The sequence below is a fragment of the Lactuca virosa genome, chromosome 8, assembly GCF_052849685.1.
Source record: "Lactuca virosa cultivar CGN04683 chromosome 8, Lactuca_virosa_CGN04683_v6, whole genome shotgun sequence".
NCBI classification, from domain to species: Eukaryota; Viridiplantae; Streptophyta; class Magnoliopsida; order Asterales; family Asteraceae; genus Lactuca; species Lactuca virosa.
The window spans coordinates 178,512,226-178,584,314 of record NC_136433.1 but is presented as its reverse complement, the minus strand read 5'-3'; the positions used below and the strand labels follow the sequence as shown (position 1 = coordinate 178,584,314).

The 72,089-nt window shown below is 36.9% G+C and overlaps 3 protein-coding genes across 3 annotated transcripts; 1 reads left to right on the top strand and 2 right to left on the bottom strand.

The window, feature by feature from the left end:
• Positions 1-18,585: 18,585 nt before the first annotated feature.
• Positions 18,586-20,612, bottom strand: LOC145131089 (heat shock cognate 70 kDa protein-like). Its single transcript, XM_079065825.1, has 2 exons — positions 20,396-20,612; positions 18,586-20,311 (listed from the first exon to the last, which is right to left on the bottom strand). Exons 1-2 carry the CDS (start codon positions 20,610-20,612, stop codon positions 18,687-18,689), a joined length of 1,842 nt encoding a protein of 613 aa, XP_078921951.1. The 3' UTR covers positions 18,586-18,686.
• A 13,245-nt stretch (positions 20,613-33,857) lies between these two features.
• LOC145131088 (uncharacterized) lies at positions 33,858-35,060 on the top strand. The gene has a single exon (XM_079065824.1). The coding sequence runs from the start codon at positions 33,858-33,860 to the stop codon at positions 35,058-35,060; it is 1,203 nt and encodes a 400-aa protein (XP_078921950.1).
• An 11,984-nt stretch (positions 35,061-47,044) lies between these two features.
• Positions 47,045-51,539, bottom strand: LOC145131087 (heat shock cognate 70 kDa protein-like). Its single transcript, XM_079065823.1, has 4 exons — positions 51,511-51,539; positions 50,566-50,792; positions 49,437-50,475; positions 47,045-47,630 (listed from the first exon to the last, which is right to left on the bottom strand). The coding sequence occupies exons 2-4, from the start codon at positions 50,780-50,782 to the stop codon at positions 47,045-47,047; spliced, it is 1,842 nt and encodes a 613-aa protein (XP_078921949.1). The 5' UTR covers positions 50,783-50,792; positions 51,511-51,539.
• Positions 51,540-72,089: the final 20,550 nt, after the last annotated feature.

The window sequence follows — 72,089 nt, the reverse complement described above, 5'->3', positions numbered from 1 at the left end:
TTGTCGGGACCCGCATGTTTGGACTATTGGATTGGAATTATGAATTAATCCCGACCACATTGTATGTTTGGAATAATGGAGTGGTGGACTTAATGGATTAAGTCCTAAACGGATTAAGTAGTTACACTTAACCCTAATCGTCATTTTATGTGAAAAACCTTATTTTGGTTGGGCCATAAGTTGGGCCTTTTGTTGGGCTTTGGTGATTGGGCTATTGATAGGCCATCCAAGAACAAGTATATGGACCAGAATATTTGGATTGGGCTTTAAGATAAGGCCCATTGGAAAGGCTTGGGCTCAATTTGGAAAATTAGGCCATAGGTGGGCCATAATTGAGCCTTGATGATTATGAGATATTGGACCATTGGAATGCCAAGTGTTGGACTAGAATAAATGGTTGGGCCTTAAGGTAAGACCATGTGAGGGGTTTAGGTCCAATTTGGAAAATTGGGCCATATGTTGGGCTTTGGTCTATTGTTTGACTTTTTGGCCTTTGGAGTGTGAGCTTGGGCCTTGGGCTTGAATCAAGCTAGGTTAGGGGTAAAGTAGTCATTTACCCCAAGCATGGACTTATGGTTATGTGTTGGAACCCAATTATTAATCGGGTGTCGTTTTTATGTTGACAGTTCGAGAATCTGTCATCCAGCAACTAGAGTGTATTTGCGGGACTTCAGCAGTGTGGGGTGAGTTCTTCTCACTATATCAACAGGGTATACGGCACCAACGCCGACCCTTTATGATTTGTATCATGGTTATAGGATTATGTTATGTTAGAGATCGGTTAGATCTGTGTCCTGGTTATAGGATGATGTTATGTTAGTGATCTGTTAGATCGGTATCCTGGTATATAGGATGATGCTATGATTAGTGATCTGTTAGATCTGTATGACTATCTGTACATGCTAGCTAGTGTATGAAATTTATGTGCACATGATTGTTTGATTGGGGGTTGGGTTGAGGCGGTCCTGCTTTGTGTTGAAGGCCAACATACCCAGGGCGGTCCGGATAGACTGAAGGCCCTGCGAGGCGGTCCAGTCAGACTGAAGGCCCGGCGAGCGGTCCGGATAGGCTGTAGGCCCTGCGAGACGGTCCAGACGTGCCGAAGGCTCGGGAGCGGTCCATATAGGTTGTAGGCCTTGCAAGGCGGTCCAGTCAGGCTGAAGGCTTAGTATGTGTGCTGTTTGTTATGATATGGTTATGTTTGTATGGCGTTGGTATTTTGGAGGAACTCACTAAGCTTCGGGATTAAACTTGTTGATTTTGTTTCAGGTACTTCAGATGACCGCGGGAAGGCGAAGACGTGATCGTGCACCTCATGTTTTATGATTTTGATTTATGGGATACTCTGATAAGAAACTATTTTGAAAACATTTTATAATAATTAATGATTTTTGATTGGTTGAAAAAGTTTTAAATTGGCTTGATTTCTTTATGGATGTTACAAGGGGGTTCCTTATATAGTTGTGGGCTGCTAGGGTTTCTGGAGGAAACCCTAATTCCTGCTTAAGGCTTAAGCAGGCCATGGACTCCCCCTTATGAGGCATTGGAGGAAATATATAGGGCCTCCCTATAGGATTTCGTCCACTCCTAATTAAGGAGTCCAATAGCCCAGTTCTGCAACTATCAATGATTTGCAAAACAGCACCTTGAGTTATTAATCAGTTCCTTTAATCCCAAAATTAATATCAAATTAATTTCTGATTAAATACTAATTAATAATATGATTTCCAAATATTATATTAATGTTAGAATATAATAAAATCATTTAAGTACCAATTTATTATTTCACATAATAAATTCTACTCTCTCTCCACTAGTCATCATCTCAAGTTGCATGAGTGAAGGCAACCCAAAAGAAACATGCTACAATCAAATCAAGTACATACCAATTATAGTTATGGGCTTAGACACCTAACCCAACAATATGTGACATTTTCGTCTTGGCTATATAAACAAGAAAAACATTGTCAAACTCCAAGAAGATGAGATTTTGGAATCATTTAACCAAAAGTCTTATAACGAATGTGGACCTTTTCAATTAAGGAAGGTGACAATAAATCCATTAATTCATACGAAACTATGAGCACAGAAAATATTTGTTGGAACTAGTACACACTAATGTTTGTGGACCGTCCAGATTAACCATTAGACATGGTCAAACATACATCGCCACCTTTATTGATAATTTTAGCATGTATGGTAATGCTTATTTGATTAAATATAAGTTTAAAACATTCGAGTTGTTTAGGACATTTAAAAAATGAAGTAGAGAATCAACAAAGTAACTGGATTAAGATCTCATATTCAATATGACCGGTGAGTATCTTATATAGGAGTTTAGCAATCATCTGAGGAATTGTAGGATTATCTCACAACTAACTCCATCGAGACACCACAAAACAACTATGTAGCTGAGAGGGGAAACCTAATATTAATAGATATGGTTCGGTCAATGATGAGTCACACTACACTTCCAATCAGTTTATGGGGATATGCCTTAGAAACTCCTACATGAGTCCTAAATCGTTTCTCCAATGCCTTTAATTTTTCATTAAGAACCATAGTTGGTGTCACACTCCCAGTCGGCGGCGAAAACGCCAGGGTGCGCGACGTAGCGATGGATCGCATTTAACACATACAATGAACAATACAAAAGTCATAATACAAATTACATACTTCTATTAGCTTATAATAGTGATTACATTGTTTGCATCAAATGTACATCAAAATATTACTAGTTCTTCATAACATTAAAACTAAACAGTTGCGTGAACAAGTAGGTCATAACAAAGACAAGGAACAGTGATTGATAAAAAAAGATTCCATAATATTCAGTGTGTGTGCACTTCCAGCTCTTAGGTTCCTGAGAATACATGCATTTTAAAATACGTCAACAATAAAGTTGGTGAGTTCCATAGGTTTTGACTCTACGTACTTGTATAACCAAAAGTATATCTATATAATAATGATTGGATGATTAGTTTATATAAAAGTTGCTTTTTATAACCAAAAAGTATAAATTTATAGGGTATAAGTACTTACCTTACGTATGTGAATACATGTTTATAATCCGTATAAGTGTGTTTGTAGTCTATAAGCTATGCCTGACTTATGTGAATTCATGCTTGTAACCCTGTACAAGTGATTGTGTTGTTTATAATTATTTACTTATAAAACAATTATAATTTTTATAACAACAAAATTTCATGTGATTCGAATATTTATAAGTATTTATTTTATTTATAATATACCGATATTTATCTATCGTTCTAAGTATGTGTTCATGCTAAATATAGTCCTATTTCAACTCATATGAGTGCTTTTTGAGTGTACATTGGGGTTATTATGAGCCTATAACTAAGCTATTTGACTACATCCAACCTTTGTGTGACACTGTGTAATGCCCCGATTCTCAGGTAATAATATTATGGCTTTAATTTTCAAGTTTCAAGGTTTACTCGACGAGTTGGATGACTTGACTCGTCGAGTAGCAGCGGGTTTGGGGCCACAAGTTTAAGTGACCAACTCGCCAAGTCGGAAGACTGACTCGACGAGTTGGAGCTGGAGGATGAAACCCTAATTTTCGGGGTTTTGCACCATACTTAAAGGATCCTTTGCCCCTTAGCCTCCCCTTACAGCCCCTGTGATTCCAGAAACCCTAAATCTCCATTTTCTCTCCATACTTTTGTGTTTAAGATTGAAAGGTGGATCTTGGTGAGGAAAGGCTTGAAGATCAAGAAGCTTTGAGCAAGGAAAAGTTGGGAATCTGAAGTATACCCCAATTTATCATTATTTGAAGGTATCAAGTCATCACCTTGAGCTTCTTCTAGCTAGATCCCATTTATATTTGAGTTTTGGGACCATTTTGGGCATTTGGTGTTACATTTCGAGTGATGAACCAAGATCTGAAGTTGCAACTTCAGATCTAGGATCTTCTTGGCTCTTATCATCATAAAGTCTCAGTCTTTAGCATGTTGGTGAAGCTCTTTTTCCTAGAACCTCTTCTTTAGCTTGATTTGAATCATTAGAGTCTTGCATGCACGTAAAGTTTGCAACTTTACGTGATAAGCATGCCTTGGGAAGTTGGATATGCAGTGTGGACCTTTGCATGGCTTAAAAAGCATCTGTATGGATGAAGGACCGAAGGGACTCGGCAAGTGGCATGGTCGACTCAGCGAGTCCGATGAATATTGTCGTAGACTCGGCGAGTCAGTGGAGTGACTCGGCGAGTCCGATGAAGATTGCCTTGGACTCGGCGAGTCAGACGAGTGACTCGGCGAGTTGGCAAGTTATGTAAGGAACTTGGTGAGTAGCTAAGGGTACTCGACGAATTGAGGTCAACATGGACTGTTGACCTTGGTAGTTGACTTTGACTTTGACCAAGGGTTGACCAGTTGACTTTTGAGGGTATTTTGGTAAATTGGATATTTATAGCAAAGGAGGGTCGGACAGGAAACACCGGAGGGCAGGACCATTTTAGCAACTAAGCCATTCTGAAATCCGCCTTTCAAACCAGATTCCCCGTACCGTAAGTAGTCAAAAGTAGTGTAATTAATAATAATAATAATTTTATTAGAAGCTAGTTGCTATAGTTGTATTCCTCTTTCGAGGATACGAGTTCTCTATAGCAAATTTAGCTCTGATACCAATTTGTGACACCCCCGGCCGAGGCGGCAGAACACGCCGGGCTGTGCGACTAAGTTCATGGATCACAGACAAATTGAATATACAGCACAAGTACAACAATAAACAAAATAGCATTCATGTTCCATCTTGATATTTGAATACAAGGTTTTACAAATAATAATAATACATGAATTGCCTTAACAGGTAGGCATATGATACAACAACAAATAAACTTGGTCACCTGTAATCCAATCTGTCTTGAATGTCTGTTTAGTATTTTCCTGAGAATACATGTAGTTTTAAAAGTCAACACAAAGGTTGGTGAGTGTCACAAGTTTTTGGCTAATGCAGTAATACTTTAAATAAGTCTAAAAGTATTATCTTTGTATGTATAACGATAGTTAAAAACAGTATTTGCAAAGAGTCTTTAAAAGCCAAGAATGTATTTTGATATGAATAAATTCATGCTTTTAACATGTACTTGTAATAACTCCTTGAAAGTCAAAATGAATGCTTTGTATAAGTAATTTTCATACTTAAAATGTACTTGTAATGACTTCTTAAAAGTCAAAATGAATGCTTTGTATAAGTAACTTTCGTACTTAAAAATGGACTTGTTAAAAGTCAAAATGAATGCTTTGTATAAGTAATTTTCATACTTAAAAAAAAATATACTTGAAGGCAATTGAAGGCAACCAAACCTGAATAAGTCAAGAACTTTATATAACATTAGCGCACACCCACCTCCAACCAAAAAGCTTTTTTTCTCTCCCATGTCTTCTTTCTTTCGATTAAACATTGGAATCCTTTAAAATAAAATCGATGTCATTGGTTGTAGTAAGAGAGAGAGAAATTTGTGTTAATGTTTTTAGTGAGTTCTATAATCGAGCTATGGACGAAAAGTACCCCTCCCTACGACGCTTCATTGGACGTCGTAGTAACGATCGTAGACACATATCACCTGTTACGATTGATCAGTCGATGGTTGTAGCTAGCAACCGCAGATGGGGTTGTCGACCCCATATAGATCTATACATATATACCTCGCTCCGAAGATTAACGATTATAGCAGTGTGGGGCATGCTAAGTGATTAAACTCAACTAATGAATAGTAGCGTCTCACTCAAAAACCATTAACGAAAGGTTTGTGAATAACTCTCAGCCCTAACTTAATTATAGTTAAGTATCAGACATAATGAATTTCGTAGTATAGTATTTGTAAAAACCGAGTATGGTTGACGTATTTATAAAAGTATAAATTACTCGTTTTTATAGAGATATGTATTTCAACACAACGATCTTGTATAACTGTGTAAAGTCTTTTATATAAAAGTATTCATGGGTGTAATCTTTGAAACTTTTAAATACTGTAAACCGGTAGTATGCATATCATATTAGACTAAAAATAAATGTTTCAAATTAATGAACATGTGTACATGTATAAACTTTATGCATATACACATAAATATACATACATAGTAATATCTTGAACCATTGAAATACTACATAGTTTCATAACATACTTCTTATAATATAAAAATCATAAAACTTTATATCGTGTAGTAATATCTTGAACCATTGAAATACTACATAGTTTCATAAAAATACATGTTTGATTTAGCTTTGACCTTTGACCGGGTCAAAATTAAAACCCATTTGTTTTATCGGGGCTCCAAGTACGATCCACATAAGTGGATCCATTTACAAAAAGATCAGGGCTCTTACCCTGTGTTTCATTCAATCGGGCAAACCTCAAGGAACGAAGAAGCAGTGTCGTCGGCAGCAAAGAGACCAAGGGGAATATCCGATGGCGAAGCAATGACCGACGGTGGAAAAGTGTAGCGACTGTGAGACCTGATGGCGGTCGTTATCTCGCAAGGGAGATGGAATGATCGGCGACGAGGGGTTTGTCTTCAGGGTTTGATGAGGCCGACTTGACGGAGGAAATGGTGGAGTCAGCGAGGCTTCTTCTTCTCGTCTGGTTGCGGGGTGCGAAGGGGGAAAGGAAACGGGTCCAAAGAGACGGAGGGGGATCAGTGGGTTTGGTCGACGGGCAAGACGAGGAGGGACAGCCTCCTCCGGCGATTGCAGGTAACGGACGGGACAGAAGTCCCGGGTTCTTCTTCTTCTTCTTCTTTGATTGTTTCACAGTAGTGGGTAAAACCTAAGTGGATGTTCTAGGATGGTTCTGATTGCAAGGAAGGAAGACAGATTACAATAATCTCGGGGTGTTTGTTTGCTATGGTTTGCTTTTGTTTGGATAGATATCGACGGTGTGTTTGGTTGGTTCATTTGACAGGGAAGTGAAGGAGAAGAAGAACAGCAACAAAACCTTAAGGTGTTTTGGGTGTTACTGTGAAACCCGTGGGAAAGAAGAAAGATCAAAAGAGGGTTGTTGCTCTCTTGGATGAGTCCTGGCAGCAATTGAAGGACAACAAAAGAAACAGACCCTTGGCGTATGATTTTGTATAAGTTGAAAGTTAGAAGCAAGTTGTACAATAGTTGAGTAAGTTAGTTGAGTTGTGTGCAAGTTTTATCCTTATTTGGCTGTAAATTTAAGAGTAAAATAGTTAATTTAAGAGTAAATTCATTTTAATATTATGTATTTGTTTCATTAATGAAATGTGTGTATAGTTTGTAATTAATGAATTTTCATATATATCTTGTTTGGTTTGGATTTAGAAGCATTGTAATACCGTAATTATTTGTGCATTTGGATGAGTATTAATTTATTTTTACTTGTTATATACACTAGCATATGTATTTAGAAAAAATGGTATATGATTTATATAAATATTTATATATCCAGTGTTGTTATATAATTTTAATTATATAACATATATGAATTGCATGATTATCTCATATTGTATATTTTATCAAAACTCTAGTAGATACGTTTTGCATTTGACCATAAAACATATCTCATACTTGTATATACGTATGTATATCTAGTACATATATCTAGTCGTTCACGATTTTATAAGTATTAGGCTATTCCACATCAATCGGATTTGGATGTATATATATTATTCTGGAATACATAACTAATAATAGAAATCATGTCGAAATAAATACATTAATGTTTCGTGATTCAAATCCTAAAAAACGTTTGATTTGTCAACTTTTATAATTACTTTTACCTAAAATATTTCAAATATCAAATTAAATATTATGCTATAGCCTGAGTCCAAAATGCTTTCGGAATCTCTTATTGAGGTGTGCAAGTTTATCAATTGATAGGAACGGTTTTAGTGGTTTTTAAGAAATCAGTATTATGATATTCTTGATTCTCAAAACGGTCGTATCTTTTGCATACGAACTCCGTTTTGGACGTTCTTTATATTTTTGGAAACAAGGAAACACGTACTACAAGACTAGAGTGTTTGTTTTTCTCACAAATGCTTAATGCGAAATTTTAGTGTTTCAGACGCATTCATAAGGTTGCAGTTTGAGCTGTTAGATTTGTTTGCCAGATTACATATTCGTAAGTAAGATATCATCTGGTATCTTATAATAGTTGAAATAACTCATTTATTTTATATTATATGAACTAAAACTCAATGAATAAAATTACAAAGAGATTTACTGTGAATTTGACCTTTCATAGGCTGTGACCTAAATTCCGGGATATCACATTACCTCCCCGTTAAGGGAATTTCGCCCCGAAATTATTTTGTTCTAGACTATTTTATTCCATTATCATTTTGTTCTACTAGTATTTTATTCCAGTAGTAAAGAGAGCACCGCTGAAAAATTACGGATGCTTTTGTGTCATTTGATTCTCACGTTTCCAAGTACACTTCGGCTCTCTACTAGAGTTCCATCGGGAATTTACTCTAGGTATTTGGATTTGTTTGAGACTTTTGATTTCTTCATCCAGGATACCCATCGGTTCCTTCACGAAGTGAAATGTGGTGTTGACCTGGATCTCATCGAGAGGAAAGACAAGGTTCCCATTAGAGAGACTTTTGAAATCATATACATGGGAGGTGTCGTGAACTTTGTTGAGTTCTTGAGATAATTTGAGTTTGTAAGCCATCAGACCAATCCTTGCTAGGATTTCAAAAGGTCCGATGTAACAGGGGTTTAGTTTACCTCGCTTTCCTTATCTAACGACACATTTCTATACTGCGACCTTTAGTAGGACACAGTCTCTTACTTTGAATTATAAGGGTCTGCGTCTTGTGTCAGCATAGATTTTTTGATGACTATGTGCGACATTTAATTGTTCGTTTATCTGACCGATCTTCATCGTTGCTTCATGATTGCCCTTAGGGCCAGTGAGTAAAGTATCTCCAACATGCTTTTTAGCTAGTTGGGTATCTCTAACTTCTGTTTAGAATATCGGAGAATGGCATCTACGTCCGTAAAAGGCCTTGAATGGAACGACCTTTATGTTAGTGTGCTAATTGTTGTTATATGAAAACTCAAGTAGTGGTGAGTGAGTATCTCATGCATTACCGAAGTCCATCCCACAAGCGCGGAGCATGTCTTTCTAAGTTTGTATCGATCTTTCACTATGTCTGTCTGTTTAAGGATGATATGCAGTACTCACGTCGAGTTTGGTTCCTAGGAACCTTTACAGTGATTGCCCAAACCTGGAAGTGAATCTACTATCTTGGCCTAGGTTCCAAATTCGGTTCATGAAATATCGTATTCCGTCTTCCTTGAGGTCGAACTGTTTGTCCATTCCTCGAAGGTTTTTCTTCAATGATATTCTCGGGTTCGAGTGATTTTAGCTGAGCATCACGAATTTGGGTGTTGAGATTGGAGTTGGCGGTTAGGGTTAGAGCCTTTACACGAAGAGGCTTTGCCTGCTTTTTCTTGCTTAAAGCGTCTGCTATGACATTTGATTTACCAGGATGACAACAAATTTTGCATTTGTAATCATTTAGCAATTCGACATACTTTCGTTGTCTCATGTTGAGCTTCTCCTGGTCAAAGATGTGTTAAAGGGTTTTGTGGTCGATGAACACGACACACTTTGTTCTGTAGAGGTAGAGTCTCCAAATCTTTAAGGCAGACACTACAACTCCTAAGTCTAAGTCGTGGGTAGTGTAGTTGGTCTTGTTTGGCTTGAGTTATCTGGATGCATATGCAATGACTTTATTCTTTCTGTATCAGCACACATCCCAACCCTTGGTGAGAGGCGTCGCGGAATACTACAAAGTCTTTTGTTCCCTCTAGAAGAGACATAATTGGTGCACTGCACAATAATTGATTCAATTTCTAGAAGGCAGACTTTTGTCTGTCTCCCCAATCGAATTTCTTGTCTTTCTAGTTTTTTTCGGTAAAAGGCTTGGCTATTTTTGAGAAATTCTCTATGAATCTCCTATAATAGTCTGCAAGCCCTATGAATTGGTGTACTTCATTTGGAGTCAATAGTCAGCCCGAATGGCATAACCAGAAACTTGTAGTGACTGTACCGAGTCCTGAATATCGTCTTTGGAATGTCTGCTTCTTACACTCTGAGTTGGTAGTAGTCGGATCTTAGATCGATCTATGAGTCGTAACGAGATCCTTGTTGTTGGTCGAACAGGTCATCGATCCTCAGGAGTGGATATTGGTTATTGATAGCGAGTTTGTCCAACTCTCGATAGTCGATGCATATCCTAAACGATCCATCCTTCTTTTTGACAAACAATACCGGAGCTCCTCATGGAGAGAAGTTTGGTCGGATAAAGCCTTTGTCAAGAAGTTATTAGAGTTGACTGGATAGTTCTTGCATTTCCAATGGAGCCAGATGATAAGGAGATCTTGTCATTGGTGCTGCACCTAGGATTAGGTCGATTCGAAATTCGACCTGTCTGACTGGAGGTACTCCAAGAAATACTTCTGGGTAACCGCACACTTGCATAATGTCTTTGATTTCCTTACCCTTGTCTTACATATCCACCACAAGGGCCAAGAAGGCGAAGCGTCTCTTCTGCAAACACCTTCTTGCCTTCATGCAAGTGATGATTCCTAGGTTCTTTCCTGATTTGCCTCTGTATTTCATTAGGGATTCGTTGTTTGGCAAAGGTAGTCAGACGACTTTTTCGTAACATAATATCTCTGCTTGATGAAGTGATAACCAATCCATTCCAATGATCACATCGAAACTTCCAATGGTCATAGGTATTAGATTGACGAGAAAGACGTGGTTATTCAGGGCCTTTCTGCAAAACTTAGAGGTGTGACCTCTCTAGTTACAAATGCTGCAGGCCATGCGATTTTCGTCACGGTGAAAATTGCACTTGGTATAGTGGGGTAAAGTCCTAGGGTAAGGATTTAATTGAGTGGGAGCATTTACGATTACAGTGTACACAACCATAGGTTTTGGATTGGGTTTGTGGTGTTTGAAGTTCCCTTTTGACTTGCCATGGAACTTCCTTTTTGTAATCCATGCCTAGTTCTTTTCAGTTTGCGGGGTCATGGAACCCTGACAGATATACTACTCCGATAATTGATAAGCCAATTGCTAGTCACTATCAAAGATAGTGGGTTTAGATGTAGTAACAAGACCTTGAACTGGTGAAGCTAATCCCCAGATGTACCTTTCGGTATTTTTGTATTACGGGTTCACCATTCCCGGGCAAAGGTTTGTGAGGTTGTTAAATCGGGAGGTGTAAGCAGTCACCTATGATCCTTTCATGGTAAGGTTCCAAATTATAGAGAGTGTTTGATTCTAGAAGTCCCATAGATTTCCTAATCATAGAGAGTGAATTGAAATCCTACCAATTTCAAATGATAGAGAGAGAAGTTTGGAGACTGTTGATTGATCGATTGGGAACAATGGGTTTCTCTGCTACGATGGTAGCGGAGCCATTGGTTCTTTGTTCTTCCTTGGGTTTAGGCAGATTAAGAAAATCTAAACGTTATCCAAGATTTTTAAGTGTATTTTAAAATGTATACGTTGTTTTGGGGTTGATATAAGGTTTCTAAGATACTAGGTTTCTTGCAGCGAATCTTGAGAACATCCTTCAATCTCTAAAACTTTCAACCATTATAGTCTGTCAAACTCCTTGCTCAAGGTTTGTTGTTCACCAGCCCGACCATAAATAACATAGGCGTACGTTCCAGGTTTATTTATGGTATGGCTTATGTACGGTACTAACCTTAATTGATGTGTTTGACCTAAAGGGTTGAGTTTGTAGTTTTAGTTGGAGGCATGTTAGAATTTTATTAAGTGTTCTCATCGCGGGTCAGAGTATATATAACTCTTATATGTTATTGTAGGTGGGGTTTGTAGCATTATTAAGTTTTGTTTTGTACTCCAAGACTACCGAGTACAAACGAGGGCCGGACTGGAAACACCGGAGGGCAGGACCATTTTAGCAACTAAGCCATTCTGAAATCCGCCTTTCAAACCAGATTCCCCGTACCGTAAGTAGTCAAGAAGTAGTGTAATTAATATTAATAATAATTTTATTAGAAGCTAGTTGCTATAGTTGTATTCCTCTTTCGAGGATACGAGTTCTCTATAGCAAATTTAGCTCTGATACCAATCTGTGACACCCCCGGCCGAGGCGGCAGAACACGCCGGGCTGTGCGACTAAGTTCATGGATCACAGGCAAATTGAATATACAGCACAAGTACAACAATAAACAAAATAGCATTCATGTTCCATCTTGATATTTGAATACAAGGTTTTACAAATAATAATAATACATGAATTGCCTTAACAGGTAGGCATATGATACAACAATAAATAAACTTGGTCACCTGTAATCCAATCTGTCTTGAATGTCTGTTTAGTATTTTCCTGAGAATACATGTAGTTTTAAAAGTCAACACAAAGGTTGGTGAGTATCACAGGTTTTTGGCTAATGCAGTAATACTTTTAATAAGTCTAAAAGTATTATCTTTGTATGTATAACGATAGTTAAAAACAGTATTTGCAAAGAGTCTTTAAAAGCCAAGAATGTATTTTGATATGAATAAATTCATGCTTTTAACATGTACTTGTAATAACTCCTTGAAAGTCAAAATGAATGCTTTGTATAAGTAATTTTCATACTTAAAATGTACTTGTAATGACTTCTTAAAAGTCAAAATGAATGCTTTGTATAAGTAACTTTCGTACTTAAAAATGGACTTGTAATGACTTCTTAAAAGTCAAAATGAATGCTTTGTATACGTAATTTTCATACTTAAAAAAATATACTTGAAAGCAACCAAACCTATGGTTGTAGTAAGAGAGAGAGAAATTTGTGTTAATGTTTTTAGTGAGTTCTATAATCGAGCTATGGACGAAAAGTACCCCTCCCTACGACGCTTCATTGGACGTCGTAGTAACGATCGTAGACACATATCACCTGTTACGATTGATCAGTCGATGGTTGTAGCTAGCAACCGCAGGTGGGGTTGTCGACCCCATATAGATCTATACATATGTACCTCGCTCCGAAGATTAACGATTATAGTAGTGTGGGGCAGGCTAACTGATTAAACTCAGCTAATGAATAGTAGCGTCTCACTCAAAAACCATTAACGAAAGGTTTGTGAATAACTCTCAGCCCTAACTTAATTATAGTTAAGTATCGGGCATAATGAATTTCGTAGTATAGTATTTGTAAAAGCCGAGTATGGTTGACGTATTTATAAAAGTATAAATTACTCGCTTTTATAGAGATATGTATTTCAACACAACGATCTTGTATAAGTGTGTAAAGTCTTTTGTATAAAAGTATTCATGGGTGTAGTCTTTGAAACTTTTAAATACTGTAAACCGGTAGTATGCATATCATATAAGACTAAAAATAAATGTTTCAAATTAATGAACATGTGTACATGTATAAAGCTTATGCATATACACATATAAATATACATGCATAGTAATATCTTGAACCATTGAAATACTACATAGTTTCATAACATACTTGTTATAATATAAAAATCATAAAACTTTTATCGTGTAGTATTTGTTGTGTGAAATGATTATTTCACGATAAAATAATCATAACATGTATACGAAAAGTTTTGACTAGTTTATTTTTAACAATATGGTAAATTGTTAAATAATAATATTTTTATAAACTATGTTTATTGTATTTTCATATAAAAGATAATATATTTGTATAAACAAAACATATAGGCACATGTATTCCCCCCCGAAATAATTAAAATATTGAAAATGGGCCGTAAGCACTCACCCTTGAAGCGTGAGTTCGATTCGTACGGTATTCGGATTCCTTTGGGAAACTTGTCATAAGATTTGTTACGTGACATTCCTCGTCCGTAAGACGAATCACCGAGTATATTTGTATTTCCTAATAAACCAAATGGTAGTTTTGGTATTAATTATTAAGTTTATGGTGGTCTTTCATAAAATGAATAAACTCTAGGGTTTGATTTTGCCAAAATCATACTTCAGAGACTGATATAGAGAATTATTCTCAAGACAGGGGTTAAACATGTGTATTTGAAACTGTTGTAGGGTTTTAGGACTTAATTTATTAGGTTTTTCTGGGGGAGGGACCATTTCTGTTTAATTTAAATACATGTTTGATTTAGCTTTGACCTTTGATCGGGTGAAAATTAAAACCCATTTGTTTTATCGGGGCTCCAAGTACGATCCACATAAGTGGATCCATTTACAAAAAGATTAGGGCTCTTACCCTGTGTTTCATTCAATCGGGCAAACCTCAAGGAACGAAGAAGCAGTGGGGGAAAGGGATCAATTCACGGCGACCCTTCATTCCTCTCCCGTCGTCGGCAACAAAGAGACCAAGGGGAAGATCCGATGGCGAAGCAATGACCGACAGTGGAAAAGTGTAGCGACTGTGAGACCTGATGGCGGTCGTCATCTCGCAAGGGAGATGGAATGATCGGCGACGAGGGGTTTGTATTCAGGGTTTGATGAGGCCGACTTAACGGAGGAAATGGTGGAGTCGGCGAGGCTTCTTCTTCTCGTCTGGTTGCGGGGTGCGAAGGGGGAAAGGAAACGGGTCCAAAGAGACGGAGGGGGATCGGTGGGTTTGCTCGACGGGCAAGATGGGGAGGGACAGCCTCCTCCGGCGATTGCAGGTAACGGACGAGACAGAAGTCCCGGGTTCTTCTTCTTCTTCTTCTTCTTCTTATTCTTCTTCTTCTTTGATTGTTTCACAGTAGTGTGTAAAACCTAAGTGGATGTTTTAGGATGGCTCTGATTGCAAGGAAGGAAGACAGAATACAATAATCTCGGGGTTGTTTGTTTGCTATGGTTTGCTTTTGTTTGGATAGATATCGATGGTGTGTTTGGTTGGTTCATTTGACAGGGAAGTGAAGGAGAAGAAGAACAGCAACAAAACCTTAAGGTGTTTTGGGTGTTACTGTCAAACCCGTGGGAAAGAAGAAAGATCGAAAGAGGGTTGTTGCCCTCTTGGATGAGTCCTGGCAGCAATTGAAGGACAACAAAAGAAACAGACCCTTGGCGTATGATTTTGTATAGGTTGAAAGTTAGAAGCAAGTTGTACAATAGTTGAGTACGTTAGTTGAGTAGTGTGCAAGTTTCATCCTTATTTGGCTGTAAATTTAAGAGTAAAATATTTAATTTAAGAGTAAATTCATTTTAGTATTATGTATTTGTTTCATTATGAAATGTGTGTATAGTTTGTAATTAATGAATTTTCATGTATATCTTGTTTGGTTTGGATTTAGAAGCATTGTAATACCGCAATTATTTGTGCATTTGGATGAGTATTAATTTATTTTTACTTGTTATATACACTAGCATATGTATTTTGAAAATATGGTATATGATTTATATAAATATTTATATATTCAGTGTTGTTATATAATTTTAATTATATAATATATATGAATGACATGATTATCTCATATTGTATATTTTCTCAAAACTCTAGTAGATACGTTTTGCATTTGACCATAAAACATATCTCATACTTGTATATACGTACATATATCTAGTCGTTCACGATTTTATAAGTATTAGGCTATTCCAAATCAATCGGATTTGGATGTATATATATTATTCTGGAATACATAACTAATAATAGAAATCATGTCGAAATAAATACATTAATGTTTCGTGATTCAAATCCTAAAAAACGTTTGATTTGTCAACTTTTATAATTACTTTTACCTAAAATATTTCAAATATCAAATTAAATATTATGCTATAGCCTGAGTCCAAAATGCTTTCGGAATCTCTTATTGAGGTGTGCAAGTTTATCAATTGATAGGAACGGTTTTAGTGGTTTTTAAGAAATCAGTATTATGATATTCTTGATTCTCAAAACGGTCGTATCTTTTGCATACGAACTCCGTTTTGGACGTTCTTTATATTTTTGGAAACAGGGAAACACGTACTACAAGACTAGAGTGTTTGCTTTTCTCACAAATGCTTAATGCGAAATTTTAGTGTTTCAGACGCATTCATAAGGTTGCAGTTTGAGTTGTTAGATTTGTTTGCCAGATTACATATTCGTAAATAAGATATCATCTGGTATCTTATAATAGTTGAAATAACTCATTTATTTTATATTATATGAACTAAAACTCAATGAATAAAATTACAAAGAGATTTACTGTGAATTTGACCTTTCACAGTCTGTGACCTAAATTCTGGGATGTCACACAGTCGGGGCTTCTAGTACCGGATTGGAGGGAGACAGTAGGTATAACACCCGCAGATCCGGGGAAAACAATTAAAATATAATAAGCTATGAAAACGATATTTTTATAGAAGATTATTTAGGATAAATAATCTTAACCAAAGTTAAAAATTATTTAGGATAAATAATCTTAACCAAAGTTATAGTATATGTGACAAGGATTGCGTAAATATAAAGAACGATGAAATCCGACTTTGTACGAAGAAGTTATGCGTCTTTGAAGTTTCACAATTAAACTGACACGACTCTGCGTATCGTAAAAAATAAATTTTTTATAAATTACTTTTAGCCTAAGTGATAAAAACAAAAGTTGTAGTAGTTGTAAATCCGAGAGCCTGCATAAAAAAAGACGCCTAAATCTGACTTCGTGAGACGAAGTTATGATTTTTAGAAGTTTCAGCATAAATGTATGCGACACATAAACCGAAACAAAAAATCGGCCGATTGTTAGGAAAAGCAATCTAAACGAGCATTGAAGACCTCAATAATAGCAGTTTGTTGATATAAAGACAGACGAGAACGGGACGAAAGAGTTATGAATTTCTAACGGACTTTAACAATCTAAGACTGTTAAAAATATAAATTTAAAAATAAAGTCAAAATTAGCCGACGGAGTCTAAATGAAAGTTGTAGATCTCATTGATAGCTACACGTTGATATAAAGAGTATCGAAAACAGAGTCTTGTATGAAGAAGATACAGATTTTTGAAGTTTTATAAAAGAATCTGTGCGCAGCCGCGCGCATCGACAAGGGACACAGGGCGCTTCTGACGTTCCACAGAGATCGCGACACGTGGCACCGCCCATCGATCAACATGCCACCCTAGCCGACCAGATGCACGACGCATAGTGGACATAATGCGTAGTGTGCACCCCTTTCAGGCCTATATAAACCCTCGAAAATCAACATAATTCTCACACCTTTCCACTTAATCCCTCTGGAACTCTCTCGAAGCCTTTAGCCTTTTTCTTCCAAGTTCCGGACCCCTGTGGTGTTAGATAGCCGGTGAATAAAAGCTCCTAGATTAGATTTATGCTCGCATAATTCTCAGTTTTCATCATAATACTCTGTAAGTTAAGCTACACTTATTTTATTCAAGTGTAACTTTTAATTACAGTCATAGTCGTTATTATGAACCTATAATTAAGATTTATCAGTGATTCCAAAGTCATTATACTGAATGATCTACTTACAGGGATGATGTCTCGGCTGGATTTAGTGAGGTGTTTAAAGTGAGATTTCCAAATAATATACTTTGTATACTAACCAGCCTCTACCTTTGACACTACAAATAAAATTACATTTAGTGGCACAAGTTTTTAGTGGCAAAATGTTTTTGTGCCACCATAATGGCCCGCATAGTCTTACTTTAATTGTTATACTTTGTTGATGCCTTAATTTTAATAAAATTCATTGACTATCAATATAAAGTGGAAATGACACAAATGCCCAACAAAAGTTCTAGGTTTGTCGATTCAGTCCGTAAAGTTGTTATGGGGCTTTATAGGTCCCTAAACTAGGATACGATCAAATATTTTAGTCCCTGTTAACCTGTAATAGCCGGTTCACCATGCGACAATGACCATTTAGACCAAAAAAAACTCACATTATGCATCTATAAAGTCAAAAAAACAAGTTTAGGGATCAAATGCTTATGCCACAAGATTGAAGACCAAAAAATTTCTAGGTTTGTCGATTCAGTCCCTAAAGTTTTTGTCGGGCTTTATAGGTCCCTAAACTAGGATACGATATGCTATTTTAGTCCCTGTTAACCTGTAATAACCGGTTCACCATGCGACAATAACCATTTAGACAAAAAAAAAAAAAACTCACATTATGCCTCTATAAATTCAAAAAAATAAGTTCAGAGATCAAATGTTTATGACACAAGATTGAAGAAACAAACTACTCAATTTCACATAATTAGATGAAGAAACATGCATGTTGATGTCAGGATCTTTCAGAATTTCTGCTCGAAAAGCTCATTCTATTTCTGAAACCGAGGGTTTCTTCTCATTTTCAAATTTCTTCTTCTCCCAAATCACTTCGACCTTGTGGCATAAGACATTTGATCCCCGAACTTATTTTTTTTGGCTTTATGGGGGCATAATGTGAGTTTTTTTGGTCTAAATGGTCACTGTCGCATGGTGAACCGACTATTACATATTGACAGTGACTAAAAGAGCAGGTCGTATCATAATTTAGGGACCTATAAAACCCGACAAAAACTTTAAAGACTTAATCGACCAACCCTAAAAACAAACATTATAGGCATTTGTGTCATTTCTCCTCAAATAAATAAATTAATCTTTGATTGAGAATGCACTTTAATTTGATTACATTGCATTAAACAAGAGTAGAACAAGTTGGAAAACATACGTGCTGCAATACATCGAGGATTATAATCTCAAATTCAGCACATCAAAAAGATTAACAAAAAAAAAAAAAAAAAACCATCATCTTAGTCGGGAAATGAAAGCCCGCTTACGAACTCCAGGTACTCCTTCTTGCGCTCAATCTCGTGAACAGCAGCAACTTTGCTATTAGAGCGCCACTCCATTGCATCTTCAACTACATACTGAATGTTCTTCAAGTGATCTGGGGACATATCATTACTTTTGATCTTCTTCTTTACCTGATATACGCAATCCTCCAAGGCATTGTAGGCTTCTGCTCTTCTCTTGTATTCCTGGTCCTCAAGCTTGAACTTCTCAGCATCTTCCATCATTTTATCTATCTCTTTCTTCGACAATCTTCCACATATATTGGTAACAGTAAGTTTTTCGGTCTTACCAGTGGATAATACCTTAGCTGTAACTGTGAGGTTCCCATTATCATCTATTTCAAAACAATCTTCTACTACGGACACTCCCTTGGGAGCAGGTGGTATTCCAGAAATTGTAAACGATCCCAACAAATAGTTATCAGTAGATTTAGATCGTTCACCTTGATATACGATGACATCCATAGAAGTTTGCTTCTTTTTGGTTGTAACAAACTCCATCATCCTCTTAGTAGGTATGGGAGTGTTCTTAGGGATCACGACTGTCATTACTTCACCATCTGTTTCAACACCAACTGACAATGGGATGACATCAAATAGCACCAACTCCTTCACCATTTTTGAAGTTGCACCACGTAACTTTGCAGCCAAAACTCCCGCCCCATAAGCCACAGCTTCATCAGGGTTGATGGTCTTGCATGGCTCCTTTCCATGAAAGAACTCCTGCAACATACGTTGAATCTTTGGAATTCTAGTTGACCCACCAACAAGAATCACCTCATCTACACCTCCTTTCATTATATTCGCATCCGCTAAACATGTCTTCACTTGTTCAATACACTTTGTAAAATAACTCATATTAAGCTCCTCAAATTTAGCACGAGTAATTTCTATTGAAAAGTCAATACCCTTGTGCAACAAGTCTAATTCAATTGAAGCGCGACTGGAATATGAAAGAGTTCTCTTTGCTTTCTCACAAGCAGCTTTCAACCTTCCTAACACTCTTTTTTTTCCAGCCAAATCTATGTTCCATTTCTTCTTAAAATCATCACAACAGTAATTCACCATTTTGTTATCAAAATCATCACCTCCCAGATGAGTGTCGCTAGCGACTGCCTTAACCTCAAACGCCCCTACTTCATCAATGGTGAGAAGAGACACATCAAAAGTACCACCACCGAGATCAAATATAAGCACATTCCTCTTTCCAGTAAGACCCAACATATTGTCTATACCATAAGCAATTGCAGCTGCTGTTGGCTCGTTGATCATACGAAGGACATTCACGCCAGCAATCGTAGCAGCATCCTTGGTTGCTTGACGTTGACCATCATTGAAATAAGCAGGGACTGTAATGACTGCATTTTTGACAGTCTCACCTATATACGCCTCTGCAACTTCTTTCATCTTTGTAAGCACCATGGACGAAATTGCTTCCATAGAAAATTGTTGCTCGTTACCCTTGTGAGTAACCATCACTTTTGGCACGTCGTTTGGCCCTTCTATGACTCTAAATGGCAACAACTTTATGTCTTTCTGCACTGTTGCTTCACTGAACCTCCTGCCGATCAGCCTCTTTGCATCTGAAATTACGTAACCAAATCAGCCAAGCTATAAAAATATATGAAGAAAGTAGAAATTTACAAGCATAGAAAGTGTAAACCGACTGAATATAGTATTAGCAGGGTTCTTTGCAATTTGATTCTTGGCACCATCACCAACGAGACATTGAGAATCAGTGAAAGCAACACAAGATGGCGTCGTTCGGTTGCCTTGGTCATTGGTTATGATCTCTATTCTGTTGTGTTTCCAAACAGCAACACAGGAGTTTGTTGTACCCAAATCGATTCCGATTGCTAATTCTACATCTACACCTTTTGACATTGTATTAAGGTTTTAGCAGAAATATGCAACTGAGCTATGGAGTTCACGAAGAGGAGTTTAACACGTGAAGTAAATAGTGTATGGAAGATTTGAATTAAGAGGGTGTTTGGATAAAAAATAAAAAAACAAAACAAAATAAAATAAAAGCAATTATTACTCATTTCCACCACAATAACTTAAATTTAGGCTTATTTACACCACAATAAGTTAACTTTAAGTATTTTGATAAGAACTAGAAAAAGATCCGTGCGATGCACGGTTCAAAGTTTAGTGGTAAAAATATAAAGAAGTAAAAATAAAGTGCCAAACTTATAAAGAAAAAAAGTTTGTTCAAACTTTAGTGGCAAAATTAGTAAAAATAAAATACCAAAACTATAAAGAGAAAATGTTTGTTGAAACTTTAGTGATAAAATTATAAAAAAATAAAAATAAAGTGATAAAATTATAAAAGAATAAAGAAAAGTGGTTTTAAAGAAGTAAAAGTGAATGTTTAGTGGCAAAAATATGAAGAAGTAAAAATAAAGGGACAAAATTATAAAAAGGAAAAGTTTGTTGAAACTTTAATGACAAAATTAAGAAAAAGTAAAAATATAGTGTTAAAATTATAAACATGAAAAATTTTCTGTTGAAACTTCCCATGTGTTTTAATATATATATATATATATATATATATATATATATATATATATATATATATATATAATCCTTAAAAATCAGTTTTTTGTAGTAAGGATTAGCTAAATAAGCGGATTTTAATAGACATCTCCCTTGATTTTATAATAATAGTGATGGAGAATAAATAATATTTTATCATAATATTTATAATGATTTTATTCATAATCTAAACAATTTTTTTTTACGACAATCCAATATATTAGCACAAAAAACGACTTAAGCGAGAAACTCAAGTCGAATACAAGAAAAGTTTCATAAAGGTGACAAACACCATAAGACCAATCAATATTACAAAATGAGAACATGTTATTAATCCAATTGAAATTGTTAACGCTAATATTATCCATCAAAAACATAACTGATGGCCTACGTTTGATATTCAAGCTATATTTGTATTTCAAACTTAGTTTTCTTTACTTTCTTTTTTGTTTTGTGTGTATTCTTTTGCGTTCCAGCTTCCCGCTGGTCGCTTTTTAATTTAATTTCGCTGTTCAAAAAAGAAAAAAAAAATTCAAAGTATATGGAAGGTTTGAATTACTAAGTTTTTTGTTGAAAAATAAATGGTGTTTTTATTTATAGTCTATATATTTCAAAATAAAATAACTATCCATATTTAATATTTTTTTTTTCAGAAGGTGGAAAGCAATATATTTATACGAAAAAAAGGGGGGAAAAAAAGCTTAAACACACACAATACAACTTTAACGTTTCTGACATTTGAAAGTAAGGTTTTTATCTTTTGCTATATTATTAATTTTTTTTACAGATGTCATTATTATATTGGTTTATTTTGATTTAAACAGTAGTATCTCATTATGGTATGTATTTATTTGAATTTATTATTGATGACGTCTAATCTATAGACTACTATACATCTCCACTCCTAAACCTAAGGGAGGGTATGATGGTTTTCACTGAAAAGAAAGATGCGACACTTTGAACGTTAGACGGTATATAATCTCGTTTATATAACTACTTAAATTTTTTTTATAATATTTCAAATTACTAATGCAACCAAAATTTTTAATTACTTTGTAAAAAAAATACACATAAAAACCACCAATTTCATAGATGGAATCATTATTTTATCTGCAAAAGTATAGGCAGTTTATGTATCAAGATTTGTACGTTCAAAGATGGAGTTTCCATCTATGAAATGACTATAAACCATCTGTGAAGCCTTTTAGGTATAAATACATTTTTTTTTAAATCACTTATTTTTTTAATTTTTTTTGTTGGAAAAATTCTACGAAGAAGCTATTGATGATACTTTTATATAAGTGATAAATTAAGATTTTTTGCAAAATTTTATATAAAATCTATTAATTTATATGAATTTATAGTTATAACTTTGACTTCGTAGTCAACCTTAAGAAATTCAAAATCAATATTAACTATTTAAAGAAATAAAATCTACCGACAAATCATAGATATAATGAAAATATTTCATAGATGGACTGTAATCCATCTATGAAATGGGGATAAGTTTCTGGTATTTATGCTCCAAAAACGGCAACCAAAAATGGTTATTGGTTAAATCTAAGGTTGTAAAAATCGTTTGACGGTCAACTGATGTTAAGAGATTAATAGGTTTTAACGGGGATTAATCGTGGATTAATCAGGGACCATAGATTATTAATAAAATATTAAAATTAATCAAATATTAATATATCTTAAGAAAAACAAGTACTTCAAAATTAGAAAATAAAAAATTTTGTAATTTGAAATTTTGAAAATTTGAAAATATGAATATTTTGGTATAATATTTGAAATTTTGAAAATTTGAAAATCTTGGAGTAAAAAAAAATTGATTTTTTGATTTTTTTTTTTAATTTTGTTGACCGATTAATCCCGTGAAACCTGATTAATCCTAAATTTCCGATTAATACCTTAATCCTCGACGGTTGGAGAACGCCAAACGATTAATCCACGATAAATCGCCGATTAATCCCGATTTCTGCAACCATGGTTAAATCACAGATGAAATAATGATTTCATAGATGGTTTTTTCCATATGCAAACATACAAGTCTCCGAAAATATGCATAAATTGTTTGTGCCTTCGCATATGAAATAATGATTTCATAGATGGTTTTAATCCATTTATGGAATTGATGGCTATTGTGTGCAATTTTATTTTTTACAAAGTAATTAAGAAATTGGCTATATTAGTAATTTTCTCTTTAATATATATTATTGAAGGTATAATTATGTCTATTAAATGAATAGAATATCAAGTTACCATTTGTTTTTGATGTGCACTTTATATGTCTATCTAGCTTTAAATTTATAAACCTAACTATTTAGCTAAATCATACACTTATAGGCAGTATACCTAGTCAGACTATAAAATAACTTGGGTAAGTCGGATGTCAATCATAAGGAACGGATTTAGCTAATAATATAACTACTAAAAATTAATCTAAAATCAATAATTAAAGAAGCGGTTTTATCTGATTTTGCAAGTTTAGATTAACTTAAAACTAAGCACAAACGATTGTAAACAAGATTTAGAAGACACTTCCGTTTAGCTTGGAATCCCCCTTTTGCAATGTGTAGTTTCTAAGTATGGATTTATTCAGTTGGTTACCAATTTAGATGTAATTACTTGGTCCGATCTCCTAATATTTTCACAAATTCATGGACTACTATTTGGCCTGACAATTGGGTTGGGTTCAGGTTGGCGGGTCAGAAAACATAAACTCAACCCAACCCATATAATATATGGGTTAATGGGTTGGCGGGTCACGGGTTGGTGGGTTGGAAACCTCAACCCAACCCAACCCATATAACCCGTTTAAGTATATAGGTTCGCGGGTTCACAAGTTAATGGGTCAAACCCAACCCATATAACCCGTTTAATAAATAAGCAACACATTTTAAAAAATGAGGTTTTTTCAATATAAATTCATAAAATGATTAAAGTAATTAACATGAAAAAAGGTTTTTAACATAAATTCATAAAGTCAATAACATCCAAATAAAAATGAAAAATGAAAACATTCATAGAAAGTGGATGTGTTCTTCGTTCGTGACTCGTGAAAATAACGACACAGGTTGGCGGGTTGACCCGCGAACGCAAACAGATAACCCAACCCAACCCATGAAATAAACGAGTTGGTGGGTTGGCGGGTCAAAAATCTCAACCCAAACCCGTCTATTTTCGGGTTGGGTCAGTGTCGGGTTACGGGTTGAGTCGAGAGTTGCCACCCCTAACTACTATGTAATGATCATACACAAGCAAACACAAAATTGGTTGTTAATGATAATTGGGCTATGTAAGATATATCTAAGTTAAATATAACTATGATCAAATTAATGTTCTCCAACACAGTTAAAGTTGTTGCATGTATTACTAAATCTAAGATGTGATTAACCCTAGCTCTAGCAACTTAATGGTCGTAAACTACTAGGTAAACAAGTTCATGTGATTCAATTGGTCATTAAACTACACTTAAGTTAAATCTAAATAACAAAGATGCAAACTTTAACATGATAGGTAATGAAAATCAAACACATGCATTAACCAACTTCATAAAATCCAATTATAAGTTAGAAACTAACACATAGTATTATGGTTCATCTACACTAAACGAAAGCCTAATGATTAGCTATTCATAGCAGAAAGTAAGTACACAAAAACATAAGAATTCGATATTGTTTATCTAATACAAACCGAATGTGATGTGTAATCTTCAAATCTTCAATCTCCAAGTGTTCACTCTTCCAAAGGGTTAATTTCCGCAACTCTCTAGCCTCTAAAATCGAGTATCTCTCCAGAAAATCAGATCCAACCTCCCCAAAGTTGATAGGTGAAGGAGTATTTATAGTTTTCCAATTATCGCGTCTCACGTCGTGAGCAGTAATGGCTCATGTCGTGAGCTCTACTTCAAATCGTATTCAGTGAGGAAACTGCATTCCGCGTAGTTATCTTCTGGAAGAGTTTGTACTCACGTCGTGAGAAGTAAAGACTCAGGCCGTGAGATTGTATTTGACTTAATTTTCTCTTCTTTTAAGCTCCATTAAGCTCCCAACTCAGCTCTTGTCCTTCCAGGTTCCAACTTTTGTCGTTTTGGTGCATTTTCCTCAAGAATGTCATATTTGGTTGCAAAATATAATTTAACTCAATAAGAACCAAATATCTTTGCAAATAACCAACATGTAGCTTAAAATGTATTAAAATAATGCCTAAGTATATATGTATAAATATGGACATATCAGTTTTTATGTATTTTTGTTGTTACGGCGAATTCCAGGTGCATGTTTAGCTCTTCATCTAAGGATTATGTATAATAAGCATCCGGGAATCTGCTATGCACGAAACAAATAGTTGCTGGGTTAGGAAGCCATACCGAGGCTTGGACCCTGGTATTACTCTCTGACGCCCAAGTTAGATTGCGGGCATGAGAAATGTTTTGATATACTATATGGTGTTTCTTGCTCCTAGTTTTTGCATACCTCGTTACCAGGCTTCTGAAAGTTTTTACAGGCTTTTTGTGGTTCTGCAGGTTCATGGCTTTGTCCGGTTCCTCGTTTATTACCTGGTCCGTAGGGAAGTGCAACTTTTGTTCTTTTATTATTTTATTGCATCGTATCCTTCCTTTTGCATGATCTCTGGGATATGATTCCGAGATTCGTGTATGGTTATTCGTTCGTGACGGGCTGTGGTTCTTTACTGCTCATCTTGGGGGACCCGGGTCGGTATGGGGTTATCTCAAATAACCGGCCTGGGTACACCATTAGTTTCTCATCAAACTAGTATAAATATATACAAAAACCAAATTATCATGTGTGAGCGAGTTGTACTGTAACTAAAACTACAACTTGCAATGCATAATATACAAGTGTTTAATGCGATATTAATCTGTCAACCTTGTATAGTCCGTCACTTGCAACCCCTACTTTGTATAATCCGTCAGTTGCAACTTCTCTATTATGTAAAACTATATTTTCCCTTTATTTTTAAAATATCACTTTCACCCCTTCCACCTTCCACTTTGTAAAATATCACTTTCACTCCATTTTCTAAACTTTCGTGTTTATCCCGTAGTATATATAAATACGATTTTCCCTCATCTACTTTGTAGAATACATTTTCCGCCCCTTTTTTTTTATTAATGCACAATGTAAAAATATGTCAATGCGCAAATGCAACTATAATCCCTTAACTTTGCATAATCGGTTACTTGCAACCCTTCTATTTTGTAAAATAAAATTATTCATCACTTTACTTTTTAAAATATCACTTTCACCCCCTCCACCTTTAAGTTTGTAAAATGTCACTTTCACCCCCTTAATCTTTCATTCCACAACTATGTATAATCCGTCATTTGTAAACCCTCTATTTTGTAAAATAATATCTTTCATCATTTTACTTTTTAAAATATCATTTTAATCCACCTTTCAACTTTGTAAAATGTCACTTTCACTTCTTCATTTTCTAAAATTTCATGTTTATCCCCCATCTCATAGTGTATATATATATAATATAATTTTTCGTCCTCTACTTTCCTAATACACAACAAAAATATGTAAAAACGCGCAACAAAGCATGGGCTCAGTTACTAGTTTCTATTTATTTACTAAAAATACATTAAATTTTTTAATCACAAAATTAATTATTAATTATATAATATCATTGTAATTTCTAATATGAAATTGTAATATCAAGTTTGTGACACCTGTTTCTGGTCATTTCTTAATTCATGGTGTTGGACCGAAGGGTAAAAAGAGGAAAAGTTAGATATTGGGTTTCTTGCATGAACTAAGGATTTTAGTTTGATATGCTTTTGGTCCAAAGTAACTACATATTTGTGTGCGGCTCTCCGTTACCTTTCCGTGCATATATTGAACGCCGAAAATGTAGTTGAAACACTGATTTGCTATTCAAATTATTTATTCTTATTTCATTTATTATGTCTGCTTGTTAAAGACCCTCATGTGTTAAAGTTTCAATATTTTTTTTTTATTGCTGAGTATTATTGGGATTAGATGATCATTTTATCTTGATGTGCTTGAATCATATGAATTTATGATCATTAGATTTTTATTACTAGGATTTTGACCATAAGCCTAGGGTTAAATAGAAAAGTTGGTAACTTTAATGTGTGAGCTTATATGTGATGACAATTCATGTATATAATTGGTATTATGATTACTAATATTAGTTTATTATTCAAGTCTTGCCTAATTCGAACTAAACACTGATTTGCATGATTTTTTGTTCACTTGATCACGGAGTTGATAATTGTGTTAGATCAAAGGATTAGTAATTTGACCATGATGCTATTTGTTATGTTTTCCATATTTTAGTTGTAAATGCACTAAATAGCAATCCACTTTTAAATTACACATTTTTTTGGTTTTTGTAATTTTTTTTGGTTTCTTTACCAAAAACAAAAGTATGTTGCCTTATGGTGCTATTTTCCATATTTAGGTGGCAAATTCACTAAATTGCAATATACTTTGTATTTATTTGTTTATTATAGCATCCTAATTTCATTTCTCATTACAACATTTTAAGTTTTTTTAAATACATTGCTTTAACTAGAAAAAAATATATTGGAAGTATAATGTTGTATTAGAAATAAAGGAAAGCAGGATGAAGGCTCTAATGGTAATGTCTCATGAATACCTAAAGTGGTAATGTACTTTTACATTACATATTTTTCTTTTTGCTTTTTGTGATTTGTTTTGATTTTTCTTCCAAAAACCAAAGTACATTGCTATTTGTTGCATTTTTCCATATTTAAGTGGTAAATGAACTAAATAGCAATCAACTTTCAATTTATACTTATTTTTTTTTATTTTTTCAATTTATTTTGATCTTTTTACCAAAAACCAAAGTACATTACCAATTAGTATATTTTCCATAATTAGGTGGTTAACGTAGTAAATAGCAATGTACTTTGAATTTATTTCTTTATTATAGCATCCAACATTGGAAATTTTTATAAGTACATTGCCTTAATAAGAAAAACATTGAAAGTATAATGTTGTAATAGAAATAAATGAAAGTAGAATGTTGTGATAATTGAAAGTATATTGCTAGTTCATACATTTAGTCCTATAAATTATATGAAACAAGTAAAAAGGAAGACATTTGTATATAAGTGTTTGCCTTATTCATTGAACTAAAAGGATTCAAATAGATTTAATTATTTGATGGTGGTTGTAAGAGGTAAAAACGACGGGGATGAGTAGATGGCATGAAATAAGGGAGGTGGAGGACGAAAGAAATGAACGGTGAGTATAGACAGATGAGAAAAACAATGAACAATAAGTATAAAGGAAAGATGATATTACTGTACTTGGGTAGATTTTTCAAAGAAATAGAAATCTGCTTTCGTTTAAAATTGAAGTATCATGTTAGGTACCGGTAACATGCAATACAAAAGAAAAAAAATTGTTATTGTCCACATACAATCTCCATGTATATTTTATTAATATAACAGGTAGATTTTCAAAATTCAAAAGATCTAAAAACACATAGTAAGAAAGAACAAAAATATAATTCAGTAATAAGAAGTCGAGTTTTGCAATATTGGTTCTTATTTGAGGTATTTGCAATATCTTTGAACCATGCTCTATTTAAAATGACTCTTTTGGTTGTTAAGAGATTTTAGAATTTTGGTCACAAAAATATAATTGTTTTTTAGGACCAAGGGAATTATTACAAATAAATAAATAAATAAAAGATAATCCAATAAGTAGGGATGTTATTTGGGTCGGAACCAAACCGAACCGACCCGAACCCGAATAAACCGAAAACCGAATAAGGGTAATTGTATGAACCGAAAACCGAACCAAATAAGCAATACGGGTTCGATTTGGTTCGGGTATTATTCGGTTCGGTTCGGTTCCGGCCCGAATAACCCAAATAACATGTACAAGATGATTAAGGAGCAGATAACCCGAATAACCCAAATAACATTTACAAATAACATCTACAATGTGATTATAAATATTGTATTTTGTATGACTTTTGTAGCTTATGATTTCATAAATTTTTTTTTAAAGAAACAAATTAAACACTAAAAGAGTAATGTCGCAAGGATGAGAAAAACCTCAATCGATCAAAGAGTAATGTCGTCGACTCGTCAATTTGGTGTAATACGCTACTGTCGATTTGGTGTAATACGGATGATCGAATTCAATTTCGTTGATTTTTTTGGTGTATTACGTGGGTTTTGTTGGGTAACGATCGATAAAAAAGAAGACCGAATAAGCGTGTTAGGAAAAAAATGTGACTTTTCATATTCAGTTCGGTCCTTTTGGACCGAATAAACCCTTATTCGGGTAACCCGAACCGAATAACCCGAAAAACGAATAAGCCTTATATAGATACCCGAAAACCGAATCGAATTGCTTATTCGGGTCTAATTTGGTTCGATTCGGTTCGGTTCGGGTTTTCGGGCCAAATTTTCATCCCTACCAATAAGTACCAGGATTGCAAAAGAATATTATTTTTTTGACCAAAATTGAATATATATATATATATATATATATATATATATATATATATATATATATATATATATATATATATATATATATATATATATATATATACTCAAGCACCAAAAACATAAATTACTCTAAGCAGAACAAAAAATAATACATTGGTATTACTTGGATTTTGAAAAGTACATTTTTATGTCTTGATTAGAATGCCATAAATATATTTTGAATATGCAATTATAATTAATACTGATTCCTAACACTACTATTTAGGGAACGATTTTCTTATAATATTTTAGGTATATTGTCTTCTCTAACTGTCTTCAATTGCTTATCTGTCATCATTCCAACTTTCAATGGATTCAACTTTGCAAATCTTTGGCTAGGAATTATGGTGTGCTCTTTACTTGAAATTTCAAAAATGTAAACAAAACTTTGATTAGCAATCTGTATGGTCTGGAGGGTTCCTTCTAATAACCCATCTAATGAAATTTGGTGACTTATTCCATGGTATTTTATAGCAAATACATGGATCCATCAAGGACTACATTCAGGGATATGTGTTGAAGCATTTTCAGAGGATGGAGACCATGTGATTCAAGAATGGTATAGAATTGGTGGGATCAGGTTCATATTAGTTCCCTTATCTGATTTTGACAGTCTAATTTCAAGGTATACAACAATCAAAGTTTTTTTTTCTTATTATTTTTTATATTATGTTTACCTTCTTTTGCTAGTTGTTGTATTGGTTGAACTAGGACCTCAACATATTTACTTCCATGTGCAGTGTGATCTCTCTTTTTGCTTCTTCTTCTTTTTTTTTATAAATTTTACATGGAATTAGAAATAGATTTTATGTTTTATTTATTTATTTTTTTTCAGATTTGTAGACATTATGGCTTCCCTTTTCTCAAAAGTCCTCTGAAGATGGTGAGAATGAGAGGTTCAAATATGGTTTATCAAGATACATGTTAGGTGCATTTCATGCATATATTTTGTAGTTTTACTCCATAAAAGTGCATTGCATTTAGGTTTAAACTCATGCATGTTGCATATTTTGTGGGATTTTTCATGATGCAATTCCATTCACACACTTTTGTGATATTTCAGGGACTTTTGAAGGTAGGATCTTAACTGAGGTGATGAATAAGAGATATGGATGAAGTTTCGGGGACTATTGGAGCATCGAGGAGGGAGATTTCAAGAAAATGAAGATTTCACCTTTACAGAAGTTTACACGGCCGTGTAAATGCAAGCCTTGAGTTTACACGGGCCGTGTCAACGCATACTCATGAGCAGTGTACTTCGAAGACCTGGCCGAATTGAGCAATATACTTTTTGTGTTTACACGGCCGTGTAAATAGGCAGTGTTAGTTTACACGGGCCGTGTAAACGAGGTCGTCAGTTTAAATTAGTTTTTCTCCTTTCTAAAATGGGGAAACCGGTTCCAGAAGAAGGGGAGTCATTTCTGTAAGTTCTAGGAAGCGATTTTGGGAGCATTTTGAAGACAATTGATGCTTGAAAACATTTGGATTGCACTTGGATTTTAATTTGTAAGACTTTAACTTCAATTTCTAGGTTTATGCTTGTTCTAGTCATGAGTGGCTAGAAACTTAACTCTCCAACTTCATGTATTGACAATTGTGTGTGTGAATTCAATCATTTGACTTGGTGCTTGTTTTAAATGCTATCTAGTGAATTTGATTTTGTTTTAATTGAAGGTTTAATTTCAATTCTAGTTCTTTTTGGCCAATTGAGTTAGGGTTAAATCACTCATGTTATCTATTATACAAAATCCGTAATTGTTTTGTAAAATAGAACAAGTAACAAGTATTAAATCATACTACTTGCAATGATTCTAGTACAAATCAAATTCACACATTCTAACACTCCCAAGCTTATGAGGAGTATTGAATGTTGTTGGTAAAATTCACATAAAGCATCATGCAATCTTTCACCCATTCTAAGAACTTGTTTAGATTAGGTTAGTTAAATTAGAATTAATTAAAGAGCTTATTTTAATTAATTAAAAATGGTGAATGTGAAGTGCTAGAGCTTATTAGCATTTCTAATACCAACTTAGATGGAATTAAACAAATATCATCTCATATTTTGGATCACATTACTAATTAGTCTTGCATAGAGTTGGAGTACTTACAAATCTTGATTTTACTTTACGTAGTCAATTGCTATTTATTACTTCAGTCTTTTATTTGAATCATTGTATCTACCCCCCCCCCCCCCTCTTTTGTGATCTCATTTGTACCTTACGCAAAAAGGGTATAAACATTTATCTCGTGTCTCTGAGGATCGACCCTATTTACCTTGTATTACATTTTTAATACAAAGTAGTAGTGTTTAAGGAGTTATTTTTACCCCTTTATTTGTTAGCTTTGACAGGCCTAACAAATTGGCGCCGTTGCCGGGGACACGGTAGTACTAATTGTTTATGCCAATATCTTTTCGTACAGGTACACCTTTACCAGTTGATTTGGAGATAGAGAAATCTGCAAATCAAAGAAGGAAGCAAGCCAAACTTTTAAAGAAACAACAACAATCCAGAGCTTCTTCATCAAACCCATCAACCACATCTTCACCAACATCCAAAAGTACCACCCCACCATCTTCACCTACTCCTACCATGGCAGACAACCATGGAGGAAACCAAAATCCTCCAAACCCACCACCTGAACAAACCTTTAGAAAGTAGGTCACTCAAGATGTCACCCAACAACCTTTGTGTATTAATTACCCTGCAGCAATAAACTTTGAACTGAAGTCTGGACTCATCCACTTGTTACCTTCATTCCATGGTCTTTAAAATGAAGACCCACATAAATTCCTTAAGGAATTTCATGTCGTTTGTGTGGGCATGAAGCCACATGAAGTTACAGAATATCAAATCAAGTTAAGGGCATTCCCCTTTGCTTTAGAAGATTCAGCTAAGGAGTGGTTATATGACTTACCACCAGGGTCAGTCACAACATGGAATGAACTTGCAAGGATGTTTTTGGATAAATATTTTCCAGAAATGAGTGCTTCAGCTTTACGCAGAGAAATTATTGGTATCAAGCAACAAAAGAGAGAAGCTTTGCATACTTACTGGGAACCGTTCAAGAAGTTGTGTTCAAGATGTCCAAAACATCTGATTTCAGAGTATCAATTGTTGCAATATTTTGGTGAGGGAATGTCATCTTGGGATAGGAGATTACTCAATGCATCAAGTGGTGGATCAATAGCTGATAAGACTCCAACAGAAATCAGAGCTCTTATCAAGAACATGGCAGAAGAGTCCATACATACAATTCAAGAAGAAAAATGGTACAGTGATACACCAAGAGGAGTGAAAGAAATTTCTACCCCAAAAATTGAGAGCCAACTTTCTGAGTTGACTAAAGTAGTGATGATGCTTGCAAAGAATAAGGGTGTGCAACCACCGGCAGTTAGACCTTGTGGTATTTGTACACAAGTTGGACACCCCACTAATATGTGTCCAATGTTACAAGAAGATATAGAGCCGGTTCAAGCTATGGGATTCTCAAGTCAACAACAAGGAAACTTTCAGCAAGAAGTAATCCAAATTGGCACCAACCCAATGACAGTTTTCAGCCAAGACCACCATATTTTCAAGCATGACCTCCGTTTCAAAATCAAATGCATCATCAACAAAATTATCAACCACATTTCCAGCAAAATCAGCCTCCTCATCAATCTCAATTCCAACCTCAAAACATGCATCAAGGAAGTAGTTCAAGCGGATCAGGAATGTCTTTGGAAGACATTGTCAAGAGTTTAGCCACAAGTACTCAAACATTTCAAAATGAGACCTCAACTCGCCACTTCTGTGAGTAAATTAGAGTCACAAGGCAAACTACCGGCACAAACCGAAAAGAATCCAAAGCATAGTGCATGTGCCATCACTTTGAGAAATGGCAACGAATATGAAGGTCCAAAGATGATTGAAGAAGAAGAAGAAGAGATGGAGTTCGAAAAAGAAGAAGAGAAGTCAAAAGCACATTCAAAGCAAGTTCCCATTGAAGCAAAAGTCACTCCTCCTCCATTTCCCACAAGGTTAAGCAAGTCAAAGCGTGAAAGGGAAGACAATGAAATCATGGAGATGTTCAGAAAGGTTGAGGTAAATATTCCTCTTATTGATGCCATCAAACAAGTCCCTAGGTATGCTAAATTCCTTAAGGAATTATGCACATCTAAGAAAAGATTGAAAGGGAATGAAACTGTCAAAGCAGGTGAAAATGTATCTGCAGTGTTACAGAAAAGATTACCTCAAAAATGTAAGGATCCGGGTGTTTTCACGTTTCATTGCAAGTTTGGTAAAATTCATGTTCCACGAGCTATGCTAGACCTTGGAGCTTCTATCAATGTTTTACCATATTCTATTTTTAAAACCTTAAATATTGGCACATTGAAGAAGACTGGGGTAATCATTCAATTTGCTGATAGATCTTTAGTACATCCAAAAGGTGTGCTAAAAGATGTGTTTATCAAAGTGAATGAATTAGTATTTCCAACAGATTTTTATGTCCTTGACATGGATGATGATGACTCACTAAATTTGAGTTCAATTCTTCTAGGAAGACCCTTTTTGAAAACAGTCAGGACAAAAATTGATGTTTATGATGGTACATTATCCATGGAATTTGATGGGGAAGTGATAAATTTTAACATCTATGATGCCATGAGATATCCAAGTGATATTTCATCTTTGAATTTTGTGGATGTTACTGAACCATTAACCGAAGAGTGTTTTGATTTGTCTAATCTCGACGTGTTAGCTCTCATTTTAGACAGGAATCTTCAAAAGGATGAAGTGGAAAAACTTTCCAACCAATTCAAAATTGATGAAGAGATTTTGGAAGTTGTATCTTGCATGGACCAAAAGAAGAAAATGAGGTTTGATGTTCCAAAGCTGAAATTACCAATGCCTAATGAGAAACTTGTTCCATCTATTATGCAAGCACCTGAATTGGAACTCAAGACTTTACCCGAGCATCTCAAATATGCTTATCTTGGAGAAAAAAAGAGTTTACCAGTGATCATCTCCACAAAGTTATCAACAAAAGAAGAAGAAGAGCTTGTCACCACCTTGAAGGAGTATAAGGAAGCTATTGGGTGGACTATAGCCGACATCAAAGGGCTAAGTCCTTCACTTTGCATGCACAAAATCCTTATGGAAGAAGATTACAACCCCTCCCGAGAAGCTCAAAGGCGTTTGAATCCTCCAATAATAGAGGTTGTGAAGAAAGAAAATTTTGAAGTTGTTGAATGCGGGGATGATCTATCCCATATCGGATAGCAAGTGGGTAAGCCCGGTCCAAGTTGTACCAAAGAATGACCAAGGTGAATTAGTCCCCACCCGTGTGCAAAACGGGTGGAGAGTGTGTATTGATTATAGAAGACTCAATTCCTCAACTCGGAAAGACCATTTCCCACTTCCCTTCGTTGACCAAATGTTGGAAAGGTTAGCGGGAAAAACTCACTATTGTTGCTTGGATGGGTATTCCGGTTTCCATCAAATACCCGTAGCACCCGAAGATCAAGAAAAAACCACTTTCACATGTCCCTTCAGAACATTTGCATATAGGCGGATGCCTTTTGGACTTTGCAATACTCCCGCCACTTTTCAAAGGTGCATGGTAAGCATATATTCGGAGTATGTTGAGGAAATCATTGATTTTATGGACGATTTCACAGTTTATGGTAATTCTTTTCATGAATGCTTGGCCAATTTGAAAAAGATTTTGCAAAGATATATTGAGACCAACCTTGTTTTGAATTATGAAAAGTGTCATTTTATGGTTGATAAAGGTCTCATACCTGGTCATGTTGTGTCTTCTAAGGGGCTAGAGGTAGACAAAGAAAAAATAGATGTCATCAAATCTTTACCTTATCCCACTTGTGTTGGTGAGGTACGCTCATTTCTTGGTCATGCAGGATTTTATAGAAGATTCATCAAAGATTTTTCCAAGATATCTTGTCCCATGTGTGAGCTCCTACAAAAAGATGCAAAATTCGAATTTTCCAAGGATTGCAAGCAAGCTTTTGATCAGTTGAAGAAGTTGTTAATATCAGCACCAATACTTCAATCACCAGATTGGAGTTTGCCTTTCGAAATCATGTGTGATGCCAGCAATCATGCAGTTGGTGCAGTGTTGGGGCAAAGAAAAGATCAAGTTCCTAATGTCATTTACTATGCCTCAAAAACACTTGATAGTGCACAAGCCAACTAATCAACAACTGAAAAAGAATTGCTATCTATTGTCTTTGCTTTAGATAAATTTCGTAAGTATTTGCTAGGTTCTAAAGTCATTGTTTATTCTGATCATGCAGCTATTAGGTATCTACTTGCAAAGAAGGATTCGAAGCCTAGACTCATTCGATGGGTATTACTCTTACAAGAGTTTGATATTGAAATCAAGGACAAGAGCGGAAAGTTAAACCTTGTAGCTGATCATCTTAGCATGATTGTTTCTACCGATGACTCGACTCCCATTCATGATGCATTTCCCGATGAGAACCTATTTTCAGCAAAAGTTGCCCCATGGTATGCTGATATTGTGAACTACATCGTCACAAATCAATTTCCATCAGATTTGACTCGATGGCAAAAAGATAAGATCAAGAAAGAAACCAAGAGGTACGTTTGGGATGAGCCATATTTGTGGAAATATTGTGCTGACCAAATGATTAGACGATGTGTGGATCAACATGAGGTACCTTCTATCTTAACATTTTGTCACTCTTATGCTTGTGGAGGGCATTTTGGTCCTCAAAGAACTGCAAGAAAAGTATTCGAAAGTGGATTTTACTGGCCAAGTATTTTCCATGATTCTTATGTTTTTTGAGCAAGCTGTGATAAATTTCAAAAGATGGGTTCTTTAAGCTCAAAGAATCAAATGCCCCCTAATCCCATTTTAGTTTGTGATATTTTCGATGTTTGGGGAATTGATTTCATGGGACATTTTCCATCATCTTCGGGTTTTACTTATATTCTTTTGGTTGTGGATTATGTTTCTAAGTGGGTGGAAGCAAAAGCTACCCGTACTAACGATTCAAAAGTTGTGATAGATTTTTTGAAGGCTAACATCTTTTCCAGATTTGGTGTTCCAAAGGCCCTAATCAGTGATTGTGGTACACATTTTTGCAATCGTATGCTTGGAACTGTGTTGAAGAAGTATGGTGTTACTCATAAGGTCTCCACATCATACCACCCACAAACCAATGGACAAGCCGAAGTGAGAAATCAAAAAATCAAGGGTATTTTGGAGAAACCTGTGAATACAACAAGGAAAGATTGGAGTATACGTCTTGATAATGCTTTGTGGGCGTACCACACTGCATACAAAACTCCAATTGGGATGTCTCCATATCGCATTGTTTTCGGAAATCCATGTCGATTACCCGTTGAGTTGGAACATAGGGCCTATTGGGCAATCAAACAGTTCAATATGGATCTAAGTGAATTGGGAAAGAAGAGGAAGCTTGACATACAAGAGCTTCAAGAGATTTGCAATGAAGCATATGAAAATGAAGTTCTTTACAAAGAAAGAACAAAAGCATACCATGACAAAATGATTTCACGCAAGAAACCACAAGTGAGAAAACCGGGAACATCTTTAAGGTAAACGGTCATCGTTTGAAGCCTTATTATGAAGGATTTCATGTAAAAAACGAAGAATTGGAGGAAGTAACGGATCTAAAGTATCAAGATTGACAAATAGTTGGGGTCCAAGTCGAGCCAACGACATTAAAAATGGGCGGCTAACCGGGAGGCAACCCGGGGGTATTTTTGTCATTTCTTAATTTTTCATCGTAATTTCTTCATTTTCAAGCTTCCAAGTTGTTTCTCATGTTTAAAGAGGGTAACAAATCATTTTCTGGGCAATAGTGGAGTAGCGGGTTGCAATTTCAAAAAGTGAAAAAATAATTTTTTTTGGCCTTTATAGAGGTTTACACGGCCGTGTAAACGTATGCTTACGTTTTACACGGGTCGTGTAAATGACCAGGCCAACACATATCAGATGCCTAATTTACACAGCCGTGTAAATTTTTCCCTTCTGTTTACACGGGCCGTGTAAACGTAAAAACAGAGCTGGGTAATTTTTAAGGCTAAAATCGACTTTTGTTGCTCATTCTTTTCACACAACCTGCGCATTCTCTTCTCCCTACTGTCCCCTTCGAAAAAACCCTAAAAAACATTCAATCTTCCTCAATTTTGCTTCAAAAATCAAGCTCCAAGGTATGAAATTCTTCTCTTTTCTTCATCTTCTTTGTCTTGCATATCACTTTCACCATATAATGGCCGATTTTGGGGGTTTTTGAGCAAACCCTAGAATTTTTTGGTTTCCAAATCTCGACCTAATGTTTGTAATTTATTGTAGGATAAGCTTGGGGAAAGCATTGGACATCACCCTACCACCATTTTCAAACACAAATTGGTATAATTGTTCCAAACTCTTTACTTTGTGCATATAGTTAGAACCACATTCTTTTGGGGTGATTTTTGGTGATATTGCTAGTTCTTGTGCATACCTTAGAGTTCAAAAATTGTCCAACATTGTGTGCAAAACTTTGTTGAATTCATTTGGGCAATGGCTTCCCGTGGAAAAAGGGCTAGAATTGGGACTTCACATATGGGTGGTCAAGAGAACAATGATGAACACGACCAATATTCCATGAAAAACCCCTATGAATTTGGTCTTATTTTTGAGTCCAATCAACAAGAGATTTTGTATGCAAGCCTTATTCAAAGGGTAAAAGGGGCACAAAAATTTGTGGACATCCAAGCCCTTAAAGACCTTCATATCTATAAAGGTGTCCACAAGCTCTTGAAGAACATTGGTTGGGAGGGTCTATTGAATCTCCATGCTTTAAGCTATCAAACACCCATGTTGGAACTCTTGTCATCCATCACCTTTGATTACCAAACACATATCCTTACTTTCCGTTTGCTCAATCAATCCCATAAGATTCATGCTGACATCCTTTGTGATATTATTCGTGCTCCAAAGGCGAAAAGGGATGTGTATACAACAAAGGGAAGAAAAAATGTTATATTTGAGCAAAACTGCGAAAGACTTTGGAGAAGTATCTCTTGTGAAAACGAGTTTCAGTCGGGCACGACAAAGGCCTCCAGTATCATCATCCGATTCTTAAGGTCACCCACCGGATCATTTCTGAAGAGATTAGCAAAGCAAACAATAAAGAGTTGGAAGTCTTGTGGTGCATGATTAACAAGCTCGAGGAAGTTCCTCATTTCAGTTGTTGGGTAATTTAGAAAATGCTAAGAAACTCCATGAGCAATGGTGGCCAGCTTCATTGTGGAGGCATGGTTTCTATTATAGCTGAACATCTTGGCCTCCATTTACCCAACAATCTAACCAATATAATTCCGGGTCGTACTCGTTTATCACTTGATGTTATGGAAACCATGCACCTCTTTCACCGCAATCCGAATGGGGATGTTCATTGGACCATCGATGGTAAAGAATATTTACGCATCGACAGCCGAATTAAGAAGATATTAGCCTTGGCCAATGACATCCCATCTACTAATTGGCACCTTCAATCCAACTTGGGTGTTACTGTAACCCGTAGACCTCCAACCACCATTCCTAATCCTCCTGCTCCAACTACAACTGCAGGTGCTTCCAGCTCATCTCGCCACATTCCTTTTCCTGAACACAATATTTACATGGGCGAATTTGCACGCTTAGACCACCATTACACGAGCTTACAGCAGGAGGTAGGAGAGATTTATACGGGTGTTGCTGAAAATACTTCCGAATTTCAAGACTACCGTAATCTTCAGGAAGAGAGTTGGGCCCAGCAAGAGCTGCGATGGGCCGAGCAAGATCAACGGTGGGTCGTTCAGGAGCAACATAACAGAAACATTCATCACTTGTTAAGCGATATTCACCGAGTACTTGTCCTTCCTACGCAGCAGCAACCATCATCATCCAACCCTAGTGGCCTCCATATTATCCTACTGATTATCCTTCACAGTTCCCTTGACATCCACCACCGCCCGACCCTCAATAGGCCGGCTATGCCTCTCTCCAATCATCGAGGACGATGCTTATTTTAAGCTTGGGGAGGGGCATCCATCCGTGCATAAATCCCGTTGCATGTAGGTTGCATGTAATCTTGTACATATTGCATTAATTTTCATTTTTTTTTCTGCATAAAAATAATAATAATAATAAAAAGATTTTCTTTCTATTCTAATTTTTATTATTTTCTTTGCATTTTGCATCTAAATTTTTGCATTGCATTCTTTTGTTTAAAAAAAAAATTGATCCAATCCCAAGCAACCGAATCTTCTCAAAACAGTTGAGCCGGTAAGTAAGTCGTATGCCTTGAGATTAGACTTGCTCTTTTTATTGAAAATCTAAAAGCAAGTTAATCGCACACGAACACACCTCCCGAAGCTACTTGTGCAAAACAGAAAGTGAGAAGATTGTCAACATTGGAGCATAACAGCAGGTATGAGTCAATTCTTTGGGACGCATGACTGGTCTTATGAGTAGTAAATGCTCAATTGAACTAAAAATGCCAAATTCAAAATTCATAAAAAGAATATAAAATCTCAATGTCACAAGCCTTCCAGCGCTCTAAAAAGTCATTTCTACTCATTCCCTTTTATATACCTTGCTTGGGGACATATTTCAAACTATACCTACGGGTCTTTGCATGTTAACTTCAGTCCCTCGAAAAATGTCTAGAAGCCCTCACGGTAATAGACCGTGAGATGTCCTACAATAGAAAAGTCAAGGACGAAAATATAAAGAAATAGGCCAAATAAATAAATTATTAAGAGTGTTATGTGTTATCTTAGTTAGATATATATATATATATATATGTGTGTGTGTGTGTAAAAAAAATATATTATTAAGTTAATCTGTGACCTTTGGGACTCGAACAAGTAAACTCTGAGGGGTGTTCTACACCTAATCGCCTAAAGCTAAATTGTTTGGGACTGATTGGGTTGAAAGTTCGCTACACAGGTTCCATAGAAAGTCATGAACTTAATAATAGCAAATAAAGCTAATCTGTGGCCTTTGAGGTTCGGGCAAGTAAACCCGAGGGATCTCTTTAAATCTAGCACACTAAGGTCATTTGATCTGGATGTGTTGGTTGGAAGCCCGTTACACGGATTTCAAAGAAAGCCATGAGCTTTATTTGTAGAAAAATGTAATTAGAAAGTTTGTATATATTTGTGTTTATAGTTTAATTGAATAATATGTTTAAGAAAAATGCTTGGCTGCCAAAAGATTCCTTTGGACTTGGATTTGAACTTATGACATTGGGACTGAATGTTAATTACTTTGACTGGTGTAAGTGGTTTGAAATTTGTAACCAATCTGGGTAAATATTAGGGAATTTTTAGAAGGTACTTTTTAGAAAAAGATTGTTGTTAATCAACAAATAGCTGAAGTCGGTCATTGTTATATTTTGTGAAACAAAGATGATTGAGCATGTTTTGTCATACACAATTTTCACGAGAGTAAGACCATAATTTGTTCCATTAATTGACTTGATGATATTGAGAGGGAACAAGTGTTGTAGTCTTTGATTTTGTTGAGTTGCATTAGGGAGTGGCTAAAGTCTTATTTATATTGTTATATAAGTTGAGATTAAAGCCAAGTTGACTCAAGGCACGACAGGTGCATTCTAAACTATGGTACAAAAACAGGGTTAATTGGGTTGGATTCTTTTTCATGTTTGTTTTGATTTCTTGCATTAAGTTTCAAAAGTTTTGTTTTTGATTTTCTTTTCTTCTCCTTCATTTTATCTTCTCTAGTTTAAATTTTTCTTGTTCTTTCTTGAGGACAAGAAAGGTTCAAGCTTGGGGAGATTTGTTAGGTGCATTTCATGCATACATTTTGTAGTTTTACTCCATAAAAGTGCATTGCATTTAGGTTTAAACTCATGCATGTTGCATATTTTTTGGGATTTTTCATGATACAATTTCATCCACACACTTTTGTGATATTTCAGGGACTTTTGAAGGTAGGATCTTAATTGAGGTGATGAATAAGAGATATGGATGAAGTTTCGGGACTACTGGAGCATCGAGGAGGGAGATTTCAAGAAAATGAAGATTTCAGTTTTACAGAAGTTTACACGGCCGTGTAAATGCAAGCCTTGAGTTTACACGGGCCGTGTAAACGCATACTCATGAGCAGTGTACTTCGAAGACCTGGCCGAATTGAGAAATATACTTTTTGTGTTTACACGGCCGTGTAAATAGGCAGTGTTAGTTTACACGGGCCGTGTAAACAAGGTCGTCAGTTTAAATCAGTTTTTCTCCTTTCTATAATGGGGCAACCGGTTCCAGAAGAAGGGGAGTCGTTTCTGTAAGTTCTAGGAAGCGATTTTGGGAGGATTTTGAAGACAATTGATGCTTGAAAACATTTGGATTTCACTTGGATTTTAATTTGTCAGACTTTAACTTCAATTTCTAGGTTTATGCTTGTTCTAGTCATGAGTGGCTAGAAAATTAACTCTCCAACTTCATGTATTGACAATTGTGTGTGTGATTTCAATCATTTGACTTGGTGTTTGTTTTAAATGCTATCTAGTGAATTTGATTTTGTTTTAATTGAAGGTTTGATTTCAATTCTAGTTCTTTTTGGCCAATTGAGTTAGGGTTAAATCACTCATGTTATCTGCTATACAAAATCCGTAATTGTTTTGCAAAATAGAACAAGTAACAAATATTAAATCATACTACTTGCAATGATTCTAGTACAAATCAAATTCACACATTCTAACACTCCCAAGCTTATGAGGAGTATTGAATGTTGTTGGTAAAATTCACATAAAACATTATGCAATCTTTCACCCATTCTAAGAACTTGTTTTGATTAGGTTAGTTAGATTAGAATTAATTAAAGAGCTTATTTTAATTAATTAAAAATGGTGAATGTGAAGTGCTAGAGCTTATTAGCATTTCTAATACCAACTTAGATGGAATTAAACAAATATCATCTCATATTTTGGATCACATTACTAATTAGTCTTGCATAGAGTTGGAGTACTTACAAATCTTGAGTTTACTTTACGTAGTCAATTGCTATTTATTACTTCAGTCTTTTATTTGAATCATTGTATCTAAACCCCCCCCCCCCTCTTTCGTGATCTCATTTAGTACCTTACGCAAAAACGGTATAAACATTTATCTCGTGTCTCTGAGGATCGACCCTATTTACCTTGTATTATATTTTTAATACAAAGTAGTAGTGTTTAAGGAGTTATTTTTACCCCTTTATTTGTTAGCTTTGAAACGCCTAACAATACACTCTCAATCCATGTGTAGCATTGCCATCCTTTCTTGTTATTAGTATTATTTATTGACATTGGATTAAAACATGTGCAATATATTATTTTATTTATATTAAAAGTATCTTTCAACTTTTTGGTGGTTTGTTTTTCTTACAAAGTAAATGATCCACGCCCAAAGAAGCTTGACAAGGAAACCTTATATCTTTTGGAAGGAAGGAATATCGAATACCTCATAAGAAAATACAGGCCGAGAGAGTTGTATCCATGTATCTTGTTAGGGTGAAAAGTTCTCCTTGGATGTGGCTTACCTTCTTGTATGTGTATGAGTCTTTCTTATAAATAGGAAGTGAGTGACTTCCATTATGTAAGAACTTGTAAGACCCATTTGTGAGTGTTAGTTTAGTGAGAGAAAGAACAAAACCCATTTGTACTCTTAATTTTATAATTGAGCTTAAATGATTTTTTTACTCCTTGTGTTCTTGATGTTTGTATGATTCAATATATCTTTTCAATTCCGCACATGTCATCATAATTAGGATCGCTACAATTGGTACCAGAGCGGGTGTTCTTGAAGCTCTCAAGAATTGATCCATGATGACTACTTGATTTGAGTGAATCTTCATTGTTGTGAGTTCTTAAACTTTGAGAAAGTTTGTGTTCTAGAAATCGAATTTATTCCTTGATTTGATCCAAAATTCGAGTTTCTCTCTCTAGAATACTTGTTTGTATCACTTTCTTTCTCTAGAATTTGGTTCATATTCACTTTCTCTCTCTAGAGATTTCATTCATATTCACTTTCTCTCTCTAGAAAAATCCAAGTTCATGTGATCATGATGTATTTGGCTTATAATTCTTCGGTTGTGATGATTGGAGATGTCAAAAACAAAATCAATGAGAAACAATTTTATGGATTATTGTTAAAAGGTGGGTTAATTACATGGGAAAATTTGATTTCCTATGGAGGCTTGAAAGATGATCATGGAAGATTAATATTTCAACCACTTTCGAAGATTGGAAGTTCGATTGAAATCATCATGAATATGTTATCTTGGTGTGAAAATCAAAAGGAAGGAAAAGAAAGAGAAATATTCAAAAAGGATTATGTTTCTCTTATTGAAGACCCAAATGATCTTCATGTTCTTAAGTTTGTTGAATTCAAGAAATTGGAATTTAATGTGATTTTGATGAAAATGTGAAAGTTCTTCGTTTAATTGGAGTTCAAACTGATGAGTGCATGAATGTTTGTGATTCGTTTGAAGGAATGATGCCTTATCGAAATCCTTTAATCCAAGAAGTTCAAATGTATCAAACTCCAAAAAGATTTGATTCAAACTTGCAAAGTTAAAGTTGTCAAGAATGGAATTGTTCTTGAATTCAAATCCTCAAGATCCAAGAAGATGAAAAGGAAGAAAAAGAAGAAGAAGATCAAAAGCAAAAACAAATGGGTTTCTTCACAAAAATCTTCAAGAGTTGTCATGAATCCGAAATCTACGAAGCAAATTTGGGTTCCAAAGGAACAATCATCAAGTGTTGCAATGAATTTGAATTCAAAACCCAAAAGTGTTGATGATTCTTATGAAAATGATGCTAGATCATTGAAGAACACGAAGAATGGTTTGTACAACACACATTGTGGGTGGTATAATGTGAAGATTGGTGATTTTCTTGTTCCAACAAAAGAACCAAGTTCTTCAATGATTGATTCGTGTGTTGCAGACGGAAAAAAGAATCATCAAGAAGGTGTCTCAAGTTCTCAAATGGATTCCGAAAAATTCATGTTCAGACCGAAGATGAACAATCAAGGTTTTTCTTAAAACTCGAATTTAATCAATTTTTTTATTGTGCTTTCCATTTTTGATTGTTGATCGTTTTGATTCATTGGATCTATTTTGTCTCAACCCCATTGTTGATCCAATTATTTTTGTTTAGATCAAGCCCAAAACAAAATTCATTACTGATCATTATTTGTTAATCCACATTCAAGCCCAATCATTGATCTTCACTGTTCATTCAATCGTATTTTGAGCCCAATTCATGAAATTCATCTATTTATGAGCCTAATCAAATTACAAGATTACAGCTGTTCGTGATCAATTTATTATATCCAAACTGTTTCTGAAATCATATTTCAATTATGCCATCTGTTTTCAAATTCATGTATCATTCATCAAGATTTGAGTTTAGTTCAAGCTTTCTTGTTTGATTCATGACTTCATTCAAGAAATTTGCTTCAACATTTCATCAATAATTGTTGATTGATTTCTGAATTGAAATTGTTGATGTATTTGTTTTTGGTTCAAAGTCAACGTCAAGTTTCAAACTCAAAATTGGTATCATAATCGAAGTGTGATGTTCGTCATTCGCCTTCTCTATTGAAGTTTATTGCAATTGGAGGATTTTTGTTATGAATGAATTGTAAGAGTTATCTTCGTGGGTTAATTTTGGAAGATAGGTAGGTAATAGTCGTGATAAAATGTCGATGCTATGAATGTGGAGTTTCGATATGAATTTTGAATTGAAAATTGATTAAAAAGGATCTGGAATTCGATAATTGGATTCGTGTTTGATTTGACTTTTGCTAATGGAGAAAGGGAAGAAGACAAACAACAATTTTGAATTAAGTTTTTCAGTTTCGATGTGTGGGTATCTAGTCGATCGAGATGTATGTGTGGTATCGTTCGATGAAATTTCAACGAATTGACAATTTTCACCCACTTTCGACATGGGGGCAAAATCTGTGCAGTTTGCAGAACTTTCACTTTGAATCCCTACAAATTATGCGAAATGGCAGAATTTACCCAGTTTCGACATTGGGCTAAAATTATGAGAATATACGGAGATTTTTCATGTTAGGTCCCTAAAGCTTTTGCGAATTGACACTTTATGCCTAGTTTCACATTTGGGGTAAAGCTTCGCACTGGAAGCTGTTTTGGCACAACGAGTCCCTGCAGAATTACAAAGTTGACAGTTGTTACCCAAATTTTTGAAATTCATGCAACTCTCACCCCAAAGTCGAAAATTTTCACAAAATTTGGAAATTTTTCTTTGCATTTCGTGATTGTTTTTCGTGCAAGATTTTCACTGTTTCATTTTTGGCACACATTGAGGGGGAGATTCGTCAAATTTATTCCTCTAGCGCTTCTCTTCCTTTGTGCGTTTTATAATCACTTGTTGATTATAAAAAAGGGGAGAATGTAGATATGGGTATTCGAAGCTTCTCGGGTATTTATTTGCGGATTTGAAGACCAGTATTACTTCGAGGGAGAGTTGGTCTTGATCGTGCGAGCTCGTTTGGAAACTGAATTCGGGACATCCAATCCTAACTTTGAGGGGGAGAATGTTAGGATGCAAAGTTCTCCTTGGATGTGACTTACCCTTTTGTATGTGTAAATGAGTTGAGTCTTTCCTTTAAATAGGAAGTGCATGACTCCCATTATTTAAGAACTTGTAAGACCCAATTGTGAGTGTTAGTTTAGTGAGAGAAAGAACAAAACCCACTATTACTCTTACTATTCTAATAGAGCTTAAATGATTTTATTTACTCATTGTGTTATTAATGTTTGCATGATTCACTAAATCTTTTCAATTCCCCATATGCCATCATAATTAGGATCTCTACATATCTTCGATTAGTGGGTATGCTTCAACCTTGTTCATCGACAACTGATCCAACTAATGAAAAAAAAAATTCATCCTTCCTTTAATATACTAGCTTTTGTGTGGAATAAAAATGAATTTCAAAAAACGTTATATTTTCAGGAGCAATTCCATAAATCTCCCTTCATATTTTATATTTTTTTTAAAAGACACGAAAGATATTCAATTAAATCTTAACATTGAAGTTACCTTCAAAAAGTGTCTTTAAAATCCATTCATATGGTGAGATGAATCTTGTCAATGACTTTTAACACCATATAATGTTAATCTCACCTAACTTGTATCTAGACTAGCAAACAATGAAAGTTGGCATGTTAATAAAAAGACCTCCTTAAGTTACTTTTGAAATGGAAACCTAGATATGAAAGAAAGGTACTTCTTCCTGCGCTCAATCTCTTCAAGCTCTGCAACTCTGCCCTTAAAGAGCCATTGCATTGTTTCAGCAAGTGCATATTGCATGTTCTTCAAGTCCTTTGGGGGCATATCATTACTTTTGATCTTTTTCCTTAAATGATATATGCAATCATCCATGCCAATGTATGCTTTTGCCTTCCTTTTGAACTGTTGGTCCTTAAGCTTGAACTTCTCGACATCTTTCATCATTTTGTCTACCTCTTGTTTGGACAATCTTCCACCATAATTGGTAACAGTAAGTTTTACTGTCTTGCCAGTAGATACTATCTTAGCTGTAACAATGAGGATATCGTTATCATCTATTTCAAAGCAAACCTCAATCAGTGAGACTCCCATAGGAGCAAGTGGAATTCCAGAAACTGTAAATGATCTCAACAAATAATTGTCGGTAGCTTTAGAGCGTTCACCTTGGTAGACCTTTATATTCACACGAGATTGATTGTCTTTGACTGCAAAAACAATGGTGGTTTTCTTCGTAGGTATAGCAATGTTCCATGGGATAACAACCATAAATAAGCAAAAAAGTTGACATCTTGCCCAAGCCTATGAACCAAGTGAAGCTTGAAGAAATGTGAAAGTTGCCTGGAGTGAAAGACGTGAAGATTTCGGATTAAGGCGAGAATGTTGGAGTAATCCAAAAGTTAGAAGGAGTCTAGGAAGTTTTAATCTAGTTATGGTAAATTTACTTTGAATTAGATTAGGTGTCTACTTTCTTGTTTTCTAAGCAAATTTTATTTTGTCCGATAAATAGTTTTAGTTGTCTTTCAATTTTTATAATAAGAAAAGCTTAACTTTTAAGAATTCTACTCTTCTCCTCTTCTCTCATATTTCCGATTTTTCATTCTTGTTCTAGCCATTGCTTTGTTTTCAAACAAATTGTTTTTTTGTGTTAAAACCTACACTTCCCTCCTTAAAAAAAACTCCAAAACATTTTTTTTCTTCCCCTTTCATTCCTTTTATTTCCTTAAAAAAACTCTGAGAACGGGTTGTATATGTTTTGAAAAGAAGGTAACCGACCATGTATCTTTGATCAGCAGGTCATGTGCTTCGACCTTGTTCATCGACAATTGATCCAACTCTTAAACTATATAACATTCATCATTCTTTTGACTTACTATTTTTTGTATGGAATAAAAATGAATTTGAAGAAACGTTATATTTTCGGGGCCAATTCCTTTAATTTACTAGCTTTTGTATGAAATAATAATAAGAAAAGTTATATTTTTCAGGGCCAATTGCATAAATCTCCCTTATATTTAATTTATCTGTTTCTTTTGAAGACACAAAAAAATTTCAATAATATCTAAACACTAATTTACCTTCAAAAAGTAAATCTTTAAAATCCATTCATATGTTGATATGGATCTTGTCAACGACTTCTAACACCATGTAATAATAATCTCGGCTAACTTTAATCTAGACCGTTGGAATGCTAAAAAACCCCGGTTAAGTTTTTCGAAATGGAAACCTAGATACCAAATTGATCAGGTACTTCTTCCTGCGCTCAATCTCTTCAACCTCTGCAACTCTGCCCTGAGAGAGCCATTGCATCGTTACAGCAAGTGCATAATGCATGTTCTTCATGTCCTTTGGGGGCACATCATTACTTTTGATCTTCTTCCTTAAGTCGTATATGCAATCATCCAATGCATTGTATGCTTCTGCCTTCCTTTTGAACCGTTGATCCTCAACCTTGAACTTCTCGGCATCTTTCATCATTTTGTCTACCTCTTGCTTGGATATTCTTCCACCATAATTGGTAACAGTAAGTTTTTCCGTGATATTAGTGAGACTCCCTTTGGAGCAGGTGGAATTCCGGAAACTGTAAAGGATCCCAACAAGTAGTTGTCAGTAGATTTAGACCGTTCACCTTGGTACACTGAGATCCTTGCACTAGATTGGTTGTCTTCAGATGTAACAAAACTGTGGGTCTTCTTCACAGGTACAGGAGTGTTCCTTCCGATGACAACATGTTGGGGTTGAAACACACTTTTATTCAGAACTAGAACAAAAGAGAAGAGCTTACACGCTCAATATTACAAGAAAAAGAAACAACCCTCTAATACTCACTCTAAGTATTACACACTACACTCTCTGTTGGTGGTGTCTTACAACTGAGGTTAGAGCCTCTATTTATATTTAAACAAGCCTACAATTACTACTGCTACCATTTATTGTGTTCATTATGTGAACATACGAAGTTGCCATTTGAGTTCTTATTGTCAACAAAGGAGGCATTCATTTGTCAACAAAAGAGGGTGATACAGCTACTCATGGCAGGTTCACACCCAAGTAGGTTTACACTCACACAACAGTCATTATATCACCTTTTGTCTCAATGCCAAGTGACAAGGGAGTGACATCAGTTACCATCACCTCCTTTATCATTTTGGTAGTATCACCAGATAAGTTTGCAGCCATAACTGCCGCCCCATAAGCAACAGCTTCATCTGGGTTGATGTTCTTGCATAACTCCTTCCCATCAAAGAACTCCTGTAACATTAGTTGGACCTTTGGTATCCTAGTAGACCCACCAACAAGAATCACCTCATCCACATTTCCTTTAGTCATATTTGCATCAGCTAAACAACTCTCCAGCTGTTCAATACACTTTGTAAAATAACTCATATTAAGCTCCTCAAATTTCGCACGACTAAAAGCCATTGAAAAGTCAATACCCTTGTGCAACAATTCTAATTCAACTGAAGCTTGCGTAGCATAAGAAAGAACCCTCTTTGCTTTCTCACATTCAGCTTTCAACCTTCCTAAGGCCCTCTTTTTTCCAGTTAAATCCATTTCGTATTTCTTCTTAAATTCCTCAACACAATAATCAACCATACGGTTATCAAAATCTTCACCTCCCAGATGAGTGTCACCAGCAACAGCCTTAACCTCAAACTTACCAACTTCATCAATGGTGAGAATAGAGACATCAAAAGTGCCACCACCGAGATCAAATACAACCACATTCCTCTTTCCAGTAAGCCCCAACATGTTGTCTATACCATAAGCAATTGCAGCTGCTGTTGGCTCATTGATCATGCGAAGGACATTTAAGCCAGCAATAGTAGCAGCATCCTTGGTTGCTTGACGTTGAGAATCATTGAAATAAGCTGGGACTGTGATGACAGCATTTTTAACAGTCTGACCTACATAAGCCTCTGCAACTTCTTTCATCTTCTTAAGAATCATTGATGAAATTTCTTCGGTAGAAAATTGTTGCTCGTTTTCCATGTGAGTAACCATAATTTTTGGCATGTCGTTGGGCCCTTGTATGACCCTATATGGCAACAACTTTATGTCATCCTGCACCATGGCTTCACTGAACCTCCTGCCGATCAGCCTCTTCACATCTGAAATTCCATAACAAGATGAGCCAAGCAATATAAAAAAAATGCGAAAAGCATGAAATATTAAAACATAGAAATTGTAATTAAACTGACTGAATACAGTATTTGCATGGTTCTTTGCAATTTGATTCTTGGCACCATCACCAACGAGCTGTTCATTATTAGTGAAAGCAACACAAGATGGTGTTGTTCGATTGCCTTGATCGTTGGTTATGATCTCTATTTTGTTGTGTTTCCATACAGCAACACATGAGTATGTGGTGCCCAAGTCAATACCAATTGCTGGTCCTCCACCTCCCACATTCTCCATTGCTCTATAGCTTCGAACAGAAATATGCAATGTCAATAAGAATCTATGATGTAGGCTCACCATGCATTATACAAGAATAAGGTACTAATTAAAGTCTATCTTTTTTTAAGTTTATTTAGTTAAGTTTTTATTTTTATCTAGCCTTACACCTTCTATTTGGCCCTTACAAATTCATCAATCACAAATGTTGGAATCTTTTTAGCTAGTTAGAATATTTGAAGTTATCAACTTCAAATATATTTATGTTGTTTAGGTTTTTGCAGAATATATAAATCAAGAAGCATTTGATAAAACTTTTAGTTTGAATCCTATAAAACCTGACATCAAACAGAACAGGACAAACATGTTAATAAAGTCATTGTTCACAACTCATATAAATTTAGTCAGGACTAAATAGCTCATTTTTCTTGTTCTATTACTATTATAATAAACTTTTATTTGTTTTTCCTCGTTCAAAAAGTATAATTCCTGGATTCATATATTTCAACACATAAACCATCATTCTTATTATCATTGTCATTTGATAAATTAATAGACAGTGTGAGACTAATGATTGTATTCAACGCCCCACCCTAGCTTCCGCAACAGTGATGCTAAAGGGTTCTTTTTCTAATGACTTTATAATCATAAAGTTCGAATAAAGTTGCAGATCAAGAAAATCAAAGAGTTTGAATGAAGTTGCATATAACGAAGATCATATTCATAGAATCATAGTAACAAGAACGTACCTCTGTGTGCAGACTTGTGTAGGGAAGAAACTTGGAGAACGCGTAATGGATAGCAACGATGAGTCCGTATTATATTTATATGAGGTTTTGGCTCGTGGGCAATTTGGTAAAAGTGCAAGAGTTGTAATCGTGATCTAATTCTTATCTCTCCAATTCTTTCAAATTTGGATTGAAAAGTTGGAAAAGGAAGATATTCTATCTTTTTCTTCTGTCGTATTTTTTTCAAAAATAAAATTAAATAAATAATAATCTAAGAATCTAAGAAACGAGATTTTTGCTCCCTTCTTCCTAATTCGTTTGGCTTCATTCATTAAATTGAAATGGAAATTTTAAGGTGGGCAGTTGCGAGATTGAGGTTTTGTTACACGTCATGCGATATTTTTGCGGGAATCGGCACTAAAGAATTTTATTAATCCACTAAAATTAAGGGTCTAATTACAATTATACCCACATTTACACGAATCAAGATATGCATTAATTCTTGAAGGACTTTAACTTCACTATTTTTATTTTTTCAAATAGTTCAAATAAAATGTTATATGATAGTTAACTTTATTTATTACTTTTCAATAACAACTAGTAGATGACCCCGTGCTTTGTACGGATAGGTATTCTTACCTTTTTTTTTTTTGTGTACTGTCCATGAGCCTTTAAAAACAATTTCAAGGACCACAAACAAACACCCAAAATCATATCAGATCTACTTCACAATCATATACTAATGCAAAAAATAGAAGGTAATCATATAACCGTCACATTGCTCCCCTTTCTCCCTGTCATCATAATTTTGCAGACCTTCAAACTTACATATAAGCTTATCAACCGAATCTTTCAAATTTGTGTTTTCTTGCTTGCCCTGCTTCAACAATCATTAAATAAAAAAAGCCAAAAAAACAGACGAAAATAGACAAAATGAAACACGATCAATAATATTATTTTTAAGGACCAAAAAAATGTCATTGTTTTGTGGTTAGTTTTCTAATAATATTTTAGTTAATACATAGATAAAGAAGTACGTCCATGCTACTTTGTCTCTGTAGCGTAATGTTTGATCTGTTTGCTAATTGATCCGTAAAAATAACTAAGGATCGATGTAGAGGTAAGATAATCAACTTACCAGACTGTAAGCATGGGTAAGCTTCAGAAATCTATCAAGAGTTTTTATCAAAAAAAAAAAAAAAAATGCTACCCTCAGCAAGTGATCGAAAGCAGAAATATGGTAGTGGTGACACAATATGGTAGTGAAAACTATAACCCGCAAATCCATAATAATATATCATTGAAAATTTGTAGCAATAGAACAGCTTATGAAAGACTATGTGTAGTACCATTTTAGAGTCCAGTGTGTGGTTGATGGAGAAGGTAGGATCGAAAATTGGTAGAACCAAGAAGGATCATTGTTCCAAACTTCAGTCTAAGAGTTGCATGAAGCGACCAATATGCCCCTATCATCCATCATCTATGCTAAGCCAAATACAGGAAAGCATTAAGAATATAAAATCTAAAAGAAATGGTTGTTATTCCATCCAAATCCCATCAAAATAAATATCATTATGCATTTCCATTGGTCCCAATGTTATACACGATTATACACCTGTAATGTGTACAATAAGTTTAGGTATGTTGCTATTATAGGTAATAAATATTAGTCAACGTGGTAATATGTATTGTATTGAATTTAAATCACATATACAAGAGAGATATATATAATTAATATATTTACACTTTAGACCCTATAATACAAAGTATTATTATTATTATCTAATATCCACCGCAAGCTAAGGTTAGGAAGTATACCGCAACTTGGATCATAATAGGAGAAAACGTTGTGAAGACAAAGGCTTTGTGAAGACGTCAGCAATCTGATCGTTTGTGTTGATGTATTGAACCGAGAGATTTCCTTATGCTACCTTTTCATGAACAAAGTGGAAATCCACCTCAACATGTTTGGTGTGTGCATGAAATACAGGATTGGCTGAAAGATAGGTAGCACCTAGGTTATCACACCACAATGTAGGAATAGTCTTGAGAGAAACACGCAGTTCTCCCAAAAGAACTTGAAGCCAAGTAAGTTCGGCCACCGTATCTGCTAGGGCCTTGTACTCGGACTATGTTGATGACTGAGAGACAGTGCGTTGTTTGCGAGCAGATGAGGAAAAAAGATTAGAACCAAGATATATCGCATAGCCCCCGGTAGATCGACGATCATCTGGAAAACTAGCCCAATCTGCGTCAGAGTAGGTTGTAATGGAGGGGTCAGTTGTATCGGTATAGGAATGAAGCTTTAAATCAGAGTGACATTGTAACATCAACCCATAAGACACAGTTCCTTGAAGATACCATATGATACACTTGACAGCCGACTAATGATTCTTTGTGGGTGAATGCATAAATTGACCAACTTTGTTAACTGCAAACGTGATGTCTGGCCGAGAAAGGGCAAAATACTGGAGGGCACCAACAAGTTGTCTATATTGAATATGGTTATCAAAATCTTTACTATCACCGATGGCGAGATTGGCATTTGTATCCATTGGAGAGGGGACCGGTTTTAAAATAGGAGATTAGAGTTGGTAGTCAGTGCGGGAGTAGAGACAGTCGGCTGAGATGAGATGGGGATGGCGGGTTCAAATTGAGTTTGTGTAGTGGTGGATGAGGTTGTTTGGCGTTGGCACTGTCGCTTATAGGTATGGATTAATGGAGGTGGAATATTGGTTGAAGACACTAGAATTGTTAAATTAGGTGGAGACTGATCTGGTAGTGGTATAGGATTAGGATATGACGATACATATGGATCAGAAACAGGTTGTTGTTGTTGGTCACTATGATGAAGTTCATAAGTTGCGGATTTAGAAAAGGGATATGATGTTTCATTAAACCGTACATAACGGGCAACATAGATGCGTTCAGAAGATAGGTCAAAGCATCAATAACGCTGATGTGAGGGACTGTAACCTAAAAAGATACACAGGGTGGAATGAAAATCCATTTTATGTTTGTTATATGTGTCACACCCCCAGCCGTCGGCGGAAACACCGGGTGGTGTAACGTCATTCTTCGTATCACAGTTATATAACATACACTGAACAGTACTAAAGAAAATACATACCTTTATTGATGATTGAAAGTTACATTATTGTTTTCCTAGTATTTATTACATAATATTCGACTATGGCATACTTCTTAAAGAACAGGAAGATAATAGTAAAACTTCTCCTGTTTGAATACATACCAGCTTTTCAAGTTCCTGAAAACACATGCATTTTAAAATACGTCAACATAAAGTTGGTGAGTTCACAGGTTTTGACTCCATATGAAAATAATACTTTTTCTAAGTTCAAAAGTTTAGTTTTTGAAAGTATCATTTAGACGCTCCGACATTTAGTATATATATTAGGTATAATAGTCTACTTATCAAATAAGTGTTATACCTAAACGTTCTTTGAACCTAGGGTATAAGTAGGGGGAAACTTATACTTAACATTAATACTTGTATACGACAAAGCTAGTATAATGGTTCTAACAATGTGCTACCATGAGCCTGTAACCGCTGCTACGACATAATACCTCTGATAAAACACACTCATGATTTCCATGAGAAACAACACACTCATGATTTCCATGAGAAACAACACCGCACGCTTCATCGACGCCATAACAATAACAAGTAAAAGGATAGTTCGTCACTCGCTTATGGTTGACTGTAGCTAACAATCACAAGTGGGGTTGTCAACCCGTATACTAATTATACACGACTTCCTTGTTCACACGGGATTAACGGTTATAGTTCAGAGGATTTCCGCTAAGATCTCCAACCTTAGTTGATGAATACAATTACTCATGTAGACTCCGACGACTTCCTATAGCTCTAACAACAAAAGGATTTTCATGTCTAAAACCCTAAGTTATTAGACAATACCTTTAAACATTACTCCTAAGTTCATATTACTTTAGGCAGTACAACAGCTATAACTTGAGGAAAAATCAGGTTTTATCTTAACATAAAACCAACAATCACAATATATAACATACCAAGTTTTATCTTGTCATAAAACCAACAATAACAACATATAGCATACCAAGTTTTATCTTGACATGAGACCAATAATAGCCACGTACTTTTTAACATATAGAACTCCCGAATATAACTTCGGAACTATATCGCACACAACATATATATAGAATCCTAAGTATAACTCAAGATCTACATTAATACAAGAACATGCTAACAAGTTGATAATAGTTGTATATATTCAAAATATTATATTTAGAACAACTATATCCCGGTTAATATAACTATTTACGTTGATACTAATATACAATCATATAGACATAATAATAACGTATATACAATATTTAGCATGCGTTTTCCCCCGAAAATATTAGAAAGTGGGGCCGTGAAACTCACCCTAGTAGCGTGATTATATGTAATCTAACTAGAAACGGTCAGCGGTTCGAGATCATCGGGCTCGGGATGCGAAATGGCCTCCAAAAACGAGAGAGAAAGAAGAGATTTTGGTGTAATAAGCTTTGGGGTCGAAATGGCTATTTATAGGCTGATTTTGGCCCATTCACGTCGTGAACATGATAGGTTCACGTCGTGAGTTATGGCAAGAGTCATCCTGTAGCCTTAACGCGTGTTTTCTAGCTCCGATTCGTGTCCTACAGCGTCCTCACGTCGTGAGAAATCTGTGACAACCCGAAACTTTTATTCTGTACACTTGGTCAACTTTATCAACATTGAACTTGATTTCTGTTACCTTTTAACGCCGTTTAAGGGTTAGTTTAAGTGTTTTAAGCTTGAGTACAGCCAGGAGTGAGATTAGAAATGAGTCAACGAGTCGTATAGAGACAAAACCGGGCCATACACCCTCTTGAGAGGTGTGTACGGCCGCACACATGGGTATGCGGCCGCATACCCACCCTCCAGCCGCACACTCACCCTTATATATATATATAAGGTGACCCCTTCACTCATTCCTTTCATTTGGCTGCACTTTACTTTCTCTCTCTACTTTCTCTCTCTAAAAACTTCATCCAAGAACACTCTAAAGGCCTCAAAAACGTGAACTACTTCATCATTCAGCTTGTTATATTGGTAAAACACTTGAATCTAAGCCTAAAACTCATAGTGTTCTTCTTGTTCTTCATCCCTTGAAGGTGTACGGCCGCATACCTTCATGAGGTGGCCGCACACACCTTAAGACTCTCCAAAGTGAAGAGTTTGGCCTCCATTTGCTAGTTGGACTTGGTATTAGCACTAGAACACCTCAAAATCGACATTTTGGGCACAAATGAGGAGTGTACGGTCGCACACCCCTGTGTACAGCCGCACACCCTCTCTGTACGACCGCACACTCCCATATACGGCCGCACACGCCCCCTGTACGGCCGCACACTCCTGTGTGCAACCGCACACACAGGCTGACCGCACACCCTGGCCGTACACACACTCCTTTGGCCGTACACCTCCCTTGTTTGATCATATAGGGTCCCGACAAGCATTTCCAAGTCTTTAGGGTGGTTTCCCGTCATGTCTAGTCATGAAACACCCTAACTCTAACACACATATGTGTTATCACATGTTAATAGGATCCACTTGCGTACGAAACATCGGTTGACACTCAGCATTCGTAACCGATCATTCACCCAGATCCTACGTCAAACGGTGAGTTCATACCCCTACGCTTTTTCCGAGTTTTTCATGTTTTCAGGGGGGGAATACAAGCAAAAGTACAAGGAAACTTGTGCTCAAGTATATTATTTTGTTTAAAATAATTATATGTTCAGTATGCTTTTAACACAGAAAACAGTTTTACCAAACGATTAAGAAATCAACTCGTAGAAACAGTTTTCAAAACTAAAACAAGGAACTTGTGAATCTTGTCATAACAGGCGATATTTTGCAAAGGATTTATACAAAACATAAACATGATTTTCAGTATTATTACTTGTAAATTTGTTAGGCTAAGTTTTGAGACACGCCCTTGGTAACACTCCACCGGATACGAGAGTGTAGGACTAACCCTTGTAACCAGAATCTCTTGGAGGGAGAGCGTGACTATTGTGTATAGATCTATATGGGACTGACTATCCCGCACCTTCGCTGCTAGCTACAACGGGACCATTAGGTTCAGGGGTGACAAAGTCATAAAAAGATACTGGCCCCCGGTACGTGCCATATCCAGTGTAAGTACGGTTATGACACTCACAACCTAGATAACGAGAATTTACTTTTGTAATAATGAAACAAGTGAACTAACCTCAAAGTAATAACCGATTTGATTACTAGAGGGCATTAGTAATACCCTTAGGATCTAGTTCACTACTTATTGATTAGTTTTATTTATGTAATAAGGCTAATACACCTCACTGAGAGCAAACAGGGTTTTTCAGGAAACTACATCTAACGATACAAGTATGGTAGATACTTGTACACTTCATTCCAGAACTGTTAACCAACTATCAACTTTTAAGGAAAATATAGGATTTTCCTGGGATAACTCAACCTTACATAAACAGGCTGTTAAACAAATAACGAATGGATAATCAAACATCTTTCATAAGAAAATATAGGATTTTCTTGGGAAATACTTTTCAAAGGATCAAAGAAACATTTCTTTCACCAGAACTAAACGCTTATGAACTCACCAGCTTTATGCTGATAACTTCAAAACTGCTTGTATTCTCAGGGCAACAATAGACAGGTACTCCTGCCAACTTTTGGAGAAGACGAAGCATTTTGGAGTCACGTCTTTTACTTTTGTTATATACTGTTATGTATAAACCATGTTTTCAAACAATGTAAATATTCTTATTTTAACGTAATGGTTGTGTTTACTTCGCTTACTATGATCCAACTGTTGTGATACTACACATGACGTCCTCCACCCTAGAACGTTTCCGTCGTTCCGGTTTTGGGGTGCGACAGATTGGTATCAGAGCTATTGTTTATAGTGAACTAAGTATACCGAAACTTACGTGGTTTACAACTATAAACACTAAGGGGCCGAAGTGCTCTGAACTAAAAGTATACTTTTAAAAATATAAGTATTTTTACAAAAAGTATACAAGTATACCTACGTACCAGAAACAATATCATGAGTAGAACAAAACAAAAGTATTTTGGATGTTGAACACTGCGGTTAAACCTGGGTAGTTATGTAATCATGTCTAGGGTCAATATAGCCTGATCAACTATATTTATTCGAGACATGACCAACATGTGCTTGGGAGTGACTTTGGTGTTGCAACAGGCCTAAAACTTACCCAGTATCCATTCACCAAGGTATCAAAAGAACAAAACATGCAACTTAAAATACTGTAGGAGTATTTTAGCCAGAGCCGAATACATTGTAGAAATTCATTCCTAGTGTTGCTACCTATTCGTTTCTTAGCGATAACTTACTTGCATTAGTAACCTTTCTTTGCTTATCGCTTGGTAGAACACTTTATTTTCAGGACGAGATATATTTTGTTTCATATATCTTGAGGACTTACCATCCTCTTCTTCCTGATTATTTTAGAACGAGATGCCTCCCCGAAAAAGACCCATCAGAAGAAATGACGACACTCCACCACCACCACCGCCCCTTCAGTTCGATCCCGTTATGTTCCAGGCAGCTGTTACTGCTGCTGTGGCTGCCGCGATGTCACAGATGAATTCTGGCGGATCTAGTGGGCAAGGAAGTGGTACTCATCCCCAAAATCAAGAAGGTGGTCAGGGACACCAGAAGGAGTGCTCTTATAAAGACTTCATGAATGCAAAACCCACATCTTTCGACGGCAAAGGAGGTGTCATTGCCCTGACTCAATGGTTCGAGAAAATCGAGTCCATTTTTGAAATCTGTTCCTGCTTTGAGGTCAACAAAGTAAAATTCGCCGCTTGCACTTTCGCCAACAGGGCACTGACCTGGTGGAATGGTCGGGTCAAATCCCTAACCCTGCCAGTGGCAAATGCTATGGGTTGGGAAAGCCTAGAGGAACTCATGCTAGCTGAGTACTGCCCACAGGGCGAAATACAGAAACTAGAGCACGAACTCTGGAACCTAAGGATGAAGGAATCCGACATTCCTGCCTACACTTCTAGGTTTGAAGACCTAGCGCTTCTTTGTCCGGGAATGGTCACCCCAGAAAGCAAGAAAATAGAGAGATACATATGGGGACTGACACAACCCACCAAAGGAAACGTCCTGACTGCTAGGCCAAACACCTTTGACAGCGCAAAGTGCCTGGCGTAAACTCTCATAGATCACGGAGTCGATCTCGATAATGTGACGGCCACTCCTGAGCCAGTAAAAGGGAGTGGTGAGAAAATAAAGTTCTGGAAGCAGCGCAAGGGCCAGTCTTCGCAGGAGCCCTCAAAGAAACAGCAAACGGTGGTAGTCCACGCTGCTACTACTCCTATCGCTGCTCCTGCCACTCAAGCACCTACCAGTAAATATGTTGGTACCCTTCCTCGGTGCGACAAGTGCAAATATCATCATAATCCCGACCCATGCCGAGAAATGTCATGCACCCGCTGTGGCAAAAGGGGCACACAACTCGAGTTTGCAAAATACAAGTCCAACCAACCAATCAGGCATCTGGAGCAGGCGTCGGTCAAGCCTGTTATGGTTGTAGAGAAGTCGGGCACTACAAGAGAAACTGCCCCAAGGCAACAACAGCAGGTGGCACGGGGAGAGTTCTAACGATAGGGCAAGAGGAGGCAGTCGCTGATCCCACAGTTGTTTCGGGTACGTTCCTCCTCGACAACTCTTATGCATGCATTCTTTTCGATTATGGTGCGGAGTGAAGTTTTGTTAGTCATGCATTTAAACATCTTCTCAAACATAAACCTCAACCCCTAACTGAAACATTTACCGTTGAGATGGCTAACGGTGAGAAAGAGAGCACTAATGATATATACGTAGGCTGTACCCTTACCTTGAACGATCATTCTTTTCCTATCGACCTTATGTCGGTTGCCATAAAAAGCTTCGATGTCATCATCGGCATGGATTGGTTGAGCCCCAATCATGATGATATCCTTTGTTACGAAAAAGCTATCCGTCCCAATCTTTCCTCTGATGAAACTCTTGTTATTTACGGCGATAAACTCAGTTCAAACCTTCGCATCATTTCGTGCATCAAAGCCCAGAAACTCCTGCGGAAGGAGTGTTATGCATTCCTAGCCCACGTCATTAACAAGAAGCAGGAAGTTAAAGACCGCGAGAGCATCCCCGAAGTCTGCAACTTTCCCGATGTTTTTCCCGATGATCTCCCGGGAATCCCTCCCGAACGCCAAGTCGAGTTTCGCATCGACTTAATCCCCGGAGCTACCCCCGTAGCTAAATCCCCATACCGACTAGCACCGGCAGAAATGCAGGAGTTATCCAGTCAGCTCAATGAGCTGCTCAGCAAAGGATTCATCAGACCGAGTTCCTCACCCTGGGGAGCCCCGATCTTATTTGTGAAAATGAAGGATGGATCCTTTCGGATGTGCATCGATTATCGAGAGCTGAATAAGCTCACAGTCAAAAACCGTTACCCTCTTCCTCGAATCGACGACCTCTTCGATCAACTTCAAGGAGTCAGTTACTTTTCCAAAATAGACCTAAGATCAGGGTACCATCAGATGCGAGTCCATGAGAGTGATGTTCCTAAGACAGCATTTTGGATTCGGTATGGTCACTACGAATTTGTAGTGATGCCCTTCGGTCTAACCAACGCACCGGAAGTATTCATGGACCTGATGAATCGGGTGTGCCATTCTTTCCTGGACAAGTTCGTAATCGTGTTCATCGACGATATACTTGTCTATTCCAGAAGTGAGGAAGATCATCGACAACACTTGAGATCGGTGCTGGAAACCTTAAGGACGGAGAAGCTGTACGCGAAATTCTCCAAGTGCGAATTCTGGATTCGCAAAGTAACCTTCCTAGGTCACGTGGTAAGCGAGGAAGGCATACACGTGGACCCCTCTAAAATCAAAGCGATAGAGAACTGGTCAGCACCGAAGACACCCACAGAAATCCGTCAATTCTTGGTTCTCGCTGGCTACTATCGCAGGTTTATCCAGAATTTTTCCAGAATTGCCAAACCCTTAACCACTCTGACTCAGAAAGGCGTACCCTTTTGTTGGAGTGAGAAGCAAGACACTGCGTTCCAAACGTTGAAGCGGGCCCTATGCAGCGCACCTATCTTGTCTCTACCCAAAGGGACAGAGGACTTCGTTGTTTACTGTGATGCATCCAATCAGGGCCTAGGCTGTGTGCTCATGCAACGGGGAAAAGTCATTGCTTATGCCTCAAGACAGCTGAAAACACACGAAGTCAACTACACAACGCACGACCTGGAATTGGGAGCAGTGGTCTTCACACTGAAGATATGGAGACATTATCTCTACGGAACCAAGTGCACTATCTTCACTGACCATAAAAGTCTGTAGCATATCTTCGACCAGAAGGAGCTGAACATGAGACAACGGCGATGGGTTGAGCTACTCAGCGATTACGAGTGCGAAATCCGCTACCATCCCGGCAAGGCCAATGTGGTCGCAGATGCCCTCAGCCGGAAGGAGTACTCAGGTCGTAGAGTGAAGGCACTAACCATGACTATCCATTCCCATTTATCCGCGCAAATCAAGGAGGCTCAGCTGGAAGCCTTGAAACCAGAGATCATGCTGGGCGAAGCCCTGAGAGGAATGGAAAAGAACCTAGAGATCAAGGGAGACGGAGTCTATTATTTCATGGACCCGATCTGGACCCCAAAGTTCGGTGGTTACAGAGAGGTTGTAATGAACGAAGCTTACAAGACTAGATACTCCGTTCACCCAGGTTCGGACAAGATGTACCTCGATCTCAAGAAACTATATTGGTGGCCGAACATGAAAGCAGAGATCGCTACCTTCGTGGGCAAGTGCCTGACTTGCGCCAAGGTGAAGGTCGAATATCAGAAACCCTCAGGTCTACTCCACCAGCCGGAGATAGCTGAGTGGAAGTGGGAGAGAATTACTATGGAATTTATCACCAAATTACCCAGGTCTCTGAGTGGGCACGACGCCATTTGGGTAATTGTAGACCGTTTGACTAAATCCGCCCACTTCCTGCCAATCAAGGAAAACTTCAAAATGGAGAGACTCATGAGAATCTACATCCGAGAGATAGTTCGACTGCATGGTGTGCCTGTGTCCATTATCTCCGATCGAGATAGCAGGTTCACTTTGAGGTTCTGGCAGTCACTACAGAAGGCTCTTGGAACTAAGCTGGATATGAGCACCGCTTACCATCCTTAGACAGATGGGCAGAGTGAGAGAACCATCCAAACCTTGGAAGACATGTTGAGAGCATGTGTCATTGACTTCGGTGAGTCGTGGGACACCCATTTGCCCTTGGTCGAGTTTTCCTATAACAACAGTTACCACACAAGCATCAAGGTTGCGCCTTTTGAAGCTCTCTATGGCCGCAAGTGCAGATCCCCTCTGTGCTGGGCTGAGGTGGGCGACACGCAGCTAGCCAAGGGACAAGTCCCTGACAGCACTCTTACTGGTCCAGAAATCATCCGCGAAACCACAGAAAAGATCGTACAAATCCGAGAACGACTGAAAGCCTCACGAGATAGACAAAAGTGCTACACCGATAAACGACGAAAACCCTTGGAATTCCAGGTAGGAGACCGTGTTCTGTTGAAGGTCTCGCCCTGGAAAGGCATGATACGCTTCGGAAAGCGTGGAAAGCTAAATCCAAGATACATAGGACCATTCGAGATCCTCGCTAGGATCGGTCCCGTAGCATACAAACTTCAGTTACCACGAGAGCTCAGCAACATCCAATCTGTCTCCCACGTGTCGAACCTAAAGAAGTGTCTGTCCGATGAGACACTTGTGATTCCTCTTGACGAGATTGAGATCAACAACAACCTGAACTTTGTGGAAGAACCAGTCGAAATCATGGATAAATAGATCAAACGAACGAAACAAAGTCGCATCCCGATCGTGAAGGTTCGCTGGAATCCCAAGCGGGGACCTGAATTCACTTGGGAGCGCGAAGATCAGATGAAACAGAAGCATCCACATCTCTTTTCTATTCCATGATTTGTATTCTATGTTTAAATTTCGGGACGAAATTCCCTCTAACGGTGAGAAATCTGTGACAACCCGAAACTTTTATTCTGTACACTTGGTCAACTTTATCAACATTGAACTTGATTTCTGTTACCTTTTAACGCCGTTTAAGGGTTAGTTTAAGTGTTTTAAGCTTGAGTACAGCCAGGAGTGAGATTAGAAATGAGTCAACGAGTCGTATAGAGACAAAACCGGGCCATACACCCTCTTGAGAGGTGTGTACGGCCACACACATGGGTATGCGGCCGCATACCCACCCTCCAGCCGCACACTCACCCTTATATATATAAGGTGACCCCCTTCACTCATTCCTTTCATTTGGCTGCACTTTACTTTCTCTCTCTACTTTCTCTCTCTAAAAACTTCATCCAAGAACACTCTAAAGGCCTCAAAAACGTGAACTACTTCATCATTCAGCTTGTTATATTGGTAAAACACTTGAATCTAAGCCTAAAACTCATAGTGTTCTTCTTGTTCTTCATCCTTTGAAGGTGTACGGCCACACACCTTCATGAGGTGGCCGGACACACCTTAGGACTCTCCAAAGTGAAGAGTTTGGCCTCCATTTGCTAGTTGGACTTGGTATTAGCACTAGAACACCTCAAAATCGACATTTCGGGCACAAATGAGGAGTGTACGGTCGTACACCCTCTCTGTACGGCCGCACACTCCCATGTATGGCCGCACACGCACCCTGTACGGCCGCACACTCCTGTGTGCAACCGCACACACAGGCTGACCGCACACCCTGGCCGCACACACACTCCTTTGGCCATACACCTCCCTTGTTTGATCATATAGGGTCCCGACAAGCATTTCCAAGTCTTTAGGGTGGTTTCCCGTCATGTCTAGTCATGAAACACCCTAAATCTAACACACATATGTGTTATCACATGTTAGTAGGATCCACTTGCGTACGAAACATCGGTTGACACTCAACATTCGTAACCGATCATTCACCCAGATCCTACGTCAAACGGTGAGTTCATACCCCTACGCTTTTTCCGAGTTTTTCATGTTTTCAGGGGGGGGGGGGGAATACAAGCAAAAGTACAAGGAAACTTGTGCTCAAGTATATTATTTTGTTTAAAATAATTATATGTTCAGTATGCTTTTAACACAGAAAACAGTTTTACCAAACGATTAAGAAATCAACTCGTAGAAACAGTTTTCAAAACTAAAACAAGGAACTTGTGAATCTTTTCATAACAGGCGATATTTTGCAAAGGATTTATACAAAACATAAACATGATTTTCAGTATTATTACTTGTAAATTTGTTAGGCTAAGTTTTGAGACACGTCCTTGGTAACACTCCACCGGATACGAGAGTGTAGGACTAACCCTTGTAACCAGAATCTCTTGGAGGGAGAGCGTGACTATTGTGTATAGATCTATATGGTACTGACTATCCCGTACCTTCACTGCTAGCTACACGGGACCGTTAGGTTCAGGGGTGACAAAGTCATAAAAAGATACTGGCCCCCGGTACGTGCCATATCCAGTCTAAGTACGGTTACTACACTCACAACCTAGATAACGAGAATTTACTTTTGTAATAATGAAACAAGTGACCTAACCTCAAAGTAATAACCGATTTGATTACTAGAGGGCATTAGTAATACCCTTAGGATCTAGTTCACTACTTATTGATTAGTTTTATTTATGTAATAAGGCTAATACACCTCACTGAGAGCAAACATGGTTTTTCAGGAAACTACATCTAACGATACAAGTATGGTAGATACTTGTACACTTCATTCCAGAACTGCTAACCAACTATCAACTTTTAAGGAGAATATAGGATTTTCCTGGGATAACTCAACCTTACATAAATAGGTTGTTAAACAAATAACGAATGGATAATCAAACATCTTTCATAAGAAAATATAGGATTTTCTTGGGAAATACTTTTCAAAGGATTAAAGAAACATTTCTTTCACCAGAACTAAATGCTTATGAACTCACCAGCTTTATGCTGATAACTTCAAAACTGCTTGTATTCTCAGGGCAACAATAGACAGGTACTCCTGCCAACTTTTGGAGAAGACGAAGCATTTTGGAGTCACGTCTTTTACTTTTGTTATATACTGTTATGTATAAACCATGTTTTCAAACAATGTAAATATTCTTATTATAATGTAATGGTTGTGTTTACTTCGCTTACTATGATACAACTGTTGTGATACTACGCATGACGTCCTCTACCCTAGAACGTTTCCGACGTTCCGGTTTTGGGGTGTGACAAAATCCTTGCTCACGTCGTGAGCTTTTGGGTTATCGTTCCGTAGACTTCTAGCTTCGAAATGTGGCGTTTTGACTCCTCAAGTCGTGAGTTTTTATGCTCACGTCGTGAGTTCAGTCAGATTAGGGCTTCTGACAGCTGTATCTTCGGAAGGTCGTAACTTTTGCATACGAACTCCGTTTTTGACGTTCTTTATATCCACGCGTAGGTATTTACGAGTACTAAAACTCTATTTTAGACTCCAATAGCTAATTCTATGTCTATTTTAAATTCCTCTTATTATAGAGATTTATAGTGTTCCGTTTATCATAACATCTTCACACGAAGTCAGATTTAGACGTTCTTTATATTTTTGGAATCGTATGGACGTATACTTTGAGTTGTATCATAAAAGTTCATACTTGTATTTAGAATTTATCATGAATTACATAGTAAGTTTGTCACTTTACTAGTTTAACAAAATCACATTACATGATTGGCATAATCACATGTGATTGTTATTGACCTATTTTGACTGGTGTTACATTCTCCCCCCCCCCCTCCGTTAGAACAATTTCGTCCCGAAATTTATCTTGTGGAAGAGGAACTGTTTATTAGTTGGGGAAAACATTGTGGACATTGCTTAGCTCTTGATGTAACTAAAGTTGATATGCGACAAAACCAATTCTTGCTATAATTTCAAAAGGTTCTATATATCGCGGGTTTAGTTTGCCTCGTTTCCCGAATCGAATCATGCCTTTCCAAGGAGAGACCTTCAACATTACTCTATCTCGAACTTGGAATTCCAAAGGCTTACGTCTTACGTCAGCATAGCTCCTCTGACGATCACGTGCTGCCTTTAATCGATCCTTAATTTGCACGATCTTTTGAGTTGTCTCGTGGATTATTTCTGGTCAAGTGCGTAAGGTATCGCCTGTACGTTCTCTGGCCGTTTGCGTATCTCCAACTTCTGCCCAATATATTGGGGAACGACATTTTCGTCCATAAAGAGCATCAAACAGTGCAGTCTTGATGCTGGTGTGATGACTATTTGTTGTAGGAAAACTCAATTAACGGTAAATGAGTATCCCATGCATTTCCAAAGTCAATAACACAGGCTCGGAGCATATCTTCTAAAGTCTGAATGGTTCTCTCACTCTGACCATCAGTCTGTGGATGGTAAGCTGTACTCATATCTAGACGTGTTCCTAAGGATTTTTGTAGAGATTTCCAAAATAGTGAAGTGAATCTACTATCTCGGTCAGAAATAATAGAATTTTGAACTCCATGCAATCTGACAATTTCCTTAAGATAAACTCTAGTCAGCTTTTCCATCTTGTCGTTCTCCTTAATTGGTAAGAAATGGGCGGACTTAGTCAATCTATTGACTATTACCCAAATAGTGTCGAACCCACTAGGAGTTTTGGGTAACTTAGTGATGAATTCCATTGATACCTGCTCCCATTTCCATTCAGGTATTTCCGGTTGTTGAAGTAAACCTGAAGGCTTTTGATGTTCTGCCTTTACTCTAGAACAATTCAAGCACTTGCTCACATAAGTAGCAATTTCAGCCTTCATGTTTGGCCACCAATAATGTACTTTTAAATCTAAGTACATTTTGTCAGAGCGTGGATGTACGGAATATATGGACTTGTGGGCTTCTTCTAAGACCAAGTCCCTGACTCCACCAAACTTAGGCGTCCAAATTCGGTTCATAAAGTGTCGCGTTCCGTCATCTTTTTGTATAAGTTGCTTTTCCATTCCTCGCAAAGCTTTGTTATTGATGTTTTCTTCTTTTTAGAGCCTCAAGTTGAGCTTCTCTAATTTGTGTGGCAAAGTTAGAATGGATAGTTATGGTTAATGCTCGTACCCGATGGGGTTTAATATATTCTTTCCGGCTCAAGGCATCTGCTACCACGTTTGCCTTTCTGGGATGATAACGAATCTTACATTCGTAATCATTCAACAATTCAACCCATCTTCGTTGTCTCATATTTTGGTCGAAGATGTGCTGGAGACTCTTATGGTCGGTAAAAATAGTACACTTAGTACCGTATAAGTAATGTCTCCAGATTTTTAGTGCAAAAACTACAGCTCCCAATTCAAGATCATGGATAGTGTAATTATTCTCATACACCTTAAGTTGTCGTGATGCGTAGGCGATAATTTTTCCTCTTTGCATCAACACACATCCCAATCCTTGATTTGATGCGTCGCAGTATACGACGAAATCATCTGTCCCATCTGGAAGGGATAGGATTGGTGTACTACACAACATTTGCTTTAGTTTCTGAAAAGCAGCTTCTTGTTTGTCTTCCCAGTTGAACTTCATATCCTTCTGGGTTAGTGTTGTAAGTGGCTTGGCTATTTTGGAGAAATTCTCTATGAATCTTTGGTAATAGCCATCAAGTCCTAAGAATTGACGCATTTCTATTGGTTTCTTCGGTGCTTCCCAATTCTTTATTGCTTCAACTTTGGAGGGTTCGACACGAATCCCTTTTGTTGTGAACCACATGCCCTAAAAATTGTACTTCTCTAATCCAAAATTCACATTCGAGAATTTGGCGTACAACTTTTCTTTTCTTAGTAGTTCCAAGATTATTTGCAAGTGTTGACCATGTTCTTCCTTCGTTTGTGAATATATCAGTATATCATCGATAACTACTATCACGAATTTATCCAAGTACGGTTTGCAAACACTATTCATGAGGTCCATGAACATTGTTGGAGCGCTGGTCAATCCAAACGCTTAACTAGGAACTTAGATTGACCATACCGAGTCCTAAATGTTGTCTTCGGAACATCATCTTCTTGTACTCCGAGTTGATGGTATCATGATCTGAGATCTATCTAGAATCTTCAGGTGTTTTAGTCTATCAACCACCGTATCCAAGTTTAGTTGTGCATCGGTCTGACCATAATTAAACATAGGTGATCAGTCTACGTTTAGTTGTGGTTCGGCCCATGTACAATAAAACTCGACTAAGGAGTTTGACCAAAAACCTTGCGTTGAATTCTTATCGAGGTTTGGGTTTTCTATATTTTTGGGTTATATAAATGTGTTCTCATCGCGGGTCTGAGTCTTTATCTATGACTCTATATTCTTATATATTGTATTCAGGCTTAATTATTGTTTGTTACTTCAGGTCTATCTGATAAGGCACCGGCCAGTCAGGACAGTCGAAAGGGCAGGATCATTTTAACATATAGCCATTCTGGAATCCAGCAACCCAAATTGACATGTCTATCCTGTCACCGCTCCCGTAAGTAGTCCTTCAGTAGAATAATTTAATAACACTTTTTATTTGTAGGTTCAGGGATATACCTAAACCTAAAGAGTAAGCCCTAGACTATAGTCGTGCTTTCCTAAGAAAGTACTAATTCACTATAGTCAATAGCTCTGATACCAATCTGTCACACCCCCAGCCGTCGGCGGAAACACCGGGTGGTGTAACGTCATTCTTCGTATCACAGTTATATAACATACATTGAACAGTGCTAAAGAAAATACATACCTTTATTGATGATTGAAAGTTACATTATTTTTTTCCTAGTATTTATTACATAATATCCGACTATGGCATACTTCTTAAAGAACAAGAAGATAATAGTAAAACTTCTCCTTTTTTAATACATACCAGCTTTTCAAGTTCCTGAAAACACATGCATTTTAAAATACGTCAACATAAAGTTGGTGAGTTCACAGGTTTTGACTCCATATGAAAATAATACTTTTACTAAGTTCAAAAGTTTAGTTTTTGAAAGTATCATTTTGACGCTCCGACATTTAGTATATATATTAGGTATAATAGTGTAACATCCCAAAAATACAACCCAAAATTTTTTGTTTGAAAACTTTACTAAACCATAATATCAAATATTAAAAGATAAAACCATGAATCATGTATCTCAAAATGTTATAATAAATTTATCAAATCGAAACTAGTGTCAAGATCATATCAAAATATCAGAGTCTAACTCCCAGGCTAAAACTGTGGTGTGTGCCATGCCATCATCCCGAGCCCTTCCCTTTGCTAGCTGAAGTACCTGAAACCAAAACTGAAACTATAAGCACGAAGCTTAGTGAGGTCCCCCAAACTACCACATACCATACAATAACATATAAAGCGCATACTGGGCCTCGCCCACTGCATCACACCGAAGTCTGAAACTGACTAGGGCCTTGCCCACTCCATCGGACCGAAGTCCGGAACTGACTAGGGCCTTGCCCACTACATCGGACCGAAGTCCGGAACTGACTAGGGCCTTGCCCACTACATCGGACCGAAGTCCGGAACTACTAGGGCCTTGCCCACTGCATCGGACCGAAGTCCGGAACTACTAGGGCCTTGCCCACTGCATCAGACCGAAGTCCGGAACTACTAGGGCCTTGCCCACTGCATCGGACCGAAGTCCGGAACTGCATCGGACCGAAGTCCAGAACTGACTGAAAATAGCATAACATAATAATAGCATATAATATGAACACATATACTGCATACTGCATCGGACCATAGTCCGGAACACATAACACATACCATGCCTGTATCACAAAGACACCAAGCATACTGAACTACTGCATCGGACTGTAGTCCAGAACACATAACACATACCATGCCTGTATCACAAAGACACCAGGCATACTGAACTACTGCATCAGACTGTAGTCCGGAACTACTGCTAACTAAACGGGCCGACATTGTGGCCGTAGACCCATTCCTCCTGGAAGGAAACTCACCTCCTAAGGCTAGCTGCTGAAATGCTGCTCGGGAACTGTCTGACTCCTGCTACGGTAACTCCCCGGCTACAATTCCCAAAAGACACTTAATCAGACACTGATAACTAATCTTAGGGTAAAATGACTATTTTACCCCCTGGTCAAAGACAACAATCCGTTGACCTGACTCGCCGAGTTGGGCCGCCAACTCGTCGAGTCCCTATTTTTCCTTCTACTCCCCTTCCCGACTCTACTCGTCGAGTTTAGCGAAGACTCGACGAGTTATCCTTCTATAATAACATCAAGTAAACCTTTATCTGACTCGTTGAGTTGTATGAACAACTCGTCGAGTCCTCCTTCATCATATGAACACGTCCAGTCTGTGACTCGCCGAGTTGTATGAACAAATCGTCGAGTCTGTTCTTACGGGTAAGGATATTGCCTTGGACTCGCCGAGTCAGGGCGTAGACCCGCCGAGTCCCTCTACACTCAGATCCATGTCTTAACTCACTGAGTCTTTACTCCACTCACTAACAGACTCGCTACTATTGAATAGGGAATCTAAGACTCACGACCGGACTCGTCGAGTCCGAAGAACGACTCGCCGAGTCCTTTGCATGCATTTTCTATTCAGCCGATTCTAATAAGTTTTAGTGCATCCAATTCATAGATCTGGGTTTCTGGGACAATCTGAACATGTAAAGTTGCTAACTTTATGTGTATCTATGATGCAATGAAGCAATAACACTCAAACTTGGCTATAATGGGGGTTACTTGTCTAGAACAAGGCCATGGCTGCCAAAAGGTGGCCTTCTTGAGCTCCTGGAACTCAAGAGAGGCTAGATCCGAGATATGTCTTGATTACAAAGCTTCATCATTAGGGATTTGGGGTTTTTGAGCACAAAACCATCAATTTGGGGACAAACTAGATCTAGCAATACAATAACCAAGATGAAAGCTTTATTACCAGAAAGGATGGCCAAAGAGGAGTATGATCTGGATCTACTTCTTCTTCCTTGAGTTCTTCTACCTTCTCCTTCTTCTTCTTGCTCAACAATGCACCAAGATTCCTTCACAAGGGCAAAAATCACTCACACACACTTTAAGGAGGCTAGGGTTTCGGGAATAAGTCTATAAGGGGTGAAGGAGGCTGGTTTGGGGCTATAATGGTGTTTAAATAGGGTACACTCCCTAAAATTAGGGCTTCATCCAGACTGGCGGACTCGCCGAGTCCGGAATATGGACTCGTCGAGTCGCCACGCCTACTCCACGTGCTAACTCGCTGCTACTCGACGAGTTAGGGCCATTGACTCATCGAGTAGCTTCTAAAATAAAAAGAAAAATAATGTTTTAAATGCATACCAGGAACGGGGGGTTACAACTCTCCCCCACTTATCTTAGACTTCGTCCTCAAAGTCTGCTGCTACTGAATCTGAAAATAACTCCGGATAATGCTCCCTCATCTCCTCCTCGGTCTCCCATGTCCATTCTGAACCCTTCCGGTGCTGCCACTGCACCTTCACTAGCTGAACCACC

Coding starts and splice junctions, on each gene's coding strand:
- LOC145131089 (XM_079065825.1), bottom strand. CDS start 20,612: ATGTCAAAAGGTGTAGATGTAGAATTAGCAATCGGAATCGATTTGGGT. Junction 20,312..20,395: donor CCCTGCTAATACTATATTCA/GTCGGTTTACAC, acceptor ACGTAATTTCAG/ATGCAAAGAGGCTGATCGGC.
- LOC145131088 (XM_079065824.1), top strand. CDS start 33,858: ATGGAGATGTTCAGAAAGGTTGAGGTAAATATTCCTCTTATTGATGCC.
- LOC145131087 (XM_079065823.1), bottom strand. CDS start 50,782: ATGGAGAATGTGGGAGGTGGAGGACCAGCAATTGGTATTGACTTGGGC. Junction 50,476..50,565: donor CCATGCAAATACTGTATTCA/GTCAGTTTAATT, acceptor ATGGAATTTCAG/ATGTGAAGAGGCTGATCGGC. Junction 47,631..49,436: donor ACAAAAGGTGATATAATGAC/TGTTGTGTGAGT, acceptor TTGCTTATTTAT/GGTTGTTATCCCATGGAACA.